General features: G+C 38.4%; 2 protein-coding genes across 2 annotated transcripts; both read right to left on the bottom strand.

The window, feature by feature from the left end:
- Positions 1 to 13,571: 13,571 nt before the first annotated feature.
- Positions 13,572 to 45,011, bottom strand: FBXL18 (F-box and leucine rich repeat protein 18). Its single transcript, XM_072418830.1, has 5 exons — positions 44,861 to 45,011; positions 36,699 to 36,893; positions 32,653 to 34,178; positions 28,443 to 28,661; positions 13,572 to 14,111 (listed from the first exon to the last, which is right to left on the bottom strand). Exons 1-5 carry the CDS (start codon positions 44,879 to 44,881, stop codon positions 13,955 to 13,957), a joined length of 2,118 nt encoding a protein of 705 aa, XP_072274931.1. The 5' UTR covers positions 44,882 to 45,011; the 3' UTR covers positions 13,572 to 13,954.
- A 6,630-nt stretch (positions 45,012 to 51,641) lies between these two features.
- LOC140335847 (actin, cytoplasmic 1) lies at positions 51,642 to 56,858 on the bottom strand. The gene is made up of 6 exons (XM_072418829.1): positions 56,706 to 56,858; positions 55,529 to 55,657; positions 53,456 to 53,695; positions 52,647 to 53,085; positions 52,380 to 52,561; positions 51,642 to 52,202 (listed from the first exon to the last, which is right to left on the bottom strand). Exons 2-6 carry the CDS (start codon positions 55,649 to 55,651, stop codon positions 52,059 to 52,061), a joined length of 1,128 nt encoding a protein of 375 aa, XP_072274930.1. The 5' UTR covers positions 55,652 to 55,657; positions 56,706 to 56,858; the 3' UTR covers positions 51,642 to 52,058.
- Between the last annotated feature and the right edge of the window lie 14,972 nt (positions 56,859 to 71,830).

Here is a 71,830-nt window from a genome sequence, read left to right as displayed (position 1 = left end):
ACACCATACTGTATATATATATATATATATCTAAACCATACTGTATATATATATATAAATATTGCCACACTATACTGTATATAACCACAATATACTGTATGTAGCCACAATTACCCATAAATAACCACACCATACAAACATGAGTTAGATCCCCTCCAATTGTGTGTTACTTCCCACACCTTCTAGATTGTAAGCTCTTCAGGGCAGGGTCCTCTCCTCCTCCTGTGTCACTGCCTGTATCTGTCTGTCATTTACAACCCATATTTAATGTACAGCGCTGCGTGATAAGTTGGCGCTAAATAAATCCTGTTTAATAATAATAATCTTAATAAGCGTCTGCTACTACTATACATTCTCCCCCCCAAAAAAACCATTCACATGTACATGGGTGAGTTGGGTTATTAAATCTGTTCAATATAAAGCTGATGATATATGTACTCTGCCATTGAGCTGTAAATTTTCAGATTCGGATCCTCTGCCTGTACCATCACTCATCAGTAGACCTGAAGCACAAGAATGCAGTGTCTGTCCTTCTCCTGAGGATATTATTCTCTGTCACACAAGACAGTGTGTAGGACTGCAGGAGGTTATTGTGTGAAAATCCTTGGGAATCAGGTAAAGTCCATTCACTCTTTGACATTATAAGGCAGCAATCATGCATTTTGCTGCAGTATGCATCACAAATATAAATCCTATTATTTCCTATGTGGATGTTTCACATCTATGTCTTGCAGTTTAGTGTGAAAGGAAACCAATTTGGGACAATTCACACCTTACACACATTAATTCAGCTGCAATGCACAAAGAACAATCTCAAGGCAGATTTGACCCAGATAATGCTTTGCTTGCATCCAGCGCTTTGTAAGTGTTTCAATTTTTCACACCAACATCATAGCCCACCATAGTATTTAGAGCTCTGACATTCTGCAAAGAAGACCATTGCTCTCACCTATTGTGTGATTGAATCGCATCTGTTTGTATTACACAATACACATCCCCATTGAACCATTGCTTTATTTTACAAATATAGGAAGATTAAGGGAAGGACATAGCACTGACTACCAGGGCTGGTTCAAATTTGATATGTATTCATTTTCCAGCATGAAATAAACTACAGAAATCTAATTCATTATTATTTAGCCAGCTTAGATCTATGCATCACAGTTTGGTGTGAAAATATATAACATGCTTCATATGTTAAGCAGGCCTATATAAACAAAGTAATACAATATGACATGGTAGTCCCTATTGTAAATGTGTTTTTCTTTCATTGCATAATGAATTATTAAAACATCCCACAGAATTATAACATGATAAAATACTATGTATGAAATGCACACATGTAAGGTTTGTTCTATACCAAACACCATGTACAAGTCCTTTATTGGCTATTCTGATAAACTTAACCTGAAATTTAAATTTCAGTCACTGGAAACATTGTTTCTTAATTGTTTCCAGTACCAGTAAATTAACAATGTATAGATAGCATTCTATGGACTAGGGTGAGGGGAGGATGCATAGGAGGCTCCCTGCTGTGTACTCCTCCATAGGATATGACAACGGTTGTCCCTTCTCGATTGTTTAGTGACCTTTTGTGGTCATTTACTAAATGACATGGGATGGTTGTACATTCACTAGATTTTCTAGGCCTGGGGGACAATCATCTAGAGCAGTGTTTCTCAAACTCTTTGAATTAACTTTCAGGTCTTCAGGGAACCCCTTCTATAATTACTATATTTACATATCACACTACATTATCCGGGTGGTCAGTGGGAAGAATGTCTCTTACATTGCTGACTGCTGCTACATTTTTACTTTACATAAAAGGGTAGACTAAGTAAGTAAAAATGTGGGTGAAACAACATTTTTATTAAAAAAAAAAAAGTGCAGCACCTCCCTTTTCTGAATGAATGAGAGCGCAAAGCCTTCCGGATACATATGTCACGCACCCGGGAGGCTCTTGGCTGCTCCTTTTGTGCATGCCCTGATCTGGAACATATGCAGAAGGAGCCCTTTCATTAATGGAAGAAAAAATTGCTTGCGCAGTGAGATCGGCAATCTTCTTTCCCCATTTACGTCACCCGATTTTGCGCCTGTGCATTGAAAAAAGATAGAAGATATATCGGCGCCTGGCGCTTCATCTGCATCTGCCCGAAGGCGGATACCAGGATGACACAGTACCCAAATGAAGAAACATCCCGACGGATAGACAGATCTGCAGGATTAAAGGTAAGTGTAATTTTTTATTTTGGGTTTAGTTCCACTTTATGTCTACAACAAAATCTATTCCTGCTTGTGGTACCTTAGTGATTGGAGTGATGGCATAGGAGCTTTTAACCTCCCTGGCAGTATTCTCGATGGGAATGGCTCGTGGTGTGGCTCGGGGTTAATTTTCAGTACCAAAAGCAGTAACCCCAAGCCACAATCGGGGTTGCATTGTAAAGGGCTTACCTGGTCCCTGCGAGCCCGCGGCGTCCTCCAGCGATGCCCACCTGGCATCTGTGTCCCCTGGCCTCGTCTCCCTAGCATGATGTATGGGACATGTGAGCGTGCAGGGGAGGTGCGCTGGGGGGTTTGACCAGGCAGAAAACTTAAAACAACGTACTGCCTTGACACTAAAAAATACTGACCTAATCAGACTGCTAGGGAGGGTAAAATAGGTTAGGGCACATGCAGATTCAGAGGATTTTTACGGGATTGAAGATGCACCAAATATTTGAATAAAGTATCTGATGACACCACTACACAGATCCCCAGAACAAATTACATAGTGTTGGCATTTCATTGATAAGCAAAATGTTCCACTAGGTTTCAGTACTGTACAATGTTGTGGCCTGTGCAGTAAACTGAAACTCCACATTATAAGTAGAGATATAAATTGTCATTCCTAGTACAGGAGGTAGATTGCAGACAGTGTACATTGCAACATACTCTGACATAAGGCTGGGGTTACAAAAAAAATCTGAATTCTATCCCACCAAAAAGAAGAACTACAAAAAAAGAACAATACCAGGAATATTTCATTGTATTCCTTCTAACTCCTTATTACGATGTTAACACATTACAAATGTCTGTTGCTTTAAATCAATTTTTTTACTCTAAGTAAAGTGAGATTGTAATATAAAGCTGGGCCTAAAAAGGCAGACTGAGGGTAAAGGAGTAGTCACCAGTATTGCCTCCGGTCTCCCTGCAGCTGATTTTTCCCATTTATTGACTTACCTTAACTTTGCCCTGTGTCTCTATGTGCAGGTGCCATCATGAGAGAAGCAGAGTTTTGCTTTTTCATGCCAGAGATTCCAGCAAGGAGAACATTGAACAGCACTATAGTGACATTGCCAAACCTCACTGCAAATATATCTTTAGACTAGCATAGCAGCCGGAGACAATAGGGCTTATGGACTTACAGATATATAGCTATAGGTGGTAGGCACAGATGTCCCAAGAAACACTTACATACTAGAAAGTGCACTATTATTTTTTAAGTAGGAACTCAATACAAAAGGTACATGTTTCGGGTATACTGCTTCTTCTAGATGTTTTCTATTACAGAGAGTTGAAGTCAGAAGTTTACATACATTTAGGGTGAAGTCTTTAAAAATCACTTTATAACTCCTACACGGATTTTATACTGGAAAACTATAAATTTGGCAAATCGTTTGGAACATCTACATTGTGCGGGGCAAAATTATTTCCTTCCAACAAGTTAGATTAATATACTTTTTGTTGACTATATCACAAATCTAGTGGCTCACAAGTCTACATACACCTTTTTAATTGTTGGTAGCATTTTGGCTTCCACAAGTTTCCTACAATAAGTTACTGAAATTTTGGCCTGTTCCTCTGGACTTAATTTAAGTAACTGGAACAGGTTTGTAGGCTTTCTTGCTTACACATGCTTTTTTAGTTCTGCCCATATGTTTTCAATTGGATTCAGAGGTCAGAGCTTTGTGATAGCCACTCCGGTACTTTAATCTTATTTTCATTACAGAATTTAGCATCAGCATTGGAGGTTTGCTTGGGGTTGTTGTCCATTTAGAAGACCTATTTGCTTCAACTTCCTTGCTGAGCTCCTTAGATATTGCTGAAATATATCTAAATAATATTTCTTCTTCATGATACCATCTATTTGTGAAGTACACAAGTTCCCCCATCAAAGCACACCCACAATATGATGCTCTCACCCTCATGCTTGATGGTCGCATGATGTTCTTTGGGTTGCAAGCCTTAGCCTTTTTCCTAACATAACAATGGTTTTTTTGGACAAACAGTTAAATCTTGGATTCATCTGACCAGAGGACATTTATCCAGAAAGTAAGATCCCTATGTGCCATGGCAAACTGCAGTCTGGCATTTTTATGGTGACTTTGGAGCAGTGCAGAACAGTATTTATCTGTTGCATCCAACAAATGGGGAGCGAGCAGATGAGGAAAATGGGCGTCCCAAATACCTATTACGATGTTAACACATTACAAATGTCTGTTGCTTTAAATCAATTTTTTTACTCTAAGTAAAGTGAGATTGTAATATAAAGCTGGGCCTAAAAAGGCAGACTGAGGGTAAAGGAGTAGTCACCAGTATTGCCTCCGGTCTCCCTGCAGCTGATTTTTCCCATTTATTGACTTACCTTAACTTTGCCCTGTGTCTCTATGTGCAGGTGCCATCATGAGAGAAGCAGAGTTTTGCTTTTTCATGCCAGAGATTCCAGCAAGGAGAACATTGAACAGCACTATAGTGACATTGCCAAACCTCACTGCAAATATATCTTTAGACTAGCATAGCAGCCGGAGACAATAGGGCTTATGGACTTACAGATATATAGCTATAGGTGGTAGGCACAGATGTCCCAAGAAACACTTACATACTAGAAAGTGCACTATTATTTTTTAAGTAGGAACTCAATACAAAAGGTACATGTTTCGGGTATACTGCTTCTTCTAGATGTTTTCTATTACAGAGAGTTGAAGTCAGAAGTTTACATACATTTAGGGTGAAGTCTTTAAAAATCACTTTATAACTCCTACACGGATTTTATACTGGAAAACTATAAATTTGGCAAATCGTTTGGAACATCTACATTGTGCGGGGCAAAATTATTTCCTTCCAACAAGTAAGAATATTATACTTTTTATTGACTATATCACAAATCTAGTGGCTCACAAGTCTACATACACCTTTTTAATTGTTGGTAGCATTTTGGCTTCCACAAGTTTCCTACAATAAGTTACTGAAATTTTGGCCTGTTCCTCTGGACTTAATTTAAGTAACTGGAACAGGTTTGTAGGCTTTCTTGCTTACACATGCTTTTTTAGTTCTGCCCATATGTTTTCAATTGGATTCAGAGGTCAGAGCTTTGTGATAGCCACTCCGGTACTTTAATCTTATTTTCATTACAGAATTTAGCATCAGCATTGGAGGTTTGCTTGGGGTTGTTGTCCATTTAGAAGACCTATTTGCTTCAACTTCCTTGCTGAGCTCCTTAGATATTGCTGAAATATATCTAAATAATATTTCTTCTTCATGATACCATCTATTTGTGAAGTACACAAGTTCCCCCATCAAAGCACACCCACAATATGATGCTCTCACCCTCATGCTTGATGGTCGCATGATGTTCTTTGGGTTGCAAGCCTTAGCCTTTTTCCTAACATAACAATGGTTTTTTTGGACAAACAGTTAAATCTTGGATTCATCTGACCAGAGGACATTTATCCAGAAAGTAAGATCCCTATGTGCCATGGCAAACTGCAGTCTGGCATTTTTATGGTGACTTTGGAGCAGTGCAGAACAGTATTTATCTGTTGCATCCAACAAATGGGGAGCGAGCAGATGAGGAAAATGGGCGTCCCAAATACCGCCATATAATCAGGAAAGATGAAGAAACTGCCGAGAGAAGGTGTACTTAGGCACTTCCAGGAAACAAGGTAACTATTTGAGGTAAGAGAGTTTGGACTGGAGCATTTATTAAATATTATTCAATCTAAATGAATTAGAAGATGATTATGGTTATTAGGTATATTGTTGGATAGTTTGTGTAAAAGTTGAAAATATAATTGTCATTATTGATGGGCACAAATAGTTGGTGAATATATTGTTGAAGATCTCTAGAGGTACATGACTGGATATATATGGTATATTTTGGTTTGAGGTGCAAATTAGTGATGCACTGGGCATCCATGATATATTGTTTGGGATGATATGTAAAAATAAGTAGATATTATAATTTGGTTGTGTTATTAGAGAATGCGCTTTTAACTAGGTAATATTATATGTTTAAGAATATAGGTACTGATGTTCACTATTTCACCTTATATAGAAGTTTTGATCTTGAAGATCCCCCTGGAATTAAAGTAAAGGTATAACTAAAGCAATTATGCAAACACTATATGGTGAATAACTTACTGAGATTTTGCACCTCCATGGGAGTTGGCCTAACATATACCATACCATCAGCTCTGTTTAAAGGGGAACCATATTGTGGCAAGTTTATCCTACATGTTTTATATGGGAAGATCAATGGTTGACAAGTAAGTGCAGATGAATTGTAAAATCATATTGTTGTTAGTATTGTGCCTTTGTATTATTAGCTAAAATGATGTTTTGGATTTGATCCAGAATCAATATAAAGGCTCTTTAATAATGTTGAAGCCCAATTGGTGCAACGCATCAAGAATGGAGACAGTTGTATATGTGATGTAGTAAAAAGTTCTTCATTCATATTAATTGTCCAGTGTCAAAAACATGTGGTTACTAATTAGAATTGTTTATATATATATATTTTGTTTTTTTATTTATTTATTTATTCATTCAATAAATTGTACTTCAGCATCCAAACGACCATTCTGGTGGATCCACAGAAGAGGAACGATTGTAATAAAAGTGAAGGGGAGAGAGCGCAGTGGGGTTCCGCTCCGTAGTTCTCCCCCTTTCTCTCTCCATTGAGCAGAACAGTGATTTATGTACAGCGATCATTCATGCATCGTGCAGTCGTTTGTTGTTGGAAAGATCCTTTCCAACGACAATTATTGTACATGTGGACCGTAGCCTTTGGAAAATAATTGTAATGAATAGGGATGGGGTACCAGAGAAAGCAAATCCCACTTGGAAACCAAACCTGCTGAAGTGTGTAATAAAAAATCACACAATTGTTAAAGTGCAGTAAACTGATTATTAATACATTTCTCAAATTGTGTTCCTCCATCAGTGCACAGAGAATGTTTCCAAATAGAAGAAACAACACTGCTGTTACCACTCAGTTAAAAAAAAAGAAAAAACATTCTTGCTGTTGTTAAATTTAAAAAGTCCTCCTAGATGTTCCCCAGCTGTACTACTGTTACAATATTTTTTGAGAGACGAACCAGGAATTACATTTTTTGCTAATTGTACTTTATGTTCTCTTTAAAGAAAACAAAATATTGGATGCTTTTATTAAACAGTATTTATATAGCGCCATCATATTACGCAGCGATGTACTGTCCCCCAAGGGGACTTACAATCTAACATCCTTACCTTTTTCATTACAGTCTAAGGTCATTTTTTTAAGCCATTTAACTTAACTACATGTTTTTGGAATGTGGGAGGAACCCCACACAGACACAGGGAGAACCTGCAAACTCCATGCAGATAGTGCCCTGGCCAAGATTCGAACCGAGGCCCTACTGCTGGTAGGGCCAGAGTGCTAACCACTGAGCCACCGTGCTGCCCTAGCCTGATCCAAACCATAAAAGCTGGGTCAAGCAATAAGATAATAATTTAAATTCATGCTAAACTTTGTGTTTTGCAATCTGTACACTAATATTTGAATATGATTGTATTCGTGATGTTTGAGTGGTAATTGGTTATTGATTAGTTAGTGATTTTTTTAGCATATGGTTTTTAAGCAGTGAATGAACAAGTAGCGTCTAAAGAAACTCCATTTTACACAATTGCTACATTATGATTCCTACCTCAATCTTATTAAAATGCCTTGGTGTAATCATTCAATGGAGAAATCCTGACATATGCATGACTTATTTTTACATTCAAATGGACCAAAATACTTTATATTCATTGTATGGCTTAAACCAGCAGCTACAAAAAGGGGTAGCTTCATGTTATTATCCATGATGGAACTTTTACCATTTATAAGATACATTTTTAGCTTCTGCTGCTCTGTTAAATATTGTTACTATATGGGAACAGATCATCTGCCTGGCCGCAATGTAGTGCTTGTTGGCTATGCAGCAGGTTCTAAGGTCCAGTACTGTCCCATAGAGTGTGCAGTTACTGATAGTACTTTTTTTGACAAGTGTCTGTGATTTTGTTAGGTTAGTGGCAAGGCTTAAATGCTTAAAGCATGGGACAGTCTTAGAGAGATGAGGATCCCTTTTTACTAAGTTGTGATGCTTAAAGGTCTGGGACTAGCGGTGTTTGATTTACTTTTTTTTTTTGCATCTTTTATATCACAACAGGAATTAAAATTCTTTATTTTCCTAATGCATACTGATACACATTGCAGCATATTAAGCTGTGTTGAAATGAAGCATGTTCTATTTGTAGGTGCATTTAGTGAGTCTCCACATAAAAGCCTCCGCTGGTCCACCCACTTGTGGAGTGACCCTTGGGATCACAACCTCTCGGCACCTTGCAGCTAAGGGCCCTGTAGTCATTAAGATTAAAGAGCCATCAACCCTTAAGGGGTGAACAGGTGTCCCTTAGGCTACATACATACGTGTAATAATTGTCCTTGGAAAGGATCTTTCTCTATCCTTTCCAACAACAAATGACAGCACGATGCATGAACAAGCACTGTACATACAGCACTGTTCTGCTCTATGGGGAGGGAAGGGGGGAGAACGACAAAGCGGAACCCCGCTGTGCTCTCTTCCCATCACTTGCATTAGGATCGTTCTTCGTCCATGGATCAGCCAGGACGGTTGTTCAGGATGAGCACTGTACACACAATAATCTCGTCCGATATCAGCCCTGAGACGATTATTGCACGAGAGCCATTGCAGGTGTGTATGTAGCCTTAGATTCAGCACCTGGCTGATACTAAGTTACTTGCCAATAGGAGGTAACAAATCAGATTTAGGATGCACAAATAAAAAAACCTGAAAGGTAGGTATCCATACTCCATCATGTTTCAAGAAGCCCCACAAGGATGGTTTTCTTTTTCTGCATGAAAATGAAAGATTATTTCTTTATTTCATTATGAAAGAAATATTTCTTAAATACCACGTGGTATACCTGATATTATGTGCAAAATGGATCAAAACATCTGCAAGCAAATAAACCTTCATAGGTTTACCAATAACAAAACAAAAAGCAGAAGTTACAGCACAGTCTCAAAAACATTGTACATAAAAAAGTGAAACTCTAGACTGGTAAAGTGGGACTGGAACTGTCCAGATTTTCTTTAGGCCTTTAACCAACGGTCCCCAAAGAAATCTAATCCCTACTAAATGACAAGTGTGTCTGGACTTCTCCTGGTTATTTGGCTAACAATACTCTATATAATTTATTATCAATTATTGTCACCAATCACGTCAGCAAAAATACTTGTTTTTCATTATTAGTTGAATTTTATTGCCCTAATGGTATAAAAATAGCTCATAAGGAATTGTGCCAGGGTCAGTTAGACCATTATCTCTAAGTCAATTAGACCAATAACACGTACGTGATATTTACACAGCCTAGCCTTTTACAAAAGTCTTATTTTAAAAAAATATATTTATAGTTTCTGCTTTACCTGGTAACTGGCCATGATTTAGTAAAGCTCTCCAGGCCCGGTGAAGATAGACTATCGTTGAAGAACCTGGGTGATCTAGCAAACTCATTTGCTAATAATTGTGAGAAGTTTGTAAGAAGTTTACATTTTTAATAATTCAAGTTACCCAGTGAAAGGCGTCCCCTGAACTACAAACTTTCTGCTTTATTCAATGCCTAACCCAGTGCAAGACTAATACTGCTACAAAAAGCACCATATACATTTTATTAAGTAATTTGGAGTAATTAATCTTCTGTCTATAATTCATTTTAAACCTATCATATAACAGGTGTTTACTACAGAGTTGGCAAACCACAACACTGAATATCTGTCAAAAGATTGTGTAAGTCTTATCACCGTTTGCATGCTTTTTCCAGGAAGGAGACAGGAAGACGGAGGTGTAAGGGAGCGAGTGGTCTGTTGACTGTAAGCAGCCACTGCACATTTTTACTGTTTTAATAAGAATTCCTCAAAGTGAATCATAAATGACTTTTACAAAGAATAGTATCCAGGGATTCAGTTTCTGGCAGAGGCCATTATTTGTTGAAAATTGAACTGGGTTTACATACATGAAACTTTGCTGACAAGTTACAGAAAGCTAAACTGAGAAAATAATTGCACCCATATGGTTTGCCTGTAGCAGATCATTGATACTCCAGGTACTTAAAAAATGTGTTGATTCGCACTGCCTTACAACATAACTTGATTATTCCTATAATTGCATACAGTCATGAGAAAGAATACACCCCATGAAAACTTCTGTTCTACACATTTAAACCGGCAGACTTTAGACCTTCATTCAAACCATGCCAACAAATAAACGTGATATACTTGAAAATGAGCTATTTTTTTTTTTAAATTTTATTTAAGAAAAGTATCAATAGATGTAATAGTGTATTGTGGAATAAATAAGTATACCCTTGGTTTCAGAAGCTGGTATAGTCCACTTTGGCACAATAGACTTCTTTTAGGCGTTTTGCATAACTGCTCACGTCTCTGACATGGTGACATTTTCGATCACTACTACGTGCAAGTTTTCTTTAGTTGCAAGATTATTGTAGGTTATCTTGCATCAACCGCCATTTCAAAAGCCCCCACATTTTATAGGAAATGAAATTAGGACTTTGAATATGCCCATCTATAAACCTTCAAATCAGGCTCATGAGGATACGGTACTTTTTCAGACCCCAAAAAGGGTGAAAAGTTCTACCTTTCTAAAGTTTCCATGAACAATGCTGGTTCAGAAACCTATAAAACCCATGACTCTTTTCCATATTATCTACAGTCATGTGAAAAGGAAAGCACACTGCATGGAAATTGTCAACGATAACATATTTGCAAAGGCAATCAGTAGATCTTCCTTTAAATAGTGCCTTCAGACAAAGGTGATATACTTAAACACAAAGAAAATTATTTAGGAACCATTATGAGTAATGGAGTGCTGTGTAAATATAACCCTTGCTATAAAAAGATGGTATTCTATCCCCTTTAGCATAAACTGTAGGTATTTTCTATAGCTGCCCAATAGTCTCTGAGATCAATTTGGTGAATATTCAAACCATTTCTCCTTGCAAATTTTTTTTCTGCCTGTTTTAAATCCCCTACATTTTAATAGGATTCTATATCAAGGCTTTGGTTACACCAGTCCATAAACCACAATGTCGGCCATATCTAATATACTGTTACACCAGTCCATAAACCACAAATGTCGGCCATATCTATATAACATGGTATTAAATGGAATATTGTTAATTTATATGTAGTTTGATGCAGTTTCTCTGTTGGTGAGGGATATATGGAGGATTCTCGAAGGAGTTAAATTTGAAGAATTTGATACAATTAACAGCTACTAATTTAGAGAAGGAGGGAATATCAATGAAGGCTACAGAGGCCTTAGCTCTGTGTCCTGCAGAAGCTCAGTTTCTTCTTTTTATGCCAACATGATGTAAATACCAGGTCATCTTGCTTTGTGGGGTTTTCCAGGAAAACTTTCATTATTTTTGGCACTGGAGAGGACAAGAAAGCATATATGGTTAGGCTCATGGCAGTGCTAGGGTGGAGAAAAGTTTAGTCCAGCTGCAGTGATTGCTGGTCCTACTCAACTCCTTTCCTCATTGTACAGGTTTAGTAATATGTATATATTAGGGTACACAGCCATCTGTGTAAGGATATTCTGTTCCTTGTACAGGTTTCACGAATGTCAGGGTTAATATGGGTCCTTATTAGAAATGGTCAATGAGATGCAGAAATTTTATTTCATGCAAATCACATGGACTGACTTAATCAAACGTTGTGAAGAACAAAAAAACAAATGTCCGAAACACCAAAGCTGAAAATGAACTTCGTAATAAAAGAATCCTTAGCACCAGAAAAAGAAAGAAGAAAAAGTCTAAATGACAAATTGGAAAACTCTGAATTGAGTTTGAACAAGAGTTGGCATAAGTGGCACTTTTCCATGGCATGCCAATGTAGTGAGTAACAAACAATGGTAATCTACTCTTCTGTTCACATCTAACCCTTTGCCTGGCATGAAAGCTTGCTGCAGTGAAAAAAACTGCAATTGGTTATGCTGGAAAATCAATAATGCTGATAAATTAACAATATGCACAAAAGTAAAATGAGTCTTGAACATTTTCAAGACTGAATCATTAAAAAAAAAACTCAAGGCAATTTTTAACATTACACAGGTGAAACATTTCTGAAAATTTGGATGCCATCATCCCTCTTCGCTCACACATACACACCTTTTGCAATCCAACCCAGCAGAGGCAATGCATTTTAGCATTCTCTTCTTGATGAAGTTCTGCATTAGGCATTTTGTTTCACTACATCTTCCCTATCTCCATTTGTATTTGTATTTGTGTTTTGTTGTGCACTAACAAAGCTTTTGTTCAGAAGATAAAGATTATGACTAAAGCTAGATATACACTTGCAATAATTATCGTTAGAAAACAAACGACTAACGATTATGCACAATTATTTTTAGCGATTGTATTGTGCACAATTCTGTACATGTTGTAATAATACGATTGTTCAAATATAATCCACCAATAGTGTACACATGCTAGATACGATCGTTTGAAAGATGCAGGAAGTGACATGTACAGGAGAGAGTGTATCACAGAACAATCCACGATCACTGAACGACCGTACACACAATAGTGAACAATTGTCGCTCAATCAGATCCGCCGGGACAGTCATTGGTTCTAGCAACAATCCTCGTTCGTCGTCGTCCTTGGTTAGTCTTTGTGCACTTTTTTTGTTAATGATTATTGGACGATCGGTCATTAGTCATTCGTTTCCAACGATAATTATTGCAAGTGTGTACGCAGCTTTAGCCTCTTCCTAAGCTATTTTTGCAACAAATTATCCAAAAACTATTTAATGTACAGCGCTGCATAATATGTTGGCGCTATATAAATCCTGTTTAATAATAATAATAATATAATAATAAAAAACGGCGGGTTTCAAATGCTACTATTGCTGAATCTGCTGTTCAAGATGGCCCAAGTCAAGAGAGAGGAATCTATTTACTGAGTATAGATAAAAAAACATTTAATGAACACAGTGTCCTGGACAAGATTTGAGCCTGGGACCCTAATGATGAAACTGTGCTAGCCACAATGCATTATGTGGGCATGTGCCAGGTATACACTATATTGTATGAGTTGTATACTGTGTTGCAGTGTTTTCCCCTTTTGCCTAATATCTAGAAGGTTCCCCATAGTCTTGTTTGGGATACATAATGATGATAAAGCAAATCATTTGTCAGACAGGTAATTAGTAATGTTTTGGAGACAAGAGAAGTAAATTAAATTTAGAGGAACTAGTTATATTTTTATTAGGATTTAGGGAACACTGAAATTATACTATATAAGTACTATTCATATTCAGTTTTGTTGTGTTGCTTTGGAGTTTTAGTTGGGCATAACATGAACTGGTCACTTTTCATTTGAGCACTGCTCAAAAGATTAAACAATTTTTTTTTAACAAAAAGTAACAGACATACAATATTTTTATAATACATGTTTTCATTAGCATATAAACAAAAACACTGTAACAATATATTTATGAATTCTGTTTTCTCTAGACAACCACACAAAGCATTACAATTTTTATTTTTAGAAGAAAATGACAAATAAAAAGTTAAAGCCACCAACATTTTACCGATGCCAAAGTCTTTCGCTTATAGAAACCAATCTACATTATTAGCACCACAGATCTGGTGGCTCCTCTGCCACTCTGCTTTTAAATAAAGTAATTTCATCCAAGTGCATCATAGGTACATCTCTTATTACATCTGCCAAGTTCTCGTGTAAAAGTGGGAAAATTACAACGTTTAGAGCTGGCCGTTCCGAAGAAAAGCTACAAATGAAACAGAAGAATATTATTTTAAAAAGTGTACATTTTATAAACTATGTATCATGATACCAGAGACCCGTTAATTCCCATGAAACAAAACAGATAAACACAATGACCAACATCCTACATGCAGTATTTATATATTTATAACATGATAGACAAAACATTTTGAACTCAACTGAACCCATTGCAAGTAGTTTAACCTCTGAATAGGAAAATAGTTCTTCAATGTACAGCTTTAAAACAGAAGTAAACACGAACAATGAAAATTTGCACCAGGCAGGTAATTTATAGCAGAGGGGACAGACCAGATCCCTTCTGCAATAAAATAGCCTTACCTGCCTGATCACAATTATTTTAAATGCATTCATCTGTCCTTGTTCTGTCGCCGACACAGCCAGTTTCACCCGGCCCTCTTGCAGGTTACTAGAACCGCTGCCGCGACCGCTATTGGAGCAGACTTGCAGATTGATTTAGAAAAAGGAGAGGAAATGTATCTAAGTGCATTATAAGAAATACTATAGCAGATTGTTGATCTAGGAATGTATTGGGTCAGAAGGGTTAAATAACCTTCATGTTGGAGCAAATTGCTTTACTTTTCTCCAAATCAACTGCAGGTTTTTGTTTTTCCTGACTCAAGGGGCAAAAGTCTTTCCAACCTAACTTTTCAACTATGTGAAATAAAACTACAAATGCAGTGACAGAAGAATTTGGGACCCTGGTGTTACAAGGCAAATGGTATTTTTGGCCAATAGCACCAATAATTTAGAAACATAGTAATTCACACTAAATATAGAGATGAGTATTTAGACAGGCTGATTATTTTTTTATTAAGTAATGTATTTTTATAGCTACCATTACATATCTCTGGTACACCCGCACTAAGGATCTTGAATACAAATATGTTTTCAATCACAAAGTGGTATGATGTGTCAGGTTGCTCTGACTCCCAGATATAAGCACAATAAAGTTATTCCTTAAAATATACTCCAGGAAACAGGCACTGAAAGGCAAAAAGACAACAAAGGTTACCAGATCAGAGCTCCTATGGGTCACAATAATCTGGGAACTCCTTTTGGTTTGCCGTTTGCATGTAGGAGTGGTATACTTTGATACATACTTTTAGAAGTGACTAAAATGGATATAAATATGACTTGTTTATAATAAACTTGTATATAAGAAACTTGCTGGATAATTATACCTCCTTGAAACCAAACTTTAAACCCCATTATCTGTTGAGACAGATGCAGACCCTAAGAAAAACCACCATTACCTTTTCAAATTCATGTATTACAAAACAAAATGATTTGAAAAAACAAGGTTGTACGTACCATCAAATTCAATAAGTTGGTACAACTTAACCCAACATAGGAATCGGCACAAAAGGTATAGGGAAACCATGGTTTGAAGGAATGCTCAATTCAACAAGGACAATCCAAAAAGTCGACTTTTCAATTTTTTTGAAAAGGATACACCATAGGCTTATGCAGTATTTGGTAGGATTTCAAAACCACCGCAAGATGGCAACAGCTGTAAAAAGTGTATATACATATGTGTCTAAATATGAATGTATACAGAATTTCAATCAATAAAATAATTGGAAATCCCAATCAATCTATATGTTGTAATGTGGTAACAATGACACAATACTAACATATAACCATACAGGGGGGACCCAAGATGTAGTCGTAAAAATAACTACAGAAAATATCATTTAGGGATAAGACGTTACATATAAATGTTTTTAGATAATACATGAATTATAATCATGCCAAAAGTATAATGAGGAAAAGATCAACTTTGCCAAATATGTGGAGATGAGGTATTTCTCAAAAGATTTCATATAATTAATTTAGCATAAAAACATATTTCATATCATAGTAGCCAAGGATTACAGCCCCTAGCCAAAAGATATATGTATATACACATGCCCCCTATATATAGACAAACAAAACATACTCAATAAATGGTAAGGAACTTACATTGTCCCAGAAGAACTGCATCAGAATATAGTATGTCCAATGAAGAAAATTGCACAAAAATAATGTAGCCAAGAGAAACCACGGAAGGCTCTTTTCTCTTCGATACATTTTTGTACAATTGTTAATAGTTTTTTTGTACAATTGCCAGTGTTACCACATTACAACATTTAGATTGATTGGGATTTACAATTATTTTTCTATTTTATTGACATTCTATATACATATATATTTAGACACATATGTATGTACACTTTTTACAGCTGTTGCCATCTTGCGGTGGTTTTGAAATCTTTGGTGTCTTTTTGGATTGTCCTTGTTGAATTGAGCATTCCTTCAAACCATGGTTTCCCTCCACCCTTTGTCCTGATTCCTTTGTTGGGTTAAGTTGTACCAACTTACTGAATTTGATGGTATGTACAAGCCTGTTTTTTTAAAATATTTTGTTTTGTATTACATAAATTAAAAAAGCTAATGGTGTTTTTTCTTTCTTTTTTAGGTTATGCTATAGTGCTTTCATATCTAATGTATGTACAAACCAATCCCTGAGGAAGCGGAATATATCAGCGAAATGCGTTGGATTAGGAATACTGGATTACTTTAGCATATCAAATAATTTGTACCCACCTGGGTTATATTGGTATTGTAAGCACTGTGTTTTTAACTTGAATATTTTGCCCTCTTTGGTATATGAAGGCTTCACAGAAAATGTTACTATCTGTTGTTTGTAATTTTATCATTTGTAATAATAAAATTCTGATTTTTATAATAATAACAAATAATGGTGTATACACTGCTTTAAAAGTCCCACCTAAAATACCCCTTTGCTACTTTACACGGGGATGTTGGCAGTTTGTTAAGGTTATGAGATACGACAATTAGCCTCTCTTGAAACTGATGCAAACCAAAAACAACCATAAATGAATTGCTGTGCATAGGCAATGATTGATCTTCCATAAGTGGATGCCTGGGGATCATTAACACATTGGCCAGTTTGACCACCTGGTGGTATTTCCTACCCAAACTTAGTTACTTCTGGAGGGGGCAGGGGTCTGTGGTAACAAATTTCAAGCCTGTAACAAGGACAAACTGTGTGACCTCTTGAGCAAGACTTCACCAATGATGAATCAACAATGTGATTTGTTCTGGACTTGCAGATTACCATGTGTTAGTTATAGAGCTAGACCCCTTTCTTTTGCTTCTCCTATTCCTAGATACCCTTTACTTGCTTTCCTTTTTTTTTGTAAATAATATGTATATAATATCCCAAGCTGTAAATAAATATTTCCTTTCCATAATATCTATTGGTTCTTCTTTGAAAATAAGTCACCCCAAACAGAGCACACTCTACACATACTGTTTTCTTTTTCCAGTTCCACATACAGAAAATGTAATAAGATATTGCTCCCTAAAACTTCTTCCTAGGCACCAACAGGTTCAAAAAGCTTTGAAAATTGAAATCTGAAGGTGGTATGGTGATGTATTATATATCATGGAGTGATCGAAAATGAGAACGGGTAATGTAAGTTTTTTTTACCCATTATTATTATCAAGCATCCATAATATATTCTTATTTTAAAAACTAAAAAATGATAATATAAATACATATCTGCTGGAAGTTACTTAAATATCTGGAACAAAGCAGATTCCTACCAACAAACATATTTTGCTTGTCTGAAAAATTGGCAACCTGTCATGTTTTCTGAACACAAATGCTGCATGTTCCTTAGGAAATACTTTTTTAGAGAGTCACTGTAGCTTGCCAAGGAAGCCACCAATCTATTTAAGATCACCAAAGAACCACTCTTAAAGCGGAACAAAACCGAAAACAAAAAATGACACTTACCTTTTATCTTGCAGGTCCCTTGATGGCGCTGATCCTTCCCGTGATCCGGTCTCGTGTCATCCTGGAATTCCTGTTCATCCCGGAGGAAGCACCGGGCGCCGCCATCTTCATTTTCCCTTCCTCCTTCTTCCTCGGTCTTCCTAGCACGTCACCTGATCTCGGACTGTGCAAGTGCAAGATCGGGTGACGTAGCCTGCCGTAAAAGGGGGGAAAAAAAGAGATCCAATCTCACTGCTCTTACGTGAGATCGGCATCTCTTTCCCTCAACAGAAAAAATGTTCTTCTGTACATGTCCGAGATTAGGGCATGCGCAGAAGGAGCACCCAGAGCCTCCCGGGATGAATGACCTAGGTATCCCAACAGGCTCTGTGTTTCCATTCAGTCTTGATCGCCTAATACTGAAAGGGGAGGTGCTGCACCTTTTTTTTTAACTTATACATTCCCTTTACATATTAGGGTTGTCTACCCTTTTATGTAAAGTGAAAATGTTGAGTTTAGGTACGCTTTAACAAGGAACTAAAGCTAAAGTCATATTACAATGCAATGATGCTACATGGATATCAAGTACAGCATATGTGACCATCGTTCTGTACACACACTATTGATACATGTAGATATGTGTAATGCATGTTATGAATTTGTAATATAAAACGCATGGAACACAATTGCTGATAACTTCATGTCACTTTTTCTGCAACAAGAAGATTCAGGTGTTTTAGTGCAGGTCCTTGTGAACTTTGTGAGCCTTTTGTGGGTCCTAATGCAACAGAAGTGAATCTAAATTTTAATTTTTACAAATTAAAGCTTTCTCAGATATAAAAACAAAAAAAAAAAAATCACTTTTTCCACTGAATGCAGAAATATGGTAATAAAAAAATTAAAAATAATGAAAACATTTTTGATATATATTGAAGAGGACAATCTTTCTAATGCAAAATAGTCATACCCACCCTCTTTGAACTCCCCACTGCTAAAACATAATCAAATATTATTAGTATTGCAAATCATGTAAATTTCAATGGAAAGGTTTGATCCAGTGATATGGATGGATGGATATTTCCATCTAGTCTCTTCAGTAGTAAGAATTAAACAACCTGACCAGGGTGTAATGTTTCTGGTACATATTATTTTGAAAGGAAAGATGTAGGTATAGTTGTGTTCAGAATAATAGCAGTGTGCTTTATTCCTTTTTTACTTTTTGTAAAAAATTAACAACAAAATAAGCTTTGTTCGCTTTTTTAAACACACTGCTATTATTCTGAACACAACCGTATATACTCAAATATAAACTGATTCAAATATAAACTAAGGTACCTGAAGAAAATATATGAAAATGCTTTGACTTAAGTATAAATCTAGGGCACTAAATGTGGCCAAAAGATATTAACAGAAATGCCAATAAAATGAACATGATACATTCATGGAATTATCTTGAAAACATTTATTTAAAAAGGGGAAAGAATTACATGGCCTCAATCTTCATTTTCCTCCCATTTTTACAGGTTAATATACTTTGTACTTTTGAGTTTGGTCACTTGCTTTTAAAACAAAACAACACTTTCATGTCCTACCTTGGACACGCACAGAAGCTGCAGCTCGCAGCCTCCTGGGGTATGTGATGTAAGCGGATATGCATAGCTGCCTATGTGATGTGATGTGACAGGTCCGCTTTAAATGATAAATTCTGCATGGTTGTCAGCCACCAGTAGATGGCGCCGTTTCCTCATGTAAATTTTTCCAGTGGCAACAATTTGTTACATACTTTACATTACATAACAACACAAGCCATCTACTGATATGACTGGAGTATAAACCAAGATTCTTTTTTTAATGGCACATTGAGGGAAAACAAATCTCAGTATATACTGTATGTTTACCAATGTATCAGTACTTACATTAGACTGTGAGCCCCCTTAAGTGACAGTTAGTTATATGACAAAGTAAAGTGCTGTCTAATATGTTAGCGCCATATATGTATTAGTTAACACTAATTTTAATATTAATCACCTGCTTTAATTACTATATCCACAACTCACAGTATATTAGTGTTGTGATCAGTAGGAAGAATGCCTTTTACATTGCTGGCCAGTAGGAAGAATGTCATACTTACAAAAAATGAATGATATCAGTTAAATTCACAGATTGCTTATGGAACCCCCAGCAACCTCCGGAGGAACCCTGATTGAGAAACACTGGTCTGGATCAACAGATCCACCAATAACTATGTAGTGAAATTCTATGTATATTTTCTATATGAATTTAGATCTGATTGTACAAAGACTGTACAGCCTGATTGTAATAATGAATACAGTGACCCTAATATTGAAATTGTCACATTCAAGTATTACAAACATTACTACAAAAGATTGATTGTATTTAGGTTTTATTACTACTACTACTAATAATAATAATAATAATATTAATAATAAACAAAAACAGACACTGTACCAAAAAGCCTAAAAATATACAAATGTTAGTTCAATAGTATTCAGTCATAGACACATTGCAAATTTAGCCAAAGCTGCTAAATGTGCCCTTGGCATCTAGGAATTAATGACCTCCATTCACAAAGGTTTATTAGGAATACTAAAGTTGCCCACACTTGTGGAATTATCAGAAAGGAAATAAATGACTAACGGGGGGAGGTTTTCCTACAGAATTGAGAGGCAAAGCCTCAGGGATAGTAGATATCTATTGTTTCTAAGGGAGGAGAAAATCTGGATTCAGTGGGCTTCAAAATATGCAAAACAGACAAGGAAGATAAAAGAGTAATGGGCTGCAAACCACAATACTCGGGTAATGAAATGCATACCTCATCACCATTATTTTTTTTCCAGATGTATAAATGAAGTAGAAACCATTTAGGAAAATATAGTGGAAGAAGAGGCAGCAAACATGAACCAGGTTCTGTAACATAACACTAAACAATATAGTGGTGACAGTAGAAGTGAAAAAACCATGAACACCGATCAGTTTATTACATTCATAATATGCATTCTACAAAGCTCAGGAAGGGTTAGTTCTTGGAATAGAAGTGATATTAATGCGTTTTTTGTTTTTAACAGAACAATTACTGATGCATACCTAATGTCGCGAATTCCCAGACTTAGAATGAATGTAAAAATTGTGAAAAGGACCAGGATTAAGAGAGAACTTTCTAAAAGAAGGGGTAAAGAAGGAGAAAAGAGAACGGGGGTTTGAATGCGGAATTTGTATAACAGAAAAAAGAGAAGCCGATGGTGGCTTTATGAAAACCAGTTAATGGGAACAAAATTAAGAGAGTAGTGCAGAATAGAAAATGAGCGAGCTAGATGGTAAGGGGGAATTGTCCTTGGTGGGTGAGTGGGGGAAAATCCTCCTATTCTTCAGTTATGCAGGATAGCTGCTTATTGCTAATGTAGTAAATATTTACTATTATCCAAAACAGAAATGTATATTTGCTTAGGCTATGTACACACGTCAGATGATTCTCACCTGATAATCGCCTCCGGGCTAATATCGGACGAGAATCTGGCATGTGTACAGCGCTAGTCATTCATACGACCGCCCTGGCGGATCCACAGACGAGGAACGACCGTATTGAGTGAAGGGGAGAGAGCGCAGCGGGGTGCCGCTCCGTCATTCTCCCCCTCAGCTCTCCATAGAGTAGAATGGAGCTATATGTACAACACTCGTTCATGCATCGTGCAAGCTTTTGTCCTTAGAAAGGATCTTTCACGATCCTTTTCAACAACAATTATTGCATGTGTGTACCCAGCCTTACTTTTAGACCTTACAAGGGAAATGATAAGCTGTCTAGCTCCAAGTACTTCCACTCTTTTATATAATGTTAAAAATGCCATAATAGTCTTGCTATTGTCTTTTTGCTAGACATTGCAGTATAACCTACTCCAGTAGAAGTCCCAGCAACACTCTAGTAATACAAATACAAATCTCTATGGCAACATAGCAGTTCTGCAGGGCTGCCTCTGGAAAAACAGCAGGTTGTCTCAAGGCAACCTTTCTGGTAATGAAGCGGCCTGGCCACATGCTAGTGGTTTCACTGCAGATCTGTCAGATTGCTGCAGATATGAATCAAGTGTACTTCTACAGAAAAAGGCTCACAATATTATTAATAAACCTGCAGTTCTCTTGTAGCCATGCAGCCATTTCAGATAAAATGTTTATTAGGTAAAACTGTTTTTTATGATTTTTACACATAAAAATAATTATAAATATACATATACATACACACATACACATTTTTATCCAGCTCCGAAACTGTACTGATAAGTGTGCTGAAAATAGTGTGATAGGGTCCCATAGGACAAGTGTGGCACGTTTCCTTCCTGAAAAGAGCAATTACAACTATAGATTTGGAAAACCGATCGTTTTTCAGAGCAAGGCCAAGAACATATACAGGGATGCTTAAAAGTTTGTGAACCCTTTACCATTTTCTAAATTTGTACATGATTGTGACCTAAAACATCATCTGATTTTCAAAGTCCAAAAAGTTAAAACTTACTTGAACAAATTAAACTGAAATCATATTATCTGTTCATGAATTTAACAAAATTATCCAGTACTATATTTGCATGCGGCAAACATAAGTGTATCCTTAAGATTATCATATAATTTGAAGGTGAAATCAGATCCAAAAAGAACAATCTCCATCCTTAACTCCTGATGAAGCGGTTTTATCCGTGAAACGAATTGAGAACAATATTATGAAGTTATCATATTGAGAGGAGACACAAGGAATCATTGTATGATTTATATAATAATGACTTATATGGATTTTAAATGGTATGAGACAGTTAGCAAATGTTGTGATAAAAAAAATAACCTCATTAGGTGTAGATCTAAGCTATTGTTTTTATACTATGTTACTTTTGAATACACTTTATTACACTATTATTGATGTTCTTTTAAAATGATATTTAAAAAATAAAAATATTTTGTGTTTTATATTTGGATCTTTTTTCTTTGAAGATGCATGCCATAAAAATAAAATTGTATCTGTCCCTGTTGAATAGTAAAATGGGACGTGGCAGGTATATCCTTGGATAACTTTATTCTATAAATAAAAAAAAAAATATTCCCACACTGAACCCACAGCATTCTGAAAACCTGCAACCTAATGAGGTTATATTTTATCACAACATTTGCTATCCATCTCATACCATTTGATATCCATAGAAGTCATTATTAAACAAATCATACAATACCTTCCTTGTGTCTCCTCTCAATAATATGATAACCTCATTATATTTTTGCTCAATGCGTTTCATGAATAAAACCGCTTCATCTGAAGAAAAAACCTCCATAGAGCTCTGCAGTGCTTAGCAAGTCCCCCATGCTTATTGAAATCCTGAAGCTTACTTAGATTCCCAAACCAACAGCAAGGTACATGGGAAGTAGGGGACAGAAGTTAGACCTGAAGTCTTACTATGCATACTTGGTAGGCAGTTGTTGAAATAGGTCCCCAGTCTCTGGAACCCAACCAGGTAGGGGTTAGTAGGCCAAAACCATGCTTCTACTTGTCTGTATGGTAGTACAATGGCCAGTTAGTCAAGGACTGGTCTGTAATATGTGCCTGCAAGAGTACCTAGCACCTTACTCTTACATAACCCACATAATCTTTATTGTTTCCTATAATACGTGCCACTTCTAGACTTCTGCCACCCTCCTTTCTATTGATTGTACTTTTGGCCATCAATTCTGCACCTTTTACAACTTGCCTGCAGGGCAAACTAAGCACTATATCCATATAGTTTGACACATGAAGCCCACGCTTAATTTTCTTCCAGAGTTACTGATAAGGCACTTGATAAATGTCCATACTTCCCCCAAATATAAGAATATGACCCCATATTCCCCTAAATATACAAATACAACCAGGAGTCCTCTGATCTTCATGACAGTTTGCACACAGTTAATCCACGGTCCACTTTAAAAGCAGTTGTTTACGGTCATTTTATTTTCCCTTGAAGTCTGTCCACAAAGTAGGATTAAATATAAAACACTGTATCTAGTCTGCTTAAAAGGTAATAATTAAATTCCTTAATTGGGGTTTAGACCACATTACTGGTAATCATAGCACCTGGTGACTAGCTTCAGACATTTTAAATGCAATATATAAGGTTGGAATATGCAAATTCATATAGTATTTGATCTCAGTGCTTTAGATTATGCTCCATTTACAAACCTCCTGAATTATCGGTAGTGATAAATGTGTTGAGATCCTATTAGTCTTATGGTCTTAAGCAACTGCCAAAAATGCTCTAAAACTGTACTGTTTTATGGAGACTTTATTGGTTACATTTTCCAGCAAAAACCAAAAAAAAACTTTTTGGCTTTACTACCCCCTGCTTAAGAGGTTTTCAAGACTTGTATCTTGAATTCCAGTATCAAATGTCCCCTATTTAACTTCTTATCTCAGTCCTCTATATGCCCATACCTTAAAAAAAAAAAATAGGAAAAAAAAGTATCTTGCTCGCTTTACAACCATTTGCATTGCATGTTAATGTTAAGCCAGCAAACACAAAAATGGTACTTTTATTCCAAACACTATATTGTATACAAGCAGCAACAAAAAAGTAAAGGTCTTAAGAGTGAACCTTGGGGTACAATGATAGGACCATTTACCTTGTATTATTTAGCTATGGTAGGGAAATGTTAAAATCCCATTTCTACTGTTTAAGTATGGAGAGATTTCCCTTCACTTCCTGCCAGGGAAAAAAAAACAGGAAATAACACAAAAACTTCTCTGGAATTCCCATTTTAGAGAGTTGATATAGAAAAGTTTTCTACATGCAGGATTCATTATTCACCCCTTGCTCTAATGATAATGTAGCTGCCCACTGACAGGGAAAAGTCAAATAGGCAATCATACCCTCAGATTAGTAGATAGCAGCTTCCCAACTGAGAAGAGAGAGATAAGAGTTTCACCGGCTGCTTTTCTTAAGCCTTTTATCGGCAAGGAATCCACGGAAAAAAGGTGATTTCTAAGAACATTTTCAGAGTTATTCATCTTGTTGTAGTGATTATTACTGGTAAACTGGTATTTTTAGGTATTCTAATCCAATTTGAAAGCATATACATAAAACTAGAAGAAACTAAGCATCTATATATATAACAAAGTGTACATTCATGCAGCTATATTCTCCTCTCTGGTCTGTGGAACCAAAGGCACTCTCTTTGCCTCCAGCAGGGTCCAGTGGGTCCACTCTGAAAGCCTGTGAACTGCAGGAGGACTGCAAGGATCAAAGAAGACCAGCAGAATCATAGATTAAAAGGTATTGAAGTGATTGATGTGATAAGTGAAGTCTCAGAGGAGAAGATCTAGTTTGGGAAGGAGGAATACACTTAAATGCACAGTGCTGTGGAAGCCACATCAGAACACATTAAAGACTTTACTTACTGCTGAGTAAAATTCAGAAATGCTGTGCAGAAAGTTATGCACAAACAAAAGATTTTTTTTCTTCATGCATTTCTAACTGCCTTTTTCCAACTAGTTACCCTGGGAATTCACAACTGTAATTTGTAGTGCACTTGCACATAGTGAACTCTGACACATTTAAATTTTCAAAGATTTCTGAAATCCATGTATATTATATGGAATTTAAAGTAGTTTTTGTTTGAATTTTAAATTAAGTTTGCATAACTATAGCTTTTGCAATGCTTATGTATGCTAATATTAAAATGAACCTTATGTAAATTTGAGTCTACTGAATATTAACCTCACTTCTTTATTTCATAACTGGTGAATAAAGTCTCATGGATTGTTTTATATTCATATTCAATTTTTTTGGGCAAGTTTGAGGGCATAAAGAAAGCCTAAAATGAATATTATAAATATATATATTTTTAAATGATATAAAAACAGCAAGAGCTAGAATCAATTTATTAGGAATAGAAGTTGTGCAGGTCAACAAACTCAATCACAGATATCTCATCTACTACCTGTCAACTTGACCGAATTCCCTCTGATCTACTCTTTGCCCACTTCTCCGCCTGGCCCTCGAACTGTTCAACCTCTTACTTTATACTGGTATTTACCCCTCCGCTTTTAAATATGTCATTATTCTCCCTATTTTGAAGAAGAAACTGTCTTATCTCCCTTCTCCCATATGTTTTCAAACTTTTTAAACGCCTTCTCCATAAAAGACTCACCGACTACCTGAACACCCACTCTCTCCTTGGCCCCCTCCAGTTGGCTTTCGAGCTGCCCGAAACAGCCCTTACTAAAGTGGTCAATGACCTCCACAGAGCTAAGTCTCAAGGCAACCTCCTCATTCTCCTAGATCTTTCTTCTGTGTAAAAAAAAAAAGGTAATAATATTAAAAATTATTGTTTGGGTACATTAAGACTATGTCAAGTAAGTTAGATAAATTACATATATTTTGCCCTTCACTTAACGTTCAGTTACGTACATGAGTATGATAAAATTATGGGTTTCTGACATTCTGCTTTTGACACTGTTGATCACTCCCTTCTCTTTCAAATCATGCGCTCCATTGGTATCAGTGACACTGCTCTCTCTTGGGTTGCTTCCTATCTGTCTGACCGCTCCTTTCAAGTTTCTTTTAATGGTAATTCCTCCTCTCCCACTCTCCTCCCTGTTGTGTTCCCCAAGGGTCAGTCCTTGGACCGGTCCTCTTTTCTGTATGCTGATGACACTCAAATCTATCTGTCCACCCCTGACTTGTCTCCCTTAGTCCTGGATAAGGTTTCATGCTGCCTGTCAGCCATCTCATCATAGATTCTGAAACTCAACCTGGATAAAACGGAACTCATCATCCCCCCCCCCCTCCTCAAATTCAAAATCTCTCTGACATATTTCTAACTGTTTATAACACTGTTACTCATTCCTCCCTTCAGGCACATTGTCTTGGCATCACCTTCGATAATGCTCTCTTCTTTTGTCCCCATATTCAGTACATTTCCAGGTCCTGTCACATTCACCAGTGCAACATCTCCAAAATCCACCCCTACCTGTCCCCAGAGACCACTTAGGCTCTCGTCTGGACTACTGAAACCTCCTCCTCTCTGGTATTCCACTAACTCGACTCTCTCCTCCACAATCTTTATGAATGCTGCAGCCAGACTCATCCATCCTTCCCTCCGCTCCTCTTCTGCTGCATCTCTTTGTAGTTATCTTCATTATCTTTTATTTCACCTTAGAAGCCAATTCATATCCAGTGCTTTGCCTTCAAATCCCTCCACAGATCTTGTCCCACTTACCTTTCTGCACGGATAGAAAATTACTCCTCTAGCCGCTCTCAACTCTTTTCTAATGACTTCCTCTCCCATAACCTCTCCATACGCACGGCTCCAAGACTTTTCTAGAGCTACCCGACTCTCTGGAATGGTCTTCCACATCCTATTTGGCTTGCTCCTACCTTTTGCTCATTTAAAAGGTGCACTCAAAACCCATCTTTTCAAATTTGCCTACTCATCTGCTTCTGTCTCTTATAACCCTCACTACTTAACCAACATTCCATATCCCCCCTCCTACTGTGTGCTGCTTCCCCCACCTCTTAGACTGTAAGCTTTTCTGGGCAGGGTCCTCTCCTCCTCCTGTGTCACTGTCTGTATCGGTCTGTCATTTGCACCCCTTAATTAATGTACAGCGCTGTGTAACGACACATAATTGTTTGCAATACACTATACACCCTAAAAACACTTGGGTGACTGTTGTTCCCAATCTCCTGCATTATTATAAAGCAGGCCATATTGGCTTACTGGCCCAATGTACTATGCCAGGTCCAAAACCCCAATGGACCCAATCATGTTCTCCTGTGGCAATAGACCCCATTCTGTGGATTTTCTCCAGAATATGCCCTGCAAATTTATGCCCCTCATTATCCTTTTACATTTCAGTCTGGAAAGGTCAGAAATGGAATCAACATATACCTTTCCTTCACGCCCTCTTAACTCTTTTATGGAATAATAGAGAGTTTGTCCTTGAATGTGATAACAGTTTAGCTTGTGGACTAAAAATCGATTTTTAGGAATAGGAGATTTTTTTCTTACTTAGGCTAAAAATTGGTTTTCCTTGGTAGGAGTCTCTTTTCTCCTCCACCTTCCATAACCCCCCCTTCTTTTCCTTCTCCACCTTACAAAACCCCTTTTTTTGTTTTCTGTTCCTTGCTGTACCCCATTTTTTTTTCTTTTTATGGTTATCCTTACCCCTTTTACATCTTCCAATGGTTTGTAATCATTCGCTCTGTATGGGCATTTATTGTTACCGTAGTTCTATTGTAACCTTTTCTTACTTCTCTCAAGTTTTATATGTGATTAAGTAAGGATATGAAGATGTCTACAATTAAACAATTACATTTTGTATGTGTATACTCCTACCTCTCTTACCCTCCTCATCCCCCATTTTTTTCTAGATGTTCCTGGCTCATGTGTTATTTTATTACACAACTTTAAACAAAAACAAGTGAATATTTTTTATATAACAGACCCTTTGACATCTGTATAACTAAATGATAAATTTACTGTACGGTATTACTTACATACCTTTGTATAATGCCATGCTGTAAACTCTTGCAACTTGTCAAGGTTTCTCCTGTGAACAGATGACACATGACTACCTCTCTGCATTTGTGTAGAAATGAAATCAATGCTTCAGCCTGAATGTTTCCATTGCGAGAAATAATGCACAAACGTTGAAGAAGTGAGCAATGGCTAAGAGCCTGGAAGAACTTCTCGTTAGCTGGAAAATAGGGTTGCTCTAGTCTGTAAAAATAACAGGAACATTTGTCAGTTTATGGTGAATTACTATGAGTTCAAAACCCTCCTAATACAGAAGGTATAAGAGCACACAAATGTAAAAAAAAATATCGGAATGACTTATTTTTAGAAAGTAAAAAGAGGCTTGCAAATCATTTTTTGATACTACTCTGGTTCACTACATATTGCTCATGTAAAACACAGAAACCACATTTATATTTATTTTCAAATCTGAAAAGTACACAACTGGGATAAGGAGGGACAAAAGAGACTTGTGGCCCAATACTGGTGGGTTTTTATTAAAAATATTTTTATTTTATTAAAAAAAATTGTATGATGAACACGTTTATTGAACATATGATCCTAAATACAATGTTGTCAATCTCTTAATTGAGCTTTAAGTCCATCAGCCCACTATCAAATATGTCCATACAGACAAATAACCAAAGGATAACATCAGTGGCGTTGGGTTCTTTAGGTAAATGCTGGTTTGCCAAGGCATTTTACACACGGCTTCCTCAGGAAATTTAGAAATTCAAGCCAGCTAGGTAAAGAAATATGTATATGTAAAAATTACAATGCCAGTGATAACATACGCCACAGGTTACATGTGTAAACAGACAATTTAAATGTGCATGAAATACATAATGAAATAAAAGGGTGTGATGTCCCAAATCAGTTTGGATGTACAATCAAAGAGATTTGGCATGGGTGTTCTTTTAGGAGGAGGTCAGTTCAAATAAGGTAATAAAGGCATCAACACCATGCCGCATTGAGTGAAGTCAGGGGGGTCAGGTCTAAAAAGAATGTTTGTCCCTTGGAGGAGGAAGGAAGAGAATTTATTACCTATTCAAACTGCCCTTCTCTTCCAAGGACATCCATGCCAAATCTCTTTAAAAGTACATCCAAACTGATTTGGTATATATGTAAACACGGACATGCACAAAGTTATCACTTCTGTAATCTGACCTACATTTTTATGTGTGAAACGCGTTGGAAAACAAGGATTTACCTAAAGAATTCAACCACACTAATAATATCCTTTGGTTTTTTGTCTGTATAGACATATTTGATACTAGACCGATTGACTTAAAGCTCAATTAAGAGATTGTCAAGATTATATTTAGAACTATATGTTGAATAAATGTGTTCATCATACACTGTCCTTCTGAGTACTAAAACCCATATGTACAAAGAGGACATGCCTTAATTTGTAGGTACATCACTTATAAAGAATTTACACCTGTGTTAGGAGACAAAAATATATATGAACTGTACAAAGACAAAACCCATTTTGCAATATAAGATATGCAGAAGAAGAATTAATGTTATGTGAATGTTGCAAGGAAGAAAAGCATCGTCCCTTTAAATGTATGCAAATCCTAACAATGAACTTTTTTTTGCTCCCTTTTCATCTGCTAAATATTTAAAAATATACTTCAAAGTACTTTTTTTTTTTGCTCTCCCCAAGGAGAAGTTTGTGTTTTTTGTGAACCATCAGAAATTAAGTAGGTAGGGTTGATACCACATGTTTGCATGTTCACATCAGGAGCATACTATATTACTGGCAAATCAATAGTTATTCTTTTGTGCTTGTAGTAGGTTAAAAACAATGTGCATGTGTTCTATAAATGTATTACACACACAGCAGGGGAAATATTGAACATATTTCTAATGGGGCTATTGACATGAAATGTACACCAGATGTAACAACTCAGGAACAGTAATCCACACATAACATATAAGGCGATTGATTAATTTATGTGTAATAAAGTGGAAAAGCATGGGGAAAAAGTACTGAACACACTTACTGAAAAGTATTTAATACTTAGTAAAAAAGCCTTGATCAGTAATGGTTGTTTGAAGATGCTTCCTGTATAAAGTATCTAGTTGCATGCATTGCTTAGGTGTGATTTTGGTTCATTCTTCCACACAAAATGTCTTCAAATCTTGAAGGTTACGCCAGCCTCTTCTATAAAATCTGTTTTTTGATCTGATTTTTTAATCTGATTCAGATCTTTCCATAGATTTTCAATTGGATTCAAGTCGTGTGATTTAACAAGATAAAAAAAAATGTAAAATTTACTTAAATAAGTAAAATAAAATTTCATGGACTCCGTATGTTTATCGTTTTCACCCCATTTTTACAGGGTAAAGTATTGTAATTTTAAGTTGGTTATTATGGGTCACTTGCTCTTAAATTATTTTTTGTGCAATATTGCTGGCCACCAGTAGATGTCGGTGTTCTCATGTAAAGTGTGTAACAATCTAATGTCTCAGACAGCAGGAGTTTGTTATACACTTTTTGTGGTGACAGCACCAAACAATGGTGTGACCCAATTATAAACCGACATTCTTTTTCTAATGGCATATTCAGCTCTCAAAAATCTACTCTAGTATATACAGTATGTAAAATGGTAATATGCTACCCTTTTCTTTTAAACTATGATAGAAAAGTATTTGCCTGTTCATCCTTCTATACTCAAGTCTCCAACGCAGCATGTAGTAATCTGAATGAGGTTTGTCTGGTAAACTGCTATATTTTTGACTATGTAATTCCCTATGTATTCTTTTTTTGTAAGGGCAAATAAAAGAACATGGACAGGTTACAATACACTAGTAGTGGTGGTATAATTAGTGAGGGTTTCTCATTTGGGGATATAAGCTGCCCCCCAGGCACTCAATTCAACCCTGCAGCACTGCTCCGCTTCAGATGAGCCTAGGTTGTCATAGAACTCCCTTCAGGGGTTGCACCATGAAAAGAATAGTACTAGGAAGGGGAGTTTAGAGGTAGTTGGAGGCAACAAAATACTGAATATGCCAAAAGAACTATGATCCTAATCCTACCTTGCATTTAAGTTTGTTAGTGCCGGCCCCCAGGTATACATGAAGTGAAAAGGAGAAGCAGAAAAAAGACTGGTCGTTTCTTTGCGACAAGAAGTAATTATATTGAAAAAAAACCTTTGGAGGAAATAGCTCTACAAAACACAGGCCTACTCTATCCCCTCTCCTATATTTATAAGTACCTCCACACATTCCCTGAGAAAGCCTAATGCGAAACGCGTCGGGGTACTCCCAGTCTTTTTTGTACTTTTCCTTTTCACAACAAGATACTCTAGTTAGGTTTAAGCACCCTCCATAATCACTATGTTTTCCTCTGAAATCTATGAACAGTTTCCATGAAATCCATCAACAGAAATGTAACTACTTTTCCTATTTAAAATGATAACCGGTGATCACCATTGAGTTTTTAGCTTTCTTCCTTTTTGCAGCACATAGTGGAGCCCCCGTATTTTTTCACTGCAAGGGGTGCAATTTTGGGAATTTAACAAAAGAAATATCACCATTTATATGTTAGTGTGATGTCCAACACTGTTAAGGTATTACATTTCATCCATCTAAAATTGCAATACAGAGCACCTTAATAAAAAGGCTGTGGGGGATTGCATACACAGAGGAGGCTCCTATGGGAGTAAGGTAATAAGGTAAGTAAAGGCACATTTTACTTCTCTAGACAAAAACGAGCATTTAACCCCTGCATTGGGAGGGCCTCAATGCATGGGAGATTGTAAACTGCACCTTCAACTAAAATTAAAAGTCTGCATACACTTCCTGATGGATATGGTGTTCAGATAAAGGCTACAATTTTTGGGTGGCATATTTTTCACCTAATAAAAGAACTCAATTTGGGAAGGGGGCTTCCTGGAACACAAGTGTAAGCATTGCAATAAAAACTGGATCCCCAATTGTAAAATTATTTCTGATTTTGATATTATTAGGGATAAAACTGGGTATTTGAATATTGCAGGTAGGATATTGTAACTTACCATTAAATAAAATAAAAAAGTGATAGTCTACACAATAGCAATAGATTTAAGGTCAACATTGATTTAGGGTGAAGATTTTGTTTTTAGCAAAAAGAAAGTTTACACTTTAAATCTATCATCACATATCTTAACAGACCCCTTTAGCGTCAATTATGCATATTAACTCTTACCTTAGATCCTTCAAACATTTGCAGTGTGTCAACATCTCACACAGTGAAGGCATGTACATTACTTTGCCCATCATACCAATATTTGCAAGTGATAAACTACACAGTTGCTGACAGCTTATGCCAATGTTCACTAGGCAGGAACCTGTAAGTAGTCCTGGAAGCTGTGCAAGTGTAAGGTTTTCTAAATATTTAAGCTGGCTGATTGCTGCAACCTCTGCATCCCCTACAGCATGGGAACGTTTGCACGGTGGGTAAATGTTGCGTATTGCTGGATCATTCCGAGGCATAACAGAATAAAAGTTTGAACCAATAAATTCCAAGTTTCTCAAGACAGGGGTCCCCTTTAGAAGTTTCCAGAAGACAGAACATTGCTTAGACATATTTTGCTCTTCAGGTAGTTTTGAACAAGTTTTTGACCCTATGCGAACCTTTTTGCCAAACATAGGGGGTGCAGTACTGGGAGTAGGCTGTGATGTGCAATTGTAAGCCACCGCACACACCGGCAAAGACAGAGAATGTAAGTTTTTTAGTTGTGTTAAAATCTCACACAGATGCTTTCCTGAAGTCTCTGAACTGTGATGGTGTGCCGATGAAAGATTCAAGTGTGTAAGATTGGAACAGGCAAATATTAAATTGTCCAAAATTGAGCTATCTATATCATCTTCAGGTTTTCTCGACATTGAGTTGGGAATGAGACATAAGGCACAGCCTTTTAGATTTAAACTGACAAGGCTTTTACAGTCTTTTCCACCATTTAAAATCCTCTGTGTAAGTTGTTCACCAGAAATCATACAACCACTGAAATTTAAGTATGATGGGCAACTAAATTTCATGTGCTGAAGTAAGGAAGATCCATTTAACCAATATTTAGGCAACTGAAATGCCTCTAAAGAGACATTCTTCGCCATTGACTCAAGCAAATTTTTGGTAGCTCTGCTTTCTGCTAAGCTACCTGGGACTGATATGAGAAAAGATCTAAGATTCTCTGGTGTCCGGTCACTAAGCACAGCTAAATACAATCGAACAACTTCCTCATTTATATAACCAGGTGCAAGACGGGCATAGAACAGCCTCAAATTTTGGTAATGGGGTACGTTGCTTTCTCCAACCATTAGCTGCCCAGACATTATTGTTCCTTCCCGTGTCCTGTCCAAGACTTCAAAATAGAGGAGAAGCCTTTTAAGACTCGTGCAGCATGGCACAACTCCATAGGATGGTACAAAGACAGTTTGTTTCAGTTCCTCCAGATGACTGAGGGTTGCTTTGCATTCGCTACTTAGTTTTCCAGCATCAAATCCCGCATTGATATCAACGGACAACGAACGCAAATGATGAAGTTCTGACAGAATTTTAGAAAGACGCAAGGATGTAACTGAACAGCCTTCCATATCTAGTCTGGTGAGCTTAATACACCGTGATATTATGTCAACTGTTGGGGAGGAGAGCCAGTAGCACCCACCTATGTCTAACTCAACAATTTCCCTACATATTACTCTTAGCATTTGTTTCACTTGTTCATCATGGGCCTAAAACAAAATAAAAAAGAAATGTTAAATGGGTTGAGTAAATCAAACTTAAAAACAGAAAAAAACATACTAACATTTTCCAGACCAGTCAGTTACTAGCCTTACATCCTGTCAGCATTGCTGCAGGCAGTGATAACTGTAGGAGTTACACTGGGAAAAAAGAGGAACTATAAAAAGCAGATTCTGCAGAGAAATGAGTCACAAAGAAAGCAGCAGTCAACAGCTTATTACACATAATCCTGTGTGTGAATGTTGATTAGCTGATCATGTACTCCGTATTCATGTATTCTCATCTCTATAACCCAGCCAAGCAATGATAACAACTGGATCATCCAGTACTACAGGTATAAAAAATCTAAATGTGATTGCCAGAACCTTAGTATTAGAAAAAGGAAATGGAAAAAAAAGAAAAAGCAGAAGGGGTTTTTAAGCAAATTTTGTATTGATAAACACAGAGTATATAAGATATACGGCTCCAGAAAAGACTGTGGAGCTTAATTGAGACCAAGTACAAAACATGATACTTCTTAGTAGTATAGGTGTCCTTATAGTCCATATAACCATAAGGGATACCATACTTGACAGTGTTTGTAGAGAAATCGTGAGTCTCAGAGCCCGACATGTTTCGCCCTACTGGGCTTCTTCAGGGGATTTTGAGGTCTATCATGCAACCTATAACAAAGAAGTTGTAAGGAGTAGATGACAAGATGGCAAAGGTAATATACTTCTTAGTAGTATAGGTGTCCATATAACCATAAGGAATACCATACCATACACCTCCTCTCTGGGTAGTCTCATATCCTCCTTTGGCTTACAGTACCATCTGTATGCTGATGACACTCAAATTTATCTGTCCACCCCTGACCTGTCTCCCTCAGTCCTGGATAAGGTCTCATGCTGCCCGTCAGCCATCTCCTCATGGATGTCTGACCGATTCCTGAAACTCAACCTGGATAAAACAGAACTCATCATCATCCCCCCCTCAAATTCCAAATCTCCCCCTGACATATATCTAACTGTTAACAACACTGTTATTTGGCCCTCCCCTCAGGCACGTTGTCTTGGTGTCACCTTTGACTTGGTCCTCTCATTTACCCCCCATATTCAGAACATTTCCAGGTCCTGTCACTTTCATCTACGTAACATCTCCAAAATCCGCCCCTACCTGTCCCCTGAGACCACCAAACTCCTTGTACATGCTCTTATCATTTCCCGTCTGGACTACTGTACCCTCCTCCTCTCTGGTATTCCACTAACCCGACTCTCTCCTCTACAATCTATTATGAATGCTGCAGCCAGACTCATCCATCCTTCCCTCCGCTCCTCCTCCGCTGCATCTCTTTGTAGTTCTCTCCATTGGCTTCCTTTTCACCTTAGAATCAAATTTAAGCTCCTGTGCTTTGCCTTCAAATCCCTACACAGTTATTGTCCCACTTACATTTCTGACATGGTTAAAAAATACTCCCCCTGCCGCTCTCTCCGCTCCTCCAATGACCTACTAATGACTTCCTCACTCATAACCTCATCACACGCACGGTTACAAGACTTCTCTAGAGCTGCCTCAACTCTCTGGAATGGTCTTCCTCGTCCTATTCGGCTTGCTCCTACTTTCTGCTCATTTAAAAGAGCGCTCAAACCCATTTTTTCAAACTTGCCTAACCGTCTTCTTCTGTCAATTGAAACTACCACTACTTCCCACCACTACATATCTCCCATCCTATTGTGTGTGAAATTCCCCCACCTACTAGATTGTAAGCTCTTCGGGGCAGGGTCCTCTCCTCCTGTATCACTGTCTGTATTAGTCTGTCATTTGCAATCCCTATTTAATGTACAGCGCTGCGTAATATGTTGGCGCTATATAAATCCTGTTTATTAATAATAATAATAATAATAATAATAATAATACTGGACAGCGTTTGTAGAGAAATCGTAAGTCTCACACCCCTCCATGTTTCGCCCTACTGGGCTTCTTCAGGGGATATTGAGATCTATCAAGCAACCTATAAAAAATAAGTTGTAGGGAGTAGATGACATGGTGGCAAAGGTATCAAGATTTCTTAGGACTCTTTGAAGACGGTTGTAAATTCTGACCCGTGGGAGATGTTAGTATTAGTTGACTTGGTGCTGAAGAAAATTTCTTCAGCACGTTGTTGGTCATGCTATTTAGATTCTTGATTGAGGATTTAAAGAAGGCATTCAGAGTGTCAGCATCATTGCAGCCAGACCAGTCCTCTGTATATCAGACTATATAAAAACCAATACTACTAAAGAGTATCATGTATATGACTTAATCTCATGTAAACTCCACAAAGTCTGTTGTTCTGAAGCTGAGACCTTTATCTTATGTACTCCCGATGTTATTGTATTTCTTTTTGTTTGATGTATAATATACTCAGGGTTGATAAAAATCTAATAAACAATTAAACCTTTACCCAAAATTAGTAGAAAAAGATTTGTTCTTGAACAGGTAAATAAAATAAATTTTGCTAATAACACGTTAAATTCAACAAACCGACTTACCTGGTAGACTTTATGAAGATTGACTTTGTGGGTAAGGCTCTTGTCAATACACAGATTTGCAAATTTGCGGCATGTCTTCCTCACATTAAGGATTAAATCTGTACTTGGAACGTAGCTAAGAATGTGTAGCAGGATCTCATCAGATAAATCAGTTGGGTTAATACAATACCCCTCTATCTTTTCCCCAATAAAAACCTAGGAGAAGAAAACACTGCAATGAAAATGGCGGAAAATACACAACAGTAAGCATATAGTGAGGCACCTTTTCATACTTGTGTTTGTATGCAGTTGTGGCTGTATTGTGGCTCTTCCTCCAGAGTAGGAAAAGCAACCTTGTAGCTTTCCGGAACCACACCGCAATCCACAGCAACCCAGTGCAAATGCTTGCACAAAATGTTTCCCATCTGCTCCCATTCCCTTGAATAGGAGTGGTTGGGACTACAATGGAGTCTGTGGCAGAATGCCGCACTCAACCCCAAGTCTGAAAGGACCCTGAAGGTCATTTATCAATTGTGTTGCACAGTAACATAAAGATGAATTAGAGAAACACACGGGAAAAACATGTTGAAGATGTTGCTGAAAAGCAGCATGTTTAAAGCTAGTATTTCATATTTGTCAATACTGTCTAGCTAAAAATCTAGTTGTTCTTACTTCAATCTAAATTTAATGAAAATGCAATTGTACTTCTAGAACAGTATATGTGGAAGGGCCCCCCTTCCAGCCCACCTGTACCCAAACCAGTGTGAGATATTGCTCACTAGATCACTAGTATTTTTATCATGCGTTAGGCAACTCTATGTTTCTTTTATGACGTGTAACTTTTATATTTTATTTGAATTTTACATTTGTATTTATGTACTTTAGTGTACTTTTTGTCACTACAATAAACTGAATCTAAAGACTTTTTTTAATTTTAATAGTTAATTAGATTACAGTAAGGTATAAGCAAACAATCTTTTAATCATTCACTATTACATTCAATTCATGCACCTGGAAGGTTAACCTGCAGGGAATGTATATTACACACAGTATATATATATATATACATACACAGTGTAAAGCTGAACTTTAGTCAGCACCTTTAAAGTATCTTCAAACTTTCCATTCCCCCCATTTCGTATCCCATGGTACTTTTACCTAGCTTGCTCTGTGAATTACATGGACTGCAAAAGATCTATGCTTGGGAGCCGGGAGGGAATACAAAATATCTTCCAGATTCTGTGATCAGTGACCAATCAGGGGGTCTGCGAGCTGGTTCTCTCTAACACCATACATTGTTCTGAGCTAGTCAGCAAGTTTATCACTAACCTTTGTTACAAGTTCTCCTCCGCCACTGCTGACAGCACAAGAAATTTTAACCCTCAGCTACTCTGTATTATGTCTGTGCAGGCACATCAGTTGCAGTTAATATAGGAGTATAAGAAATCTTTGTGAAATAGACATGACAGCAAAATAATACTTTTCAGCAAGTACTGGAGAAACTTAACTCACAGCACTTCCTCTCTCACAATGTAACAGCACACAGCCATTCACAGGTACACTGCATTTTCATGCAGACCACTCTAGAAAATGCCCACACATGAAGCTGGAATGAAATAACTGACAATACAGAAAACAGGTAGCTAACAAGAGAGGGTCAGAACAGGCAAAACAGAAAAGAGTGGGACGAATAATAGTGGGGGAATAAGAGTGGGGCTCAAGATACCTAATGTTCCTAATGTTTGTTATGTTGAAGTACCAGTGTGCAGGGAAACGGGTTATTGCTTTCAGCACAGAAGACTATCAATGTATGTGCAAATAGAGAGGACTGGAGTCCAGCTTTTATAAATTGGCAGTTGAATATCAAAATTCTGTTCACAGTTGATTATAGTTCATCAGCCACATAGGGATACAGCAATATTTAAAGCCAGGTGAGAGCTAGGCTCAGGAGAGATTGCCACTGCAGTGTTCTCCCCAGCCTATTTTAGCTGGGTGCACCACCCAGCACTTTTCAGCAACCACCCGGCTGTTTTTGGGTGGTTACTGAAGCGTTGGGTCACAATTCATGGGCTTCCACCCGCCTACAATTTATTCCCACCCGACTTAAAAAAATTTCTGGGTTAAGGACTGCACTGTGTAGTGTAAAACAAGATTTATAACTCAAACTATACATGAGAAACAGGCTTTTTAAAATAATAACACACATTAATAAAGATATTTACATAGACTAATTTTTATAGAGCTCTTTTATATACATTGTCTGGATTCAATGATTGGTAATCTTCTTTTAATACACTGTAATTTCTTGGGAATTTATGGCAGTTATAATTTGGTTTCACAAATTGGAGGTATTATCTACAGAGAGCTTTAGCATAATATATCCTGTTTATCAACACTGCATCGTCCCACATCCCCTTCCGTTAATCACAGGAAGTTGCTGCCACCCACGATAATGCCATTTTATAAATTTACTGCATGTTCTGCTTCAACTCAAGATAAAAAATACCAAGAGTCAGTACACCTAAGTCAGTACATAAGACATAAGTACCGGTAAATATTTTATCCAGCTTGAGCCGAAGTTTCCCAAATGTATAGAGAGAAGGAAATACATAGAAGGGAGGCATATAAAAGAATAAAATTGCATCACAGATAACTGTAAATAGGGCAAAAAAAACAAGTGCGTGGAAGATACTAAAGGTTACATTGCTGGTGTATGAGGGGCGCATTACAACATTGGTTCCCCAGAAAATGATTTACCGATTATACCCTACCAGTGCTTGTGAGAAGAACCCAGTGCTAACACCAAAAGATGTTCCGTCAATACTGTTATCCTGAAGTAAACATTAACTAATTCTGTCACATAGCTTAAAACGGAACTAAACTAAAAATCAAAAAATTACACTTACCTTCGATTCCGCAGATCCCTCGCTGGCACTGGTCCTTCCCATTATACGGTCCTGCCTTGTCCTGAAATTCCTCTTCTTTCCGGCGCTTTTTCCCGCTGCCGGGTGCCACCATCTTCTTTCTTATCTTCTGTCTTCTTTCTCCATCACCCGATCCTGCACTGTGCATGCGTGAGCATCTCCTTTCCCTTGGTGGAAAAATGGCCCCTGGGCATGCCCGAGATTAGGGCATGCGCAGAAGGAGCTGCCAGAGCCTCCCAGGACGTGTGACGTAGGTATTCCAGGAGGCTCTGTGCTCCCATTAAAGAGGAACCAAACCCAATGGTCCCTAAAACAAAAAAAAAATTCACATACCTTCAATCCCGCAGGGCAGTCCGATCTCTCCGGAGGTCTCTTGCATCCTGTCCTGCGTCATCCCGGCATCCGTCCGCGGGCCAGCACTCCGGGCGGCGCCATCTTCCCCTTTTCTTCCTGGTTCTTCTTCCTACGTTACTCGACCCGGGCACGAGATCAGGTGACGTAGGATGAAAAAAAAAATTCCTGATCCCACTGCACCTGCATGAGACAAATTTTTTTCCCCCACGAAAAGGCTCCTTCTGCGCATGCCCGAGATGCTCGAGCATGCAAAGGAGGAGCACCCAAGAACCTCCTAGAACACTTTCTGCTCCAATTTATTCTCTATCGCCTAGGCGGTCGAGAATCAAGGGGCAGTGCTGCACTTTTTTTTTTATTAAAAAAAAAAAAGTGTTGCACAAAAAAAACTGAATTCTCACCTAACATAAAAGGGTTGTCTACACTTTTATGTAAAGTGAAATTTCTGAGTTTAGGTACGCTTTAAGTCTTGATCACCGCAGCAATCAAGACTTAAAGGGGTGGTGGTTAAAAAAAAAAAAGGGGGTGCTGGTTAAAAAAAAACACATTTTAACTTATTTAGAAGGGTTGTCTACCCCTCTATGTAAAGTAAAAATATCTTCAGGGCAGGGTGCTCTCCTCCTTCTGTGTCACTGTCTGTATTGTCTGTCATTTGCAACCCCTATATATTGTACACTGCATTGGCAATATGGTGGTGCTATAGAAATCCTGTTTATTATCAATAATAATAGCTTAGCAATGCTAAAAATGAGCAGTAAAGAACATAGGCAGATTTATTCACAAATTTTTCTTCACAAGATTTAGTGGTGGACATTTCACAATTACTTGAGGTAGAATTTCTCTCATTTGAAGACCACTGACAACAGGTTTTAAGAACAAAAAAAAGTGTGCCGATCCCCAGCAGTGACATAAACAGCAGTTAAACCTGACATTTTGTTTTCTTGACATCATATGGGGTCCTTAGAGAAGAGACCAGAGCCATTGGAAGATAGTTGAGTCTGCAATTTGATTTATAAGACGTATGAATAAGGGTTGAGCGCCAATTATTTATACATGAATTTTGATATACAAAGCTCCATATACATGAAACTCCAAGGTTTGGCTGTCAGGTGATCCGTTTCCCTGATATTTGGGACCCTTATAAATTTAACATCTATATCATGCACTGAACTTGGAGCAGGAGAATGGGGGAAATTCTCTAGACCTCCTAATGAAGTGGACATTGTTTCTGCGAAACGCGTAGAGACATTGTTCTTCCAGAGATCCAACGTTTACTGCTCTGTTACCCAAGTACCTATATGAGATTTTGTTATGGTTTTTATCGTTTTTAATAAGAACAATAAAAACTACAACACTGAGAAATTTAATAAGTATTTTGTGGAGTACCTGTTTAGCTGCCTAAAAAAGTCCCACTTGTGGTTTTTTTTGCTTTGTTCAAAGTTTGGGGATGTGGCAGACTAGATATTTGTTGTACTAATAGGGAGCAGCTGTTTTTCTTTATCCAAAATTAAAATAAATCTGCAGAAGGAGAACATCAACAGCAACCTGTGTATCACTGTCAGAGTAGATTTCTTCCTGACCTAATTCATGGGGCCTGATTTATTAAAGCCCTCTGAGGCTGGAGAGGATACACTTTCATCAGTGAAGCTGAGTGATCCGGCAAACCTGAAATGGATCTGGTCCAGGATTTAAAAAAAATGCCAGCAAATGAAGAAATCCATTCCAGGTTTGATGGATCACCCAGGTTAACCTACACAAGTGTATCCTTTCCAGCCCTGTAGAGCTTTAATAAATCAGACCCTTTTTGAGGTTTCAGAGCTTTGTTCAAGAAGGTTTATTAATTCATCCCCAGCAGCACACACTCACTTATGCTTTACTTTCCTGCTGCTCTATTCACTCATTAGGATACTCTGTACTTCCAGGTATGGAGAAGCATGTGACAGCTATGGGGATTGGCACTGTACTGTCACATGGAGGAGTGCGCAGTCCTCGGCTCTCATCGCCAATCATAGCAGATGTGAACTGAATTAGGGGTTCTTGTTCCCACTACCAGCACTATCACATGGGGGGGTAAAACACACGTCATACAAAAGTCATAACAGGTTAGTTTCCGGAATGCAATGAATGGAAAGTCAGGTGGGTGAATGGAATGTGAATATACAGTAAGTAGCAGCTGGGACTGGCATTAAAGTGAACCCATTGCTTTGCTATACATAGGTAAAGGAAAGGTTTAGTTACAAATATATTACCAATAATATTTTCTTTCTATCACCACTTCCCAGGAGAAAACATTTGAAACCCATTTTATAATATGTTATAAATAAAAAACTAAAAAAGAAAACATAACGGCCTTTTTGTGGTACACAGAACAAGCAATATAAATTAGATGCCCCTGGCACACTGAATATGATAACCAGGAGCTATTAGTAAGGCTGCGTACACACTTTCAATTTTCTATAGAGAGTGACAGATGAATGAGTGCTGTACACACAGCACCGGGCCTATTCTATGGAGAGGGGGAAGAATGGGCCGGAAGCCCCCAGTTGTGCTCTTCTCCATTGACTTGTATAGCGGTCGCTCCCCATTGGTCATTCATGGATCCATCCTGATTGATCCATGAATGACATTGGGCAACTGTTCTCACCTGAGACAAACACAATCTTTTGTCTCGAGCGATAATCATCTGACATGTGTACACAGCCTTACAAATTATAGATCAACTTGCTGCACTGCTGCATCTTGGAAGTGCTAATGGCACTCTGCACTGTGCTGAGCCCATTCTCTTGAATTGTGAGCACCCAGTTCTCCCAGCATGCATCACTGACACCTCCAAGAAGTGTCACAACCTGCAAAGTTTTTTTTGTTTTTGTTTCCTAAAATGCTGAATTGTTTTATTAGCATCTAAGCTTCATTCCCACAATGTGCAGTGCAGTTCATGGCGCTTTACGGACTATACAATATGCACGGATATTCAACATTGCATAGTGAGCAATGTCTGACGTTCCCACTTATGAATTGCATGGCAGTTCATTTTTACAACACACAGCTACATACATCTATAACACTGCCCCATTCAAGGTAATAAATGGGATCAGCATGGCAATGCGAAGCCACCCATGTTTATACATGGCAACACATATTCCCATAGTAGGAAGTCCTATACACATTTTATACAGGTATTATTCTTATTACACAGGATTTATATAGCACCAACATATTACGCAGCACTGTACAATTAAATAGGGGTTGCAAATGACAGATACAGACAGTGACGCAGGAGGAGGAGAGGACCCTGGCCAGAAGAGCTTACAATCTAGGAGGTGGGGGGAGCAGTACACAATAGGATCGGAGATATGTAGTGGTGGGAAGTAGTGAGGGTTTAGGAGACAGAAGGAGACCGGTAGGCAAGTTTGAAAAGATGGGTTATGTTACATACTTTAAATGAGCAGAAAAAAGGAGTAAGCCAAATAGGATGAGGCAGAGAGTTGGGACAGCTCTAGAAAAGTCTTGGAGCCATGCGTGTGAGAAGGTTATGAGTGAGGAAGTCATTAGTAGGTGACTGGAGGAGCGGAGAGAGCGGCAGGGGAGTATTTTTTTACCAGGTCAGAACTGTAAGTGGGACAATACCTGTGTAGGGATTTGAAGGCAAAGCACAGGAGCTTGAATTTGATTCTCAGGTGAAATGGAAGCCAATGGAGAGAACTACAAAGAGATGTAGCGGAAGAGGAGCGGAGGGAAGGATGGATGAGTCTGGCTGCAGCATTCATGATAGATTGTAGAGGAGAGAGTCGTGTTAGTGGAATACCAGAGAGGAGGAGGTTACAGTAGTCCAGACGAGAAATGATAAGAGCGTGTACAAGGAGTTTGGTGGTCTCAGGGGACAGGTAGGGGCGGATTTTGGAAATGTTGCGTAGGTGAAAGTGACAGGACCTGGAAATGTTCTGAATATGGGGGGTAAATGAGAGGGCCGAGTCAAAGGTGATGCCAAGACAACGTGCCTGAGGGGAGGGCCGAATAACAGTGTTGGTAACAGTTAGATATATGTCAGGGGGAGATTTGGAATTTGAGGGGGGGGATGATGATGAGTTCTGTTTTATCCAGGTTGAGTTTCAGGAATCGGTCAGACATCCATGATGAGATGGCTGACAGGCAGCATGAGACCTTATCCAGGACTGAGGGAGACAGGTCAGGGGTGGACAGATAGATTTGAGTGTCATCAGCATACAGATGGTACTGTATGCCAAAGGAGGATATGAGACTACCGAGAGAGGAGGTGTACAGAGAAAAGAGAACCGGTCCAAGGACTGACCCTTGGGGAACACCAACAGGGAGGAGAGTGGGTGAGGAGGAGTTACCATTGAAAGAAACTTGAAAGGAGCGGTCAGACAGATAGGAAGCAAACCAAGAGAGAGCAGTGTCACTGATACTAATGGAGCGCATGATTTGTATTGCAATCACACAGGTAACACGCATTACTGCATGTGCTGGAGATGAGTCTGCGCAGGAATTACATCATCCAGTTCTGACCAATCAAAAGATGGCGACACCCCGCGACAGAACATCTAAAAGCCAATCGTCATTAAAGTATAAACTCCAACAATAAACTTATTATGTGTTTTTTTTTCAATCTGTAAATGTGCTAATATGGGTGTAGATTTTGCTGATCTCCCAGAGATCTTGTTAGTTTATAACTTCCTGTGCTTTATTCCTAATCAGGTCTTCTTTACAGAGGACAGGTTAACCAGGTGAAAATGAATGGAAAAAATAGAAAACTAATGCAGGCACCACACATAAGGAATAGTAAGCAGATACATACATAGACTTTAATGGTTATAGCACCCGGCACACAGCTGAACAAGACACAGAAATATCTCTATACTATATGAAGTGATGGGAAGACAAGCTCACCTGGGATGGGCTGCCAGACATGCTGCTGTATAGAGGGTGAGATGTGAATATATAAAGCCCTATAGCGCTGCTTCCATGACACCCAATCCTGCTACATCCATGCCAATCCTGATGGAGCTAAAGGACCTGTGCCGATGTCATGATCACATGACCAGCATCAAGCGTGAGGGGCGGGGCAAGTGAGCTCGGTGTCTGTCAGTGTGGGAGGAGCTTAAAGGGCAGTGCAGCCTTCTAACTTGTTATCTGCTGTAGAATAGAAAGCTTCAGAAATATCACAGAATAGAAGAGTCACAGCAATGGTTTATCAATTCCTTAGCTCTAAATACATATAAAGTTATTGTTTCATGTCCAATACCCCACAGATTGAAATTACATGTTATTATTACTATTATTATTACCAATAAACAGGATTTATATAGCACCAACATATTATGCAGCGCTGTACAAAGTCCATAGTCGTGACACTAGCTGTCCCTCAAAGGGGCTCACAGTCTAATGTCCATGGACTTTGTACAGCGGTGAATAATATGTTGGTGCTATATAAATCCTGTTTATTATTATTAATAATAATAATAATAATGTCATATGACTATGTATTGTATTTTATATAGAAGGTTTACACTGGGGAACTAATTTTTGTTGCGTTAGATCTTACACTTGTTTTTTACTAATTTTTGGGTGGTGAATCTTGAAATGACCCCAGTGTTTTGCTATCACATCCAGTTTTTACGATGCAGGGTACCCTCCATTTTTGTCAAAAAACATACAAACTTTACATAAAATGAAAAAATAATGAAATATTAACTTGAATGTACTGTTTATTTAAATTTCTTTTGTTCATACAAAGGATTTATTGTTACTCCATGACATTTTTTTAACGGTAAAACATTTGAAAATTTATCAGGTAAGGGGTTAAGGTAAAAATTTACACTTATTGCTTTTCCTGGAGTGTTCAGTGTTAGGGTCAACACAGATGACCCAATTGTGTTGGTGATATTGCAACAACTCAATGACTCTCTTTATTTCTGCATATTTTTCACACAGAGAAACTGAATGGCTAATGGTGACTGACCCAAATATATTGCCATTGTGAAGGAGGACACACTGTAAGCTCCGCTTTGAGCTATCGATGAATAGTCGCCATTCAGTTGAGTTATAGATTGGAATTCCCAATTCCTCCATTAAACCAGGTATGTTATGGCAATACACAATGCCACTGTCAGTTCTAAAGTACTGCAGAAATGCAATTTATCTGGTTTGAAAGTACAATACCTTAGTTCCTTTTTCAAGTAAGTTTTTCTCACGCAGTCTTGATGCTAGGAGTTCTGAAACCTTCTTCGATAGTCATGCTGATCAAATCCTTTATGAACAGAGTCCTCTTCAATTTCAAACTCTTCATCATTGCTGTCACCTAGTTCATCACCATAATCATGTTCTTCAAGAGAAGATAGTGTAACCAAAACCGACACTGGGATTTCATCTATTTTTCTTCCTATATGCTGAAGTTTTCACTATACAAAAGCAACAGTCACTGAAATGATCTCCTGGCTCTCGTCAAACCATAGGTATACCAAATGGCATCTTATCATGTTTCCTTTGTCCACATCCGTAAACCCTCAACACACTGTTTGCACACCTTATGAGGGGCCCAAGACTTATCTTGATCACCAAGGTTAACTTTGAAATATGCCAAATAGGCTTGCTCTACAAATGTGCTGATGTTCGCTCTTTGACTGGAAATGGTGAAACTGCCACAGATATATTAAAAGGAATCAGGGTTGTTTAGGCACTTACGCCAAAAAACAGCAGAGCCAGACATGATCTGAAAGAAAGGAAATACGTGTGTAAGTGGAAAAATACATTTTGCTTGTTCACTACGTAGAGCAGTGCACAACCTCCGACGACACTGTCTTGCGTGTAAATGAATAGCCTATATAAATCCGCACTACAGTAATCACATTAATATAAGCTTAAAAATTGAAATCAACAAAAATGTGTTCAAAATTGTTCCCCAGTGTTATCTATCTTTTTATATAAAGAGAAAATGATAGTGATAGGTCTGCTTTAGGCAGGGTTTGAGTTGATGAAAAAAGAAGCACAGATTTGCCAATTTTTTCAGATCCTCACAATAAACATTTTATTACGAAGAGATGTGTGCTGTCAGATCCTGTCCACATGCACGTCCTTCAGTGACGGTTCCAGAACAGGTTCCTTGATGGTGACCATACCCAATTCATGTGATTTGAAGTGTCCATCAGAAGTTGTATGATGGGCCATATAAGCGGTGCATTACCATTTTTTTTCTTTTGCTACCAAGCAAATTAAAGTGAGCATTTAGTTTAAAGCAAAACTCTAGCTCCAGTTCCCATTACCTGTCTTGGAGCACCTCTTACCCTTCTGTCTGTTTTCATATTATCATGTGATCGATTCCTTTTTTACTTTCTGCTTAGGTAGGCAAGTCCTGTAATGATGTGGCACCACTCCCGGCAGCATTTTGGTGTGGGTCCAGGTTGGCCATTCATGTGACCATGTGTTGTTCACTTTGAGACTTTGGGCCTGATTTATCAAGGTGCTCCAGTGAAGCTGGGTGATCCAGCAAACCTGGAATTGTTTTCTTTAAAGTAATTTGCTATATGCTAGTAAATGTTTTGAATCGTGGACCAGATCCATTGCAGGTTTGTTGGATCACCCATAGTGATAGGGCTGTGAAGTCTTATATTCTGGAGTTGCTTTAGTTCAGGGGTCAGCAAACTCCGGCCTTTAGGCCATATACAGCCTAGCCGGTAGTGTGTTCCTGCCTAACACCCCCTGGCCGATCCGGCCTAATGCCGGCTGGCAACCTGCGGCTTAAAAAAAAAAAAAAAAAGATTTATCAGCCCCAAATTGTAAAAGAGTGGTTAATTTTTACGCATGGTTCGGCCAGACCTTAACCCATTGACATCTTTGGGATGGGTCAGGGATACTTTACACAGCTGTGCGTCATCATAAACGTTGCATAATCTTATCAAAGCGATATTATGGTGAATGTGTACTGTAATTAAAATGAAAGGCAGTCCAAAAAATGTGTGACCTTTTTTTCTCGACCAGGCAGTATAAATAATTTTTTTAAATCTATTAAATTCACAGCACATACAGAGCTACTCACAATCACTATATCTCTCTCCCTTCCCTCTTCTTCTCTCTTTATTTCTTCTTTTTGGTTTCCAATGCTTGGCCCCCTGCTACATGCAGTAGTTTTATCTGTCAGTCTCTTTATTATCATTGTGACCTTAGCAGCCAGTAGATAACAAGGAGCACCAAGGACGACTTCATGGACTCCTGGAAAGGTTGCATGAAGAAAATTCTTTTGGCAGCCTCCAATAATAAATTCTGCATTTAATTACCGCATGTTGTTGTATCCTCTTCAATCTGGTATAAGCACCACAGTTTATGCCTGGTTCCTTCTCGTTGTGTAAGTGTATGTATACCTAAAGTGTTTTAGGGGTTATTTTAAAATTTAAGAATTTCTTGTTTCATTTACTTTTAAAGATTTTTTTGGATTTTACATTTTTATGTGGAATAACAGAAAAAATAAAAAAAAATATTAGTGAAAATTATGATCAGCACACAAAACAATACAATGCACACAATAACTGGAGAGAAGGGTCCATCCTTTCCCATTCCCTTGAATTAAAAAGGCTTTTAAATAGAGATACATTCAAAGTAAATCTATTGATTTACTGATTCTTCTATGGGCCCTAAATTCTTCCCTCAATCTAAAATACATTGGTAGGTAAGGGGGAGAATATGTAAATTCCAGGGCTGTAAAGCCATAGTGCTAATTTGTTATGCTGCCACAGTTTCATTGTAGATTTTTATGATGTTTTTATCAAACAAACCTGGGAAATTTGGTGCCATGAGAAGAGTCTTCCATAGCATTCCATTACTTTGTATGAAAATCCTGTGAATTAAAGCATTTTTATACATTTATCTTTTCCTTGTACTTACCTTTCTGCCTGTATTCTATGACAAACCCTTCAGGGTTGTCAGGGAAACAAGCTATGGCATGCATACGCATACTCTGTGTTCATTGAAGTGATGCTCTGCATTTTAAATCCAAATGTGTTTTCTACACAAGATACACTATTGTCTGTTATAATTACTATACATTCCAGTGCTGGCCATGCAAGGTTTCCCATCTTCGCAGTTCTGAAGCTATACCGTTGCAATTCAATTCATTTACAAATTTTTTTTGGTAGTGCATGGGTCACCCATCAGCCACAAAGTCAATCTAACAGAATGGATAAATGTCATTTAAAATTGTCAGTGCAAAAACAACCCAAAATGTCTTAGAAGCAAGCCAGCTCATTTGTGTGTCATGGCCTTCTTATTGAGCTGTTTATAAACTATCTGTGACTATATTGTGCTGGATGGCGTCAATTTACTTTACTATAATGAACATCAAAAAACAAATCAGAGAATGACTACTGTAATGGAAAAAATACTTTTGTTTTGTGTTTTAGAGTTTTTTTTTTTATTGTGTCATTACAGGAACACCTACTTTATCACAAACTATTGAAAGGGTTCAATGCAAATCCAGCAATTCATTATGGGAGTTCTTGGGGATTCTCAGTCTTGGGCTGCATTTGCTGGGCTGACTAGTTTTCTACAAATTAATCAATCACTTCACATCTCTATACTTCCTCTTATCCCGTTACTAACGTTAGGAAAATTGCAATTGCCCTGTCTCAAGAGGAATGGGGGGATATTTGGTCTACCATCACAAGCAGCTTTATTAGTATCACCTGCTGATTAAGCAACTCCACCAGCATCATACAAAGTGATGCATTGGTACTTGACCTCAGCAAAAATATCTAAATATGTTCAGACTTACCTCTATTTTTGGGTGCTGCCAATCCCCACCATTCAATTTTAAAAAGAAATAATTAGGGAGGTGTTTAATAATTAGATGCATACTGATATTCTTTTGAATAGAGAAATATTTCAGTATGGGGACCTTGGACTGATTGATTACACAAAGCTTTGGGGTACTGATCACTTCTATTATACTGTATTTATATAGCACCAACATATTACACAGCACTGTACAAAGTCCATTGACATGTCACAATCCAATGTCCCTACCATAGTCATGTCACTAACAGTCCAAGGTCAACTTGGGGGGGACATAACCATGTTTTTGGAATGTGGAAGGAAACCCACACAAACACAAGAACATGGAAACTCCATGCAGTGTCCTGGCTGAGATTTAAAACCAGGACCCAGTGCTGCGAAGGCCGGAGTGCTACCTCTAGGCCACCACGTTGCCTCTAAGCTAGGATGGTTTTCTTACTGCTGTTTAGTTGCCATTTAGGAGAGATGTGCAAGGGATGAGTTTCTTACTTTTCAAGCTTCCCTTTTCTTCTAATCCATACCCTCACTCCCCACCACATCTCTGTTTTGAACAGCCCCTGCAATAGAAAGCTATTTTAAGGAGAGTATCCTAACATTAATTTCAAACTTTTATTCTCTAAAATGAATGTATTACCTTTCTAAGGCACAACACAGCACTCCTAGGCCTATGCTCTGTTTGGGATTGTCGTCCAGTTTTTTGGAATGTACTGTTACTACTGGTCCTATAAGACAGTTTTGCCATCAAAAACATACAAAAAAACCACTTAATTTTTGCCACCCCGATAGCATGTATATTAACCCCCTAGTGTTCTAATTCTGTCTGTATTTCCACACAAATAGCATTACAAATTTTTTTGCATGGAAATTTATTTTACATTGTAGGCCTACAAAGGCATAACTCACCAAAATATGTCCAATATTTAATAATCTTTAAAAACAAAAATGTTAAAATAGTGATACATGTAATGTAACTTGTACAGTAGCATATATATCAATATTTCTTTTTTGGACACAATACAGCCATTTTGTATTGAATCCAATATATTATTTGAATTTCCTGACGCTTCTCCTGCCTGCACAAACATCACTGGAAATCCAGAGAGTCTCTGCATTCACCGGCTGGAGATTGGAGGGAGAAGATGTGGCCCCAGCAGGACAAGTGTTTTTTTGTACTTAATTTAGCAATGCTCAAAGTTTGTATATTAAACACACATAGCTATGTTAATCCAATTGCTTTACCACTACTCTGTCCTGGGTAGCTTACTTACCTGCCTAGGCAGTAGTACTGCAACAGAGCAAAGATTGAGAGATGGTGCCAAGGCTGCTTGCAGGAACATTTACAGCAATAGGAACACCTTTGGGGTCCATGTATAGATCATGTGAATATACCATTCAAATTTGCTGGGGAATCACCGATATATATATATATATATATATATATATATATATATATATAAATCAAATACAAAAAAAAGCGTCTGACATTCAAGTTATTTTGCTAGTCCTGAAGGTACCCAAAACATAGGTGGGCTACTTTTTCAGCTTACTAGTCTTTACTGGTGTTCTATTTTCTCCTCTGCTTCACATGCTATAGCTACTTACTCTGCTGAAGACAGAGTGAAAAGGGGGCTACCCACCTAAACAGTCTTCCTCATTTTTCAAGGGATGGTAAAAGTTTACCGTAGACAGTCACCACATCTAGGGAAGGTTAAGATGTAATATTGGTGTATAGATGTGTTCAGATATCCTTTTCAAAGCTAATGTTTTAAACTTCTGAAGTCAGTGTTCCAATATTGACTTAGACTGAGTGTCATTGTACCAAATTTAGTTTTCTGACAGTTCCCCCAAACTATCCCCCTTCCCCACACAAGAATGACAAGACATGGAATTGTTTCTTTTTTTATTTATTAAGTCTGTTCACTGACCTCTTGCATCTCATCAAGATCAACAATGTAAACTTTCAAAAATGTTAGGGATAGGGCCCATGAGATAAAGAGTGATCAAGGCAGAAAATACAAAAAAAAAAAAAAAAAATAAAAGTTCAGGTATATAGCTGCACAAATAAGCACACAACCATTTGTAAGAGCTCCAACTGAGCAGCATTGAGGACACTTTTCAACAATGCACTATACACTTGAGAGAAAAAAAAAAAAAAAAAAAATACTGTTAAGTCCTCAGGTGCACTGTGGGTTGGTGTTGGTCCCCATCTCTCCATTCCAGTTATTAAATCCTGAGCCAAGCGTCAATGGGGAAAGCCATGCCAGTGATCTTTCTGCGCAAATACAATGAACATAAGGGATAGTCCTTAAAAGCATTTGCGGTGGACAATTGAAGGACCAGATTCATCATACTCTTGCTTGCTGATCCACATCTGCTGGAAGGTGGAAAGGGATGCCAGGATGGAGCCTCCAATCCATACAGAGTACTTACGTTCTGGTGGTGCAATGATCTGCAAGAAACACGTGATTATTAAAACTTTGTTATTAACTATGCCTTCATACACAATAAAAAGTTTGAATCCCTGCTTAAGGTGCATAAAATTTTTGCATTAAGAAGCCTTCAAACTAAACATGTGCTTTGCAATCAGGCAACTCCTAAGAGGTCTTTATGTTTAGATTGGGCTTACCTTGATTTTCATGGTGCTTGGAGCTAGAGCAGTTATTTCTTTCTGCATCCTATCAGCAATTCCTGGGTACATTGTGGTTCCTCCAGAAAGGACGGTATTGGCATACAGATCCTTACGGATATCAACATCACATTTCATTATAGAGTTGTAGGTAGTTTCATGGATACCACAAGACTCCATACCTAAAAAAAAAAAAAAAAAATTATTAAGGTTAGAAAAGGAAATTGAGACCCTCCAAGATATAAAGCCAACTTTTTCAATGCTTACCAAGAAAAGATGGCTGGAACAGGGCCTCTGGACACCTAAACCTCTCGTTACCAATAGTAATGACCTGCCCATCAGGCAATTCATAGCTCTTCTCCAGAGATGATGAAGAGGCAGCAGTAGCCATTTCTTGCTCAAAATCAAGAGCTACATAGCACAACTTCTCCTTGATGTCACGCACAATTTCTCTCTCAGCAGTGGTAGTAAAGCTGTAACCCCTCTCGGTCAGAATTTTCATGAGGTAGTCTGTCAGGTCACGCCCAGCCAAGTCAAGACGCAAGATGGCATGAGGCAGGGCATAACCCTCATAGATTGGCACAGTATGAGTGACACCATCTCCAGAATCCATCACAATACCAGTGGTACGTCCAGAGGCATACAGAGAAAGGACAGCTTGAATAGCAACATACATTGCTGGAGTATTGAAGGTCTCAAACATGATCTGAAACAAGACATAGCGAGAGGTCAGTCTGAGGTTCACCTGTAAAATACTGCAAACCATGCAGGTGTACTTGCAAGATTAAAAGTGAGCTTTGGACACTTAGTCACTTTGATCACATGACTTAAAAGCCAAATGTGAGCATAAAAAGGCAGGCAGTGAACTGTTAACACAACTCATACAAAAAGTTAAAGGTTCAAAACTGCAAAACTGTTAGTGTCACAAGCAGAAATCATTACAAACAGAACCTGTGGATATTCCAAAGAAGACTTGGGAAAGAGAGCCCTGTATAGATAGCAAATTAAACCTGTTAACATCATAATATGCAATCAATTACACATAAAAAAATAAAAACACTACAGCATAGTAGTACCTGAGTCATCTTTTCTCTGTTGGCTTTGGGGTTAAGTGGAGCTTCAGTAAGAAGCACTGGGTGCTCTTCTGGGGCAACTCTCAACTCATTGTAAAAGGTGTGGTGCCAGATTTTCTCCATATCATCCCAGTTGGTAACAATTCCATGTTCAATTGGATATTTCAGAGTCAGGATACCTCTTTTGCTTTGAGCTTCATCACCTACATAGCTATCCTTCTGTCCCATTCCAACCATTACACCCTGAAAAAGAACATTACATTTGTTAAAACAGAACTTGGTGTTAAATGTAATCCATGAATAGATTGCATTTAAATAATTAATAGGCTCATAAGCCGATAATAATTAGTATAATGTCTGCCTTTTTTTAATCAGACATCTACCTACTGACAGAGCAAGCTTATTTAGTAGTAGTGCGACAGTTTTTGGTTTCTCTTTCATAACACTTTATCCTTAAGTCATTAGTAAGGAGGTGTGTCCTATGTGCTGCATATGTAAAAGAAACCCAAGATAAGTACGATTCAATGTTCTTCCCAGCTATCAACCATTGTACAAGGGCCAAATAAGTGTGATGGTAGCCAATCAGCTAAGCACATTGTTAAGGCAAGCAAGACGATACATCAAAATGGCAAACAAAATTAATGGCTGTAGCTTCCAAGTTGAGCATTTAATCAACAATACCCTAAACTAAAAAAAAAATTAGGTTAAATAAGTCATATTTAAAATATTAGCCCGATGCAGTGTAGAAACAATTTCCAATGTCCATCAGCCCATTACTTCATATAAAGTGCCTAGTAGGCTATTGCAAAATACAGATTTGGCAAGATGCGATGCTTCTGTTATATCATCCATGCATAAGCAAATGTGAAGTTCTCACCCTTTATACCCTCACAAATACATCTTGACTGATCAAGAGGCTAAAATACAACATGTTGACAGCAGTAGAGGCTGCAGATGCACATTTCAATTACCACCGATACTTAGAAGACCCCTCCCCATGACAATTTCTTGCTTCCATTGTTACTCGGATGCAGCCTTTGTATCTGCCAACAGGCAGTCCTGCGCGTTAGCAGATGCGAGATCGCCTTCTGGCTGCACAAAGGCGACAGCAGATGAGTCTACCATCTACACTACCCCACCCACCTATATGGCCAACATCAAGCAAATATTTTCTTATCTTATCTAATATTATCTGGCTACAAAAAAAAAAAAAAAAAAATGTTCTTAGGGAAAGATGCTAGAATAAATGCTAATATTGAATAACTAACTTATCTAGGGCTGTAGCAGACATCTTACACTACATTCATATATTCAAATGATGCAATTGTTTGATCCATGTAGTACAGAGAATCCATTACACAGCAGATTGCAACAATACCATTCATAGTACAATGCATATCCCGACTTAATTTGATAGAAACCAAGTTAGGGTATTGCTTCTGCCCTCCTAAGAAGGCCGATTTCCTAACCCAATTATAACAGTAAAGCTACCACTCCCACATTAATAAAAGGAAGTGATAGCCACAAACAAAATCTGCATAAATCTCATTAAAATGTCTTTAATAATTACCAATGGAAGCCACTAGTTTTTCAAGATGTTAGCGCTAGTAGAAGCATCAAGAGACTTGAGCCAGCATGTACACATTAGATACTGTGACATCTGGCATGCACGTGCATTGTTAATGCAATCAAGTAATTTGAGCGCCCATCTAATTCACTTTCAATCTCATTTAATATTCCTTAGACTAAAGCCAGCTTTTCAATTTAAATACACACTTAAGCTAGTTGCCTAAAAATTGCTAGTTATTTTTGAGTCTTAATAACCCAGTGCCTTAGAGCCAAGGCAACAATAGCAGCTTCCATGTGGGAGGTGTGCCATGACAGCTTGACAAGGGATAGGAGTTGCCCTTTGTTCTGCAAAACCAAGGCATCAAGAACCTTTAAATGCCCAACAAATTATTTGAAAGCCTGATTCAATATAGATCAATTTTCTAGCTATGATTTTATTTAAATCAGTTTCTGTATGTTAACACCTAGATCATTTATCATCTGGCACCAAATGTACATTTTACACACCTGATGCCTTGGGCGACCCACAATGGATGGGAACACAGCACGAGGAGCATCATCTCCAGCAAAGCCAGCTTTGCACATTCCAGAGCCATTGTCAACAACGAGTGCAGCAATATCGTCTTCCATTGTGATCTGAAATGAAGTGAAAGTTACTCAGCAAGCAACACAATGATGTGCAATAGAAAAACCCACCTACAGAGGGCGTGTGGGTTTGCACCAGTTCTCTATAAAACAAAGGGAAGTCCTGGACTGAAGAATTACCAAATAAGGCAACAGAGCAGATTATCAGCAGGGGGTGGGGACATTTTACATCATTTAACCCAATACATACACCACCATGATGGAAAATAAGACATTTACAGTAATTCAACCTTTTATAGAAAATAAAACCTAGATGTACAAACCAATTGAGAAAATGCATGGTCTAGCTATAAATTTATATATAGAGCTACAATACAGCCATCAGATTATTGCTACAATATTATTCTGCTGCATTCTAGCCATCAGAATATTGCTACAATATTTTTATACATTCTAAGCATCAGATTATTGCTACATTCTAGCCATCAGAATATTGCTGCAATATTATTATGCTACATCCCAGCCATCAGATTATTGCTACAATATTATTCTGTATTTATCAGTGTCCTTTTATAGCCAATCCATGGATTTCTTGCACCACATACATGACAAAGCATATCAGCAATATATAAAATCATACACAATTAGATAGTATAATGTTTTTATATATTACATGTTGCTAATTGAATATATATACACACACACATATACAATCTAAACATACATAATTACACACCCATACAAATATATTTTAAACATACACAGATATTTATTTAGGACTGACTTCTTTGTCTCCCCTGGCTAAATATAAAGTTATTACCAGATACAAATATAGGGAATGTGATTACATTTTATGCATTCCCATATAAAGAGGAAGTGAGTCAGCCATCATGACTACATAGATTTGAAGAATCCCTACCCTGCAGACATGATATTAGCGCTCAGTGTGCAATTATAGCACTATAGGGCAATGGCTATACAAAGAGCATTATGTCTGTTACCCCTAAACATAATACAAGCACAGAATAAACAAAAGCCCACATTACATTCTTTACTAACAATAGGCATGTCACCCCTGCACTGGCATAGCGCTCATTACCTTGAGATAGGGAAGTCTTCAGCACAAACCTCACAGCGATGCAAGCGGTCAATGAACTAAACAGGGCTCGGCACCGGTTTTATACTGCGCGCTCCCAGTCGGCCAGGCCATATAAGGAAAGTTCCAGGAATCGGCCCTCTCATTGGCTAAAGGGATTGCGGGTGGCGGAAGGATATTATCTGAAAAGAAAAAAGCAAATCTTGAACAGAACGCTATGATGTCAATGAGGATCAGCTGAGACATTAGTAATAGTGCGGTAAAGGCTCCGCTGCAGTATCCGATAGTAAGGTGCGGCATTCATGCGGCCACACCCTAAAAGAGATCCTTGTATTCGCCCTTACAGATAGAATGCACTTTTTTTTTCCTTATATGAGAAAAATGACGAATATCGCTTGCATAGCAGAGCTGGAATGCATTGTATAGTGAATGCCTTGCCAAGAGCTTTGTGTGCCAGCAAATTAAGAGATAACTACTTTTTTTTAACAAAAGAATTTTTGGCTCTGCATATAAAAGTCACTGGCTTATTGTATTAATATAATTATTATTATTAATAAACAGGATTTATATAGCACCAACATATTATGCAGCGCAGGGGTTGCAAATGATGGACTTATACGGACTTATACATTGTGTATATAGAACCATTATTCTAATAATTGGCATATATCTTAATACATGGGGCGAGAATAAAAATAATATAAATTATGTTATATAAGGGCTGTCCAAAGTCCATCCACGCCTTGCAAATGTGTCGGTTCTGGCCATGGAGGATTGGACCTGGACAGCCCGGGATTATATGGCAGTGACTGGTATTCTGTAAAGTACGCAAATAAAAAAAAAAGGATTTATTTAGCATTCCAGTGGCTCCATGTTAAAACTTTAAAAGTTTTTTGCTTTTGTAAAATATCTGTTTGTTTTAATATTTTTGAGTATGTAAATAATGAATGTTCGATTGAACTGTAATAGTCTTCATTTCCCTAATAATTTCATTACCAGCTCTTTTCATGCAATGCAATTATGGCAGACTTGTCATTGACCATATCATGGTGAATGGTGGTCATAACATACCAGGGCATGGTTTAATAGGCTGACTCATTGTAATGTCTGTACCACAAGTGTGTAGACATGGGCCCATTCACACTAATTTGTTGTGGTAGCGCACATGTTGTGCACAGCATCTTGAGCTGCTTTGTCATTATGTATAATGACACCCCAAACCCAGCTCTCAAGTGTACTGCAAAAACATCAGCCATCCTGGTGGGAATAGGCCCAAAGACACTCATACATCAAGCTAAACTTTTTTTTTTTAATGAAATTCATATTCTGCTCAGACAGGACAAGTTTTTTGCATATTAGCAGCCAGGGCAAAAAGAAAAAGTTTATCACCAACATGCTTCTGCCCATTATTGGGGGCACAATATGAGCCCAACTGGCAGTGAATATGAATGCAGCATGATTTCTCTGGTTGTGACTACGAAGCTTGCATACTGGCCATGGGTTATAGAGGTTTAAAGAGTTTGAGCCTGCTCATAGTACACATTGCATGTTTCCCATTGTACTTGTACCCACAAAAGTACATTGCTACAAGAGAGATTTTAAAAAATCACCCCTCTTCACATCTCTAACCCCTGCAACCTCCCCTGTACAGCTCTGATCTTTGCACACACCCCAATTACAGCTCTGACCTCTGCACACCCCCCTTAACAGCTCTGACCTCTGCACACCCCCAATTCACAGCTCTGACCTCTGCACACCCCCAATTCACAGCTCTGACCTCTGCACACCCCCAATTCACAGCTCTAATCTTTGCACACCCCCAATTCACAGCTCTAATCTTTGCACACCCCCAATTCACACTCTAATCTTTGCACACCCCCAATTCACAACTCTGACCTCTGCCTACCCCCAATTCACAGCTCTAATCCTTGCACACCCCCCAATTCACAGCTCTGACCTCTTCACACCCCCAATTCACAGCTCTAATCTTTGCACACCCCCAAATCACAGCTCTGACCTCTGCACACCCCCAAATCACAGCTCTGACCTCTGCACACCCTTCTCATTAAAAGGCTGACCCCTGCACATCTCCTTCATAGCTCTGCCCTCTGCACACCCGCAATTCATAGCTCTGCCCTCTGCATACCCTTCTCATTACAGCTCTGATCTTTGCACACCCCCAATTCACAGCTCTGACTTCTGCACACCCTTTTCATTACAGCTCTGACCTCTGCACACCCCCAATTCACAGCTCTGACCTCCGTACACCCTCCCTCACATCTCCCTTACCTCTGTGCACCCCCTGCCTTGACAGCTTTGACACATACCCCCATCTTCTTTAGCCATTGGGCCTCTGCGCTCCCTCCTTTCTCTTTCTCTCTCTAAAGCTTAAAGTGGACCTAAACCAAAAAAACATTAAAAATAACCAGGAGGTACCGGTAGTACTATTTGTCATGCAATGTCTCTTCTGTCAAATAACTAACTCCCTGGCTCTTGGTGACTTTTTGTTTAAGCACTAAACTACAGGACGCTTGGAGGGCCAGCCACCAGGGATAATATAACTTCTTTGCAAGTTATCCAATCAGTGAGGAGGATTTCTGTCTCCAAAGTGAAGATGGCGCCTTTCATGCGTGCAGTGGTGACAGGTCCTGGACTGTGCATGGTAGGTATGTGCCATAACTGGTAAGCATGCTGTGCATACTTGCTGATAATGGCAGAAGCTCATCACACACCAACGAGTTTAGTTCTGCTTTAACTGACTTCCACATACGGTTGTGACATACTAGTTCCACCTTTTTCCCTACATAGCATAGCTGCTAATAGTAAATTAGTGTGCTGCTCCATGCTATACTTGGCACCCTGGATTGTCACCCAGTCCTGGTACAGCCCAGGAGGCAATGTACCCACACAGACCCCCCACCACCTCTAAATTCCAGACGTCCCCCCTCTAGCCCTGTCAGATCCCTCAGTGCTGACTTCCGCCTCACTGCTGACTTCCTCCCTTCTTCAGTGACAGATTCTCTCCCTGATTACAGACTTCTACTAAGTGACAGATTAACATAAAAGATTGTCAATCCCATATGCTTTGAATTGCTACCACATTCCTAATTCAACCAAATCAATTGAAACCAAAACCCTATTGGGAATTTTAAGGCAGCAAAACAAAAAATTATAAGATAAAATTAAGTGTATTGAAAATGTTATTTAAAAGCACATATTAATAACAAATAAAAACAAACTTCCAAATATCCCTATTCTTTTGTACAGTATTATTGCCCAAAACAGAATAGAAAATACAAATATCACATTTATAACAATAGTACAGGGGCATACAATCAATGTAGGATATCAATCATGAATGCTTCAACGCGTTTCGCAGATATGAATTTGCTTCATCAAGGACAATTATATACAAGGAGGAATAAGTACCATATAAAGATCCACTGTCACTTTGATCTGGATGGAAGTGGTTCAGGGAGGGGGTGCTTCCCAGATTCACCTAGAGGAGCCTTAGTAAGTGTATATATTGGCTCACAGTTGTTTTTGTTTAGGATCCAGAACATGCAAGGGAGAAGAGTTCACTCCAATAACGTCCATAATCATGCCACTGTCCATAAGGTCCAATTCACTCCAAAAAAGAGCTATGTTTTTATTTGTTAATGTGTGCTTTTAAATAATTTTTTAATTAACTTGATTTGTTTTGCTGCCCTAAAAGCCCCAATGGGGGTTTGGTTTTAATTGATTTAAGTGACAGACTACCCACCCCAAAGCAGACCCCTTGCCCCTCAAGGCAGAGCTAATCCCACTCATTGACAGGCTGCAATTTAGTGACACATGGCAAGCTCTCCTCAGTGACCTCCCCCAATGCAAACCCCTCTTTAGGGCAAATACCCCCTTCAGTGCAGCCCCCCCTACTGCAGAGGGAAGGCTGAAGTCAGTGACAACATGGTGACACCCAGTGATTCTTGTATACTGACAGCCCGGACATAAAATCTTATCCTACCCACTTCCTCTGCCTGACTCTGCATTACAATATGTTATGAGTCAGAGCTTGACGTGACGGTGGAGGTGAGTAGGTTTTCTTCTGTTTACACAGGTGCCCCCTGCCGGGCCTGGCACCCAGTGTAGTCACCTACGTTCCTTGTCACTGGAAACAACCCTTTGTAAAGAAAAAAAAGATATGAACATTTTGACTGAGCCTACCGTAAAGAAGAACATCATTGAAAACCTAGGTCACTATAAACCAAAGAACACTAAAACTGTTATGTGTCATGTACAGTAAGTTAGGCGGTTAGGAGACCAGTGTTTTACTTTGAGACAGGGAACCTAACCTGACCTAGACATAGCCAAAGGTGGCAACCGTGAGGAAGTGTGTTGCAATGCATTTTACATTGCATGTTATAACACATTTTTGTAATGTGGAATTACAATTGGAATTACAAAATCACAACATTGATATGAAATGTTTACACTGATTTCAATGTAAAATGCATTAGCCAAAATTAAACTTTTTTTTTTTACGTTACTCCCTAGTACCTGTAATATATATAGAAATGATAAATGTCTCCCCTTTAAATATTTCAGGCAAAGCCAAAACCACTACCACTGGAAGCACTGATGATTAGGAGTGGTTCTCCATCATAGAATCACAATATCAGTTATGTGCTTACAAATAACACTGGGGAACAATTTTGAACATTTTTTTTTTTACTTCAATTTTTAAGCCTATTTACACCAAAATAGGTATGCTGATTCTGTTTTTTTCTATCACGTCAGTTTTTATTCTCTACTGCTTATATTAATGTGAATACTGTAGCGCGGATTTGTGTAGGCTATTCATATACACGCAAGACGGTGTGGTCAGAGGTTGTGAGCTGCTCCATGTAGTGAATAAGCAAAATGTATTTTTCCACTCACACACCTATTTCCTTTCTTTCAGATCATGTCTGGCTTTGCTGTTTTTTCTTCATAGGTGTTTAAACAACTCTGATTCATTTTGTTATATCTGAGGCACTATCACCATTCCCAGTCAAGGGGGGGGGGGGGGAGGGCATCGGCATATTTGTATAGCAAGCCTATTTGGCATATTTTAAAGGTAAACTTGGTGATCAGGATAAGTCTTGGGCCCCTCATAAGGTGTGCAAACAGTTTACAGGTGTGGACAAAGGGAACACGTGTAAAGATGCCATTTGGTATGCTATGGTTTGGGGAGAGCCAGGACATCATTTCAGTGTCTGTTACTTTTGTATAGTGAAAACTTCAGGATATAACAAGAAAAATAAATGTAACATAGAGTATCCTAGTCTACCATCAGTTATACGCCCAGTGGTCATTCAGATGAAGTCCGAGTGCCGGTTTTTGTTACACTACCCTCTCTTGTAGAACATGATTATGGTGATGCATTTTCTGCATAGCCATCTTTCTAACTTCCCAGAAAACCTTGGTGCAGTCAGTGATGAGCAAGGTGAATGATTCCCCCAAGATTTGAAGGTCATGGAAGGACGGTATCAGGGTAGATGGGATGTACATATGATGGCCGACTATTGTTAGAGCATCCGGCGGGATTGTCCTAACACTGAACACTCAGGGAAAAGCAATAGGCGTAAATGTTTACCTTAACCGCTTACCCGAATAATTTTCAAATGTTTTACTGTAAAAGAAATTATCATAGAGTAACAATACATCCTTTGTATGAACATAAGACATTTTATAAAACAGTACATTCAAGTTATTATTTCATTATTTTTTCATTGTTTTTTGACAAAAATGGAGGGTACCCTGTATCGTAAAAACTGGATATGATAGCAAAACACTGGGGTCATTTCTGGATTCACCACCCAAAACTTATTAAAAAAATTAAGTGTTATAACTAGCTCAACAAAAAATGTGTTCCCCAGTGTAATATGTGATTAATAATTCTTCATGGTATAGTATAACAAAGTGCTAGAAACATTCATCAGGGATTTTGGGTCCATATTGACATAACAGCATCATGCAGTTGCTTCAGATTTGTCTGCTGCACTTCCGGGATACAAAACTTCAGTTCCACCAACCCCAAAAGTGCTCAATAAATTGAGATCCAGTGACTGTGGACATTATTTTAGTACAATGAACTCACATTCATCTTTAAGAAACCAATTTTCAGATGGCAGGTTATCCTGCTGGAAATATCCATCAGACGATGGGTACACTGCAGTCATAAAGAGAATAACATGTTAAAGTTTAGATTTTGGTTTCTTCAGTACAATCTAGTCTTTTGTATGATCAGCTGCTTTATCTTGGAGGTTTGCCTGTATTGTTTACTGTCTGTATGCTTTGATATTGCTGATGTACCAGGTTTTGAAAGCTTATGTTTGATTTGTCTTTGTCATGTTTCTAAATTTCTTATCAATAAAGAATTTAAAAGAAAATATTGACATAGCCAGAAACTATACTAAGGTAGGCTGTGGCATTTAAACAATGCTCAGTTGGCTCCGAGGGGCCAACAAAATATCTCCCCCAACACTACACCACCACACAACACTTCGGAAGCATTGATACATGTTGATGCCTAATCCTGACCCTACCATCTGAATGTCACAGCTGAAATTGAGACCAATCAGACAAAGCAATGATTTGTGTAAAGATTTCCAATCTTCTCTTGTCCAATTTCCATGAGCCTGTGTGAATTGTAGCCTTAGGGGGCTGTTTTTAGTTGACAGGATTAGCACCTGGAGTGCTATCCTGCTGTTCTATCCCACCCCCTTCACAGTTCAGTTGTAGTGACCAGTTATATGAGTTACTAATGCCTTTCTATTAGCTCAAACCATTGAGCTGGCCATTCTTCTTTGACCTCTGGCATCAGTAAGGCATTTTTGCCAAGAGAACTGATGCTTACTGTTGCCTCATCTGAGACCTTTTTCCACTTGGCTCCAGAATCCACAATGTGCAAAGCTGTCAAAGCTCAATTTCAACCTAGAAGAGTGGCTTTTCATGCTATCTTTCCATAAAAACTACATTTGTGAAACACTTGTGATATTATTTTAACATGTACACAATGGCCACTCTTTACCAGAAATTCTTGTAACTGCATCAAAGTTGCCCTAGCTCTCTTGGTAGCCTCTTTCATCAATTTTCTCCACCCTGTTTGGTGGTAGGGCATGGTCAAGGGAGAATCCTAGTAGTACCAAACACTGTCCAGTTTTCAATTATAGCCTTTACTGTGCTTCTAGAGCAGGGGTTGGCAAAGTTTTATAGCCACTAGGCCATTTATGGGGTGGGCGGGAGCACACAAGGCCAGACTTGCCTAATTGCTCTGCCCACCACCAGGGAACACCCCCTGAAGTGAAATCCCTCTCCTTCGTATGCCATGCGGAGGAGGGGGATTTACCTTTAGGGAGCTTTCAGTATTTACTGCGGTGTCCTAACATCAACACCGGCTGCTGTAAATAGAGTAGTAACTGCAAGGGGGTGGCACCGTAGCTCAGGCGGCTTCGGCTCCGGTTGTTCCTAACGCCCCCTGGCTGATCCGCCAGCAACCCACGACTCTGGAGCTGCAGGTTGCCGGCTGGCATTAGGCCGTATCAGCAAGGAGGCGTTAGGCTGGAACGAACTACCGGCTAGGCCGTATCTGGGCTGCAAAACTAACCAAATTTGAAAACATTGAAGGGCCTGATTCTTTTCTGTACCCACTGTAGACATGTTTTTATCCAGTGACTTCAGAAAGTATTTAGACCCTCTTCACTTTTTTTAATGTTGTCAAGTTGCAGTTTGATGCTACATTTATTGAAATTCTTTTTTCTCATTAATCTACACTCAGTACCCCATAATGCCCCAAAGTGATTGACACAGAACTTTAGACAATTTAGTAAAGAAAAAAACTGAACAACACATTTACATATTCAGACCTTTTGCAACAACAATTTAGCTGAGGTGCCTGACATTTTTCTTGATCACTGCTGAGATGTTTCTGCACCTTGATTGGAGTCCACCTGTGGTAAAATATTTTGGTTGTGTCACGCACAGAGAGAAAGGACAACTTGGGGGCGCTACGGCTTGCAAGGAGGTGGGTTTGAGCCCTGAGAAGGGCCAAGGCGCAGAGTCTAAGCAGTAACCAGGTCTTCTCCAGAGCCTCTCATGGTGAGGATGTTGCGCTTCTGGTTACGGCCAGGTTGCGGTCCTTGGGCACACCAAGGTTGGCAAATCACGCTACCAAATCACAAAGCAGAAGGATAGTCGAGGAAGGGGAGGGTCAAGGCAGGCAGCAAGCAAGAGAGGTCAGGTCACACACCAGGGGTCAAATACCAGGGATCCAGGAGACAGACACTAGTAACACAGGGCCCACTGCAGACACAGGGAACACAGGAGACACTGGAAGCAACAGGAGGCACAGGGGACACAGGGATATCCACAAACAGACAGGAACACTGGAACAGCACAGGGAAGTAGGCTGGGAACCAACAGCCTGGACAATGAGGGGTTAACGAAGGAGCTGGACAAAGAAAACCCTGAATTAGGCCACAGGTAAACAGGAACTAGCTCAACAGAACTAGGGGCTTGGCACAATGGAGGTATGTTGCACAGTGCAGTGTGTGAGCTAGCTAAATTGCCAGGGCTGGTCAAGAGGCTATTTTCTGATTGGCCAGCGGATTGGACGGAATTGATAAAGTTTGGAAACAGAAGCACGCCCAGCGTCAGAACTGAGGAGAGAGAGGTGTCTGCGTTTTAGTAAGGACAAGGTAAGTGTGACAGGTTGGACATAATTTGGAAAGGCACACACCTCTAGATAGGAGGCCTATCAGAGAAAAAACCAAGCCATGAGGTCAAAGGAACTGCCTGCAGAGTTCAGTGACAGGATTATCGAAAGAACAGATATCAGAAAAGCTACAAAATAATTTTTGCTACCCAGAAGAATCCCAAGAGTATGGTGGCCTCTATAATTCCCAAAAGGTTTAAGTTTGGCACAACTTGGACTCTTCTAAGAGCTGGTCTCCAGGCCAAACTGAGCAATCGAAGGGGAAGAGCCTTATTGAGAGAGATCACCAAGAACCCAATGACTGAGCTCCAGAGATCCTAGAGATTTAGTGGTCCGCAAGCTCCAAAAGCCATTTTCTGGTCAATCAAGAAATGTTCGAAAGGGACTAAGTTCCAGAACAACCCTAACTGCAGTGCTCCACCAATTTGGGTTTTACAGCAAAGTGGCTAGACAAAGCCTCATCTCAGTGCAAAACACATGAAAGCCTGCTTGCAATTTGCAAAAAAGCACCTAAAGGACTCTCAAACAGTGAGGAACAAAATCCCAGGTCCAATGAAACGAAAATTGAACTGTTTGGCCTCATTTCTAAACATCATGTCTGGAAGAAACCAGGGACAGCTGATCACCTGCCCAGTACCATCCCAACAATGAAGCATGGTGGTGGTAACATTATGCTGTGGGGTGTTTTTTAGCAGCAGGGACTGGAAGGCAACGCTGAATGGGGCAAAGTACAGCTATATCCTCAATGAAAACCTATTCCACAGTGCTCAGGACCTTTTAGTGAGCCAAAGGTTCACATTACAAAATGACAATCACACAACTAAGACAACACGAGTAACTTAGGGACAATTCTGTGAATGTCCCCAAGTGGCCCAGCCAGAACCCTAACTTGAACCGTTTCGAGTATTTCTTGATTGACCAGAAAATGGCTATCCACCGACACTCCCCATCCAACATGACTGAGCTTAGTGGCAGGCAGTGGTCCCCAACCTTTTGGAGCTTGCGGACCACTAAATGCACGGACTCCAGACCGCGCATGTGCAGGGAGTTGGGTGTCACTCAAAGGGGATGAAACTTCCCCCATAGTGACGTCATGATTCCAGAACCAGCCCACACAGGCCCTTCTCCTGACCCCACTGGGGGGTGTACCGGCCAGAGCTGCGGCCCACTAGTCAGTGGTTGGGGACCCCTGTTATAAGGTATCAATTGTGGCACAATTTATAAGGTGGCAACATAGAGCAAAGAAGTGGAAGAATTGTTCTGTAAAGAGGCTGTAAAAGCAGCAATGTTTAGCAATTTCGTGGCATGTCTTAAGTCAATTACTCTCTCCTGAAGTATGTCCCCAGTCTCCAAAATAGTGTGTCCACAGGTTCTGACCATCTTTTGTAGAATGCTTACAGTTTCTGACACCATCTCGTAGTATGACTGCAATCCCTGACAGTTTTCTGTACCACTAAATTTATGAATTCTGTGTGACTCTTTGGTGCTTCCATCAAGAACGTCATGGGGTCGTACCATAGAATGGGGTCTATAGGGGATTTGTGCTCCTGGAACATAATGTTTTTTTTTTTTTTTTTGAAACGGAATTTTTATTGAACATTTTCACATACAAAGACAACCAGGCTTATACAGCAAAACATCTCGTAAACACAGCATACAGGGTGATAGGTACATCCAATAATGGTACATAAAACTCTGGCGTAAGTAACAGTAAAAAACAGTGGTACTGTACTGTACCGGCCTATCAAACCCCATAGACTATAAAAATACGGAAACAACAGATAAATAAACAACAGAAAACAAGAAATGAGTCAAAAAGAAAAAACGAAGCTAAGCCGGGGAATAGGAAGGGGGGGGAAGGAGTGGGGGATACAAACAAAGGTGGATAGGAAGCACAGTGGCGTCTGGAACCAGCGACATATTAAACCTGTAGACTGGTAAAGTAGGCATCCCAAAGTTCCCATATCTGTTCAAATTTCGCAACCCTGTTTCGGAGGAGGGCAGTGAGGTACTCCATCAGGCGTATGTCTTGAATACGAGCATACAAATCCTCCATAGAGGGGGGCAGTCTGGATTTCCATTTGGTGGAGATTAGAGTACGAGCAGCCACTAAAATATGTGTAATAAGCTGACGAGCGGACTTGGGGAGGTCCATAAGGGGCAATCCCAGCAAGTGGTGGAGCAGGTCAAGGGGAAATCGTTGTTGAGTCACGTCCCCAATTAGTGCATTGACTCTCCCCCAATAGCCCTGAATAAGGGGACAGGACCAAAAAACATAACTTGACAATTGCAACAATGTTTGTAAATGTATTTTTAGACTAATATTTAGAATAACAAATCTGATGATTACCTGGGTAAAAAGGTTCTTGTATCTGTTGCTGCTATACATGAATAGAAATATCTTTCATGAACAAGTGAATGTTTTTATCCTGTAATTGTTGCTTCTTTCATTTAGGTGTAAAGCAGAGAATTTGAGTTCACTAGTGTTCATGCTGTGTATACAATCACCTATAACTAAAGCCCCGTACACACGTCAGATTTTTATCGCCCGATAATCGGCATCGGTCAGATATCGGGCGAAAATCTGCCTTGTGTCATCCATCGTCCGAACGACCGTCCTGGCAGATCCACGGATGATGGACGACGACTGATTCTAATGCAAGGGAAGGGGAGAACGCGCAGCAGGGTGCCGCTCCGTCGCTCTTCCCCTCCCCTCTCCATAGAGCAAGAACGGTGCTGTATGTACAGCACCGTTCATGCATTGTGCAGTCCCTTGTCGTTGGAAAGGATCGTGAAAGATCCTTTCCAACGACAAAAATTGCAAGTGTGTACGCAGCTTAAGGCCTTTGCGTAGGCTTAAACATGTAAACGAGACTGTTAAGATTTTAACACACTGTAATAAACTGTATTGGAGGTGCTCATTGTGTGTCAGACAGTTTGATTGCTGCATGCTCAGGAGCCTTTACCTCAGCACAAGTTTATACCTGGTAGTTGGAAACAGCATCAGGAAGTATACATAGACTATATTAGGCAGAATCCCCCTTTCCATGCACGCCAGGGAGGATGGAGAAAAATGTGTAATATTCAAATTTTTTTAAGGTTTGAAAAAATACTTTTTATGATTGCTAATGAGAAAATAATGCAATAATACCCGCACAGCATTAAAAAGTACCCTTGAATTCCAACTAGTGGTGGAGTTTGACAGTGGTGATAATGGTGTCCATTGTAAAACATCTCAAATAACAGAACACCACTGCTTTCCATGGTTTTGATGACTTTTTATGCGAGTCAGAGTAAACTGCTAGTTTTTGTTACCAAAGTTATTCTAGCCAAGAAAACTTCCATTTTTAACAATATGGTATAAATAGCCAGATTGTGAAAGAAGAGTGCAAGTACAATAGAAAAACTAACCTCAATATTTTCTCCATCAATGTAGCTTTGAATATAGGAAACAGATTCTTGAGTATTTTACCTAAACAAGTGATGTATTTCGCCTTGTTTAATCTTTCAATGGTAATATATAATAATCCTTTAACAACACACTGCTTGGAATGTGGGGAGGAGACATGGATCAGTTTAATATTTTATCTTTTTTAAAGGTCAGCCTTTGTGTTGTCTATCTTCCACATGAAGATCATTTAATGTGAACAGTGTTTGCATCTTTTCTGCTAAGAACACCATATAGATCAAAGAAAGTGAATGATGTGTTTTAAAATGTGTATGTTCTTACATAAATCTGACATTGGGGAGGACATGTCAGATAAAATGTTGTAGATGGTTGTATTTTCATAACTTGAGAATGGGGAAGCTACTGTTTTAAATCCTATAAGGCCATGTGTCCATAAAAAGTGAATTTGTTATGAGCCAGGGTAATTGTAGTAAGTCATTAAGGCTGGTGCAGATGACAATTGTACCTACCTTTTTACAGTTTCATTATAGGGGAGTAGGAAACTCTTTGTTTCTTGTTTTAACAGGTGAGTTTTAGGAAGTCTGATTAAATGTCAGCAAAAGAAATCTGAAATGTTCTAATTGCTACCATCTGTATAACATATAATTAAAGTTGCAATACATGTATTGCTTTAAATTATTCTAAACCTTTCTATCTGCAAAGCCTGCAAGTACAACTGCAACATTGTGAACAATTCGTAGATAACTTAATATTGGCAAATTTTTGTGAAGTGAATTGGTTCACTTGTGAAGTGAATCGATCAGATTCACTGTGGGTTCTGACTTACCAAGTCCTATTACCAATTCATCCCTTTTCAAGAACTTGGGTCAAACTCCACAGAAAATGAGCTTGTCATAGTAGGGTATGCTCAGTACTGTACCTATTGGAAAGTGTGACTAAGTTGTAACTTCTAAGGAGCTGTGGACTTTGTTGTGGCTCCCAGGTTACAGGTCTCATACACACCTAAGCACCCAGGTAAAGGCATCAAAATGGCAGGCTTTTACTGTCATACTATCATTCTTAGAACTCACTGATGTCTTAAGAACCTCACTGTTGACAGCGACCAGCAACATTTAAACACTAATTCCTAAATATAGCAATTTAAAGAAATGTAAAAGCTAAAATTATTAAGATCATCAACTACAGAACCAGGGAAACAAGTATTGTGTAATACAACCAAATTCCTTGTCTCTTTTGTCTTAATCTTTACCATGTGTGGACCTCCTACCCCATGCTAAAAACTTCCCTTTCTACAAATACTGTTATAATATTCATACCAGGGCATTGCATTGATTACACGATCACAGTATCCCAAAAGTGCAGGGAGAATAGCTTACTTTATAATCTTTTAAGCTTTTTACTTACGTGTTTTGTGTTATAAAACAGTGCAGAGCATTTTTAAAAGTTCTGATTTCTGTACCTTTTATGAGCTTTTGGAAAATATGCATTATATTCTAGCCAATACTAACATACTAAAAGCTTAAAAAAGGCAATACACATTATTTAGAGCAGAAGTAGATATAAAAGCCTTGAGATATATATATATATATATATATATATATATATATGTATATATATATATTAAGTCCTTTTTTTCTTTCTTTGTGTAACAATATCTGCCACGCTGTTAGTTAAAGCGAAAAAAATTTACTTACCTTTCCCGATGGCAAGTCCTCGATCTGTCCACAAACTTAGTCCAGCAAGTCCTGCGCTGGTTTGGCTTTCCTCCTCTCTCTGGCCCTCATCGTCTAGTCTAGCTCCGCCATCTTCTTTCTTTCTTTTTCTGGGTTCTTTACACATCACCTAATCTTACACTTGGCAGGCGTGGGATAGGCCTTTGTCTTTCTAAAATGTCTTTCTGAAAATGTAAAAAAAAATCTTTCTGGGTATGTATAAGACAGGTCTTTTTTTTTACGTTCTAGAAAAGGCCCTTATGACGTAGAATGAGACGTCCACAGCCTACAGGGATATGTGACGTATGTATTCCAGAAAGCTGCAAGCTTCCCTTTCAGTCTTCACCGCCACAGCGGCAGTGACCTAAAGGGAGAGGCCCTCCCCAAAAAATGTTGTGTTTGAACATTTAAAAAAAACAAAACACATTTTTACATTACTGTATAAAAAAAGAGTTAGCTGCCCTTTTATATAATGTTAAAATATTGGCGATCTGCCTTAAAATTGACACTATTTTGTTAATGCCTTTTAAATTGAGATTTTTGTATTGGAATTCTTACAATGTTCTACTCTGTTGATTTTGACATTGTTATTCTTTATTACTTCTTGAGACATTTTTATGTAACTTTTTTGTGTTATCTTGGATTATTGACTTCCACAAAATACACTGGATTGTGAGCCCTTTTGAGGGACAGAGAGTGACATGACTATGAACTTTGTACAGGGCTGTGGAATATGATGGCGCTATATAAATACTGTGTAATATTATTAATCATATAGTAAAAGAAAAAAGTTTTCCAAAGTGATGATTTCAAATACCAAACCTGGCTTATAGTAATGAGTGACTAATTTAAAATCTTAGTTTGGTTACTAAGCTTCATCTTTTATTTCAATATCAATTTTTGCTAAGTTATTCATATAACAAATAATATAATAAAAAGTAGCTTAAAATATGATTAAAATGGGTTAAAAATGCAGTATTTTCATTTCTGTTGCTGATTAGAGATGTTGTTCTGTGTGGTATTAACACATGGTGTTGGGACAATGTTGTTACTTGTATAAAAATGTTAACTGTAAAGTATTTAATATAAGACTGTGAAACAGCCTTTCTCAACCTTTTAGACACAGAGGCCTTTAAAAAGCTTGGTGGTCCTAGGGAATTCCGAAATTCCTGCTTGCACTTTAATATACTACTATACTAAAAAATGTGACGTTTTTGTTTTTAACCCCTTGCACAGGATTCTGTACTTACTATGGGGTAATTTTTTTGCTATA

Source organism: Pyxicephalus adspersus, chromosome 7 (genome assembly GCF_032062135.1).
Source record: "Pyxicephalus adspersus chromosome 7, UCB_Pads_2.0, whole genome shotgun sequence".
NCBI lineage: Eukaryota > Metazoa > Chordata > Amphibia > Anura > Pyxicephalidae > Pyxicephalus > Pyxicephalus adspersus.
This window is presented reverse-complemented; position numbering and strand designations above follow the sequence as displayed.

What these genes read in the sequence shown, in the direction of transcription:
- LOC140335847 (XM_072418829.1), bottom strand. Translation starts at nt 55,651, where the DNA reads ATGGAAGACGATATTGCTGCACTCGTTGTTGACAATGGCTCTGGAATG. An exon ending in TGGGTCGCCCAAGGCATCAG is followed by an intron (nt 53,696 to 55,528) that starts GTGTGTAAAATG and finishes GTTCTTTTTCAG; the next exon opens with GGTGTAATGGTTGGAATGGG. An exon ending in ACAGAGAAAAGATGACTCAG is followed by an intron (nt 53,086 to 53,455) that starts GTACTACTATGC and finishes GTCTTGTTTCAG; the next exon opens with ATCATGTTTGAGACCTTCAA.
- FBXL18 (XM_072418830.1), bottom strand. Translation starts at nt 44,881, where the DNA reads ATGTCTGGCAGCCCATCCCAG. An exon ending in AAATGTTTGAAGGATCTAAG is followed by an intron (nt 28,662 to 32,652) that starts GTAAGAGTTAAT and finishes TTATTTTTACAG; the next exon opens with ACTAGAGCAACCCTATTTTC. An exon ending in CAGCATGGCATTATACAAAG is followed by an intron (nt 14,112 to 28,442) that starts GTATGTAAGTAA and finishes TTTCATTTGTAG; the next exon opens with CTTTTCTTCGGAACGGCCAG.